General features: G+C 53.4%; 4 protein-coding genes and 1 long non-coding RNA gene across 6 annotated transcripts; 2 read left to right on the forward strand and 3 right to left on the reverse strand.

Annotated features, from left to right (window-relative positions):
* Positions 1–6010: 6010 nt before the first annotated feature.
* Positions 6011–31324, forward strand: MMP28 (matrix metallopeptidase 28). Of its 2 annotated transcripts, none has more exons than XM_027975303.2 (8): positions 6011–6345; positions 16451–16530; positions 16753–16940; positions 23917–24141; positions 26739–26984; positions 28399–28548; positions 28878–29045; positions 30237–31324. In XM_027975303.2, exons 1-8 carry the CDS (start codon positions 6244–6246, stop codon positions 30629–30631), a joined length of 1554 nt encoding a protein of 517 aa, XP_027831104.2. In that variant the 5' UTR covers positions 6011–6243; the 3' UTR covers positions 30632–31324. The 2 variants fall into 2 exon arrangements, with proteins under 2 accessions (XP_027831104.2, XP_060250751.1); XM_060394768.1 differs by lacking the exon at positions 30237–31324 and adding an exon at positions 29530–29784.
* LOC132657327 (uncharacterized) lies at positions 7040–14741 on the reverse strand. Its single transcript, XR_009595316.1, has 2 exons — positions 14597–14741; positions 7040–12598 (listed from the first exon to the last, which is right to left on the reverse strand). It is a non-coding gene; the product is annotated as an uncharacterized LOC132657327 (long non-coding RNA).
* A 1155-nt stretch (positions 31325–32479) lies between the features above and the next one.
* On the reverse strand, positions 32480–33323 carry C11H17orf50 (chromosome 11 C17orf50 homolog). Its single transcript, XM_004013198.6, has 2 exons — positions 32792–33323; positions 32480–32697 (listed from the first exon to the last, which is right to left on the reverse strand). The coding sequence occupies exons 1-2, from the start codon at positions 33232–33234 to the stop codon at positions 32502–32504; spliced, it is 639 nt and encodes a 212-aa protein (XP_004013247.2). The 5' UTR covers positions 33235–33323; the 3' UTR covers positions 32480–32501.
* Positions 33324–39214: 5891 nt separating this feature from the next.
* Positions 39215–46993, forward strand: GAS2L2 (growth arrest specific 2 like 2). Its single transcript, XM_027975302.3, has 6 exons — positions 39215–40014; positions 41361–41602; positions 42437–42544; positions 43562–43658; positions 44335–44587; positions 45142–46993. The coding sequence occupies exons 1-6, from the start codon at positions 39630–39632 to the stop codon at positions 46682–46684; spliced, it is 2628 nt and encodes an 875-aa protein (XP_027831103.2). The 5' UTR covers positions 39215–39629; the 3' UTR covers positions 46685–46993.
* Positions 46994–47818: 825 nt separating this feature from the next.
* On the reverse strand, positions 47819–59593 carry RASL10B (RAS like family 10 member B). Its single transcript, XM_004013200.6, has 4 exons — positions 59357–59593; positions 55917–56280; positions 50844–50968; positions 47819–50298 (listed from the first exon to the last, which is right to left on the reverse strand). The coding sequence occupies exons 2-4, from the start codon at positions 56130–56132 to the stop codon at positions 50028–50030; spliced, it is 612 nt and encodes a 203-aa protein (XP_004013249.2). The 5' UTR covers positions 56133–56280; positions 59357–59593; the 3' UTR covers positions 47819–50027.
* Positions 59594–64280: the final 4687 nt, after the last annotated feature.

Raw genomic sequence — 64280 nt, forward strand, 5'->3', positions numbered from 1 at the left:
CTGTGTTGCACAAAATTTCTTGCTTCTTCCAGTCCCTTAGCAGCATGACATGTGTGCGTATGTACAGGGAATTAGAAAGGTAGGTATACTCTTGAATGTGACCCAGGCTGAGACCACATCCATCTGTGTTGTAAAGAGGAAATTTCTCTTCCAGAGAAAGAGGGGGTTGCTAGAAAGTCAGGGCTTCTAAAATTGACTCACAGCTTAAAATACACAGAGGTCAATAAAGAATCTAAATTATCACAGTTAAAGTCCTCACAACTCTGGGAAATGTGTCCTCTTCAGTTCTCCTGAGCTAACTCACATCCTCATTATTCCTCTGATTATCCCTATTATTGTGGGCTTCAGAGGTTGATCACTCCATTAGCACTTTTCTCCGGAGCCCAGAATTCCTTCCGATAATATCTGCTTTGTGTTCTGCACACTTCCTGGGGAGGAGGAAGGGGCAGAGACAGAGCTGACTGTTTGTCATATTATGAAAAGAGAAACTGAGGCCCAGCGGGGCCTCTTCCGGGTCCACACATCCTGACTGATTCAAGGGGTCCCGATCTGGAAGAGGATTCGATGGCCAGCTGCTGCCTCCTGACAGGGAGGAAGGAATGGCCAGACGGCCCCAGCATGGGTTCCTCAGAAGTCCTGTCTACTCTGGGAGGGCTAGGAGGCACTGTGGACCTGAAATGAGCCCCAGTCCAGGGAGAGGGGAGGTAGCTCTCTTTGAAGAGGAGCTATGGAAAGGACTTGTTGGGTCAGGAACCTGCTCAACCAAGATGGGCAGGGAGGGAATGAGAGAGCCAGAATCTGGGAAAGCCTAGAGCTGTTTTCCTCCTTTTTTTTTTTTTTTTTTTTTTTTAATATTTGGTTGTTCGGGTCTTAGTTGTGACACACGGGATCTTCCTGAAGTCATGGGGGATCTTTCGTTGTGGCGCCTGGATTCTCGAATTATGGTGCTCGGGCTTAGTTGCCATGAGGCATGCGGGATCTCAGTTCCTCCCCTGCTTTGCAAGGCAGATTCTTAACTACTGGACCACCAGGGAAGTTTCTCTGTTTTCCTCGTAAACATTGGATTCTAGCATTTATTTAGTGATCCAGTAGGTCTGGAGTAGGGCTCAGGAATCTGAGTTTTTGACAAGTGTCTCCAGATGATTTAATGCAGGTGTTCAAGAACTCTATTTTAAAAAACCAACATCTACAATCGACTTTAATGTATATACCTAAGTAAGGTTTTTTGTTTTTTGTTTTTTGTTTTTTTTTGCCACTTGGCATGCAGGATCTTAGTTCCCTGACCCGAGACCAAAGTGTGCCCTTTGAAATGGAACTAACCACTGGACTGCCAGGGAATTCCCAAGAATTCCATTTTATAAATTTGAACTTGAGGCAGGATAATATAGAGTTTAGGAGCTATACTATCCAGATTTGAACTCTGGCTCCATTGTTAAATTTGTGATCATGGACAAGTGATATAATCTCTCTGTGTCTCACCTTCCTCATCTGTAAAATAAAGATACTTGTGTGAGTAGCTATCTCATAAGGAAGCTGAAAAGTTACAATAATATGATTTATATAAGGCGCATAGCACATGCATGGTACATATTAGTTTCTCAGCAAGCACGAGCCATTATTATTTGTTCCAAATACTCCTTCCCACCTCCACACCCACTCCCACCAGAGGAAGAAATAACGGTATCGGATAAATAAATGGACTTGTCCCCAGAGTATCATTTTGGATGTAGGTGATTTTGGCTCATGCTTCAGGGATCCCCCCTCCAAAGCCACTCTCCTGCCCTCACTCTTCTGACACCCCTGCTGTGGATACTCTCTTTCCGATAAACTGCCCTGCCTTTCTCATTTTCCTTTCCCCCTCAGTCTCCCTCTCACATGGCAAACCGCCCGCCTTCACAGCATTCAAAGTGTTCTCAAGATGTGTCCTGGAAAGTAAAAACATATAGCAAGTTCACTGTGGAGGTGCACAGGCCCCTGGATTCCTGAAGATCATAGAATTTGGTGCTCTGAGGTCTATGAGTAGGCTTCAGAGGCAAATGGGGAACTGAACTTCCTGCACCCAGGTACTAACCATGGAAACACACTGTCTTTCTGAGAAACAGACATATCCCGCCCAAAGGCATGGTTGAAGCCCAGGGTGGATGTGGGGGTAGGGGTGAGAGGAAGCTTCTGCACAAACTCTTGTAGACATTGCCAAGTCTGATGGCATCTCCAAGTGACCAGAAGCAGAAGTGGAGTGGGGAGAGGTGAGGATGAGATGAAATAATCCAACCAAGGACACCAAGGGAGAGATTTCCCTGGTGATCCGGTGGCTAAGACTCCATGCTCCCAATGCAGGGGGCCCATGTTCAATCCCTGGTCGGGGGAACTAGATCCACATGCCACAACTGGAGTTCAAATCCCACATCTAAAGATCCTACATGCCACAATGAAGATAGATCCCACATGCGGCAGCTAAGACCTGGCACAGCCAGATAAGTAAAAATATTTTTTAAATGTTTTTTAAAGGACACAAAGGGAAAGCAGAGGAAGTCAATTTCCAAATGCAGAAATGCTTAGTGTTCAGGTCTCTGGACCAAAGCTAACCTGGGATGCAGAGAAAGCAGGGCCAGCTCTCCCTGTGGCTGAGCCTGTCTCCTTCCAGACCTTCAGACTCCAGAGAACTGCTGCTTCCTGCCTTCCCCTCTCCTGCCAGTGCAGCTGAATGGAGAACCCCAGAGATGTGCTGGAGGAAGGGATGGCAAATATTCTGCCTGGAGAAAGAATTAGCAAACCTGGTGATGATTCCAGCTTGGCCCTTGGTGTCCTTACCAACTGACGCCCCTCAGAGCTTCCTGTCCCAAAGCAAAGCTACATCTGGTCTATCAAAGTCCATCTGTTGGTCAAGGACACCATATGCCATGTCATAACTGCAACCTTCTGACACTGCCTCCCCCACACACTCTAGGATTGCCAGATAAAATATAGGATGCCCAGTTAAACCCGAATTTCAGATAAATGACGACTAATACTTTTTTAGTATAAATATGTCCCAAATATTGCATTGACACATCATTGTGGTTTTTGTTTAGTCACTTAGTCCTGTCCAACACTTTTGTGACCCCATGGACTCTAGCCCACCAAGCTCCTCTGTCCATGGCATTTCCCAGGCAAAAATACTGAAGGAGGTTGCCATTTCCTTCTCCAGGGGATCTTTCTGACCCACGGATTGAAACCCCATCTCCTACAGTGTAGGTGGTTTCTTTACCAATGAGCCACTGGGGAAGCGCTCAAATATCGTATATTAACGTGTGTGTGTGTGTGTGTGTGTGTGTGTGTGTATGGAATCTAGAACAATGGTACTGATGAATCCATTTTCAGGGCAGCAATGAAGATGCAGACATAGAAAAAAGACTTGTGGACACAGTGGAGGAAGGTGAGGATGAGATGAACAGAGAGAGTAGCATGGAAACATGTACATTACCATAGGTAGCCAGTGGGAATTTGCTATATGACTGAGGGAGCTCAAATCGGTGCTCTGTGACAACCCAGAGGATTGGGATGGGAAGTGGGAGGGAGGTTCAAGAGGGAGGGGACACATAGATACCAATGGCCGATTCATATTAATGTATGGCAGAAACCAACACAATATTGTAAACCAATTATCCTTCTATTAAAAATAAATATTTAAAAAAAGAAACAAAAATGACTTGTTAATCTGATACTCAAGCTACCCTTCTAGATTTAACAATCCTTCTAAATTGTGAACCCTTCAGAATCTTCCTCCCCCAGGTTCACCCCAGGACTTTGCCTGAATCCATTCTCTGTTCTTTCCTTAGCAGAGGACATTGGCTTCAGGCTGCCTGCTCTCTGAGGGTAAGACCCAGGCCTTTGTCCACCATCTCCGTTCCAGGTAGATATGCTCCCTACAGACGTGCACAAGGGCAGGGGCCAAGAGTGAGCAAAGAAATCCGCCCTCAACTCTTTGCGCCACAGGGCCCTCTCACCGAACTGTGAGTCATTGAAGGGCACTTTTTTCTTTCTGATCTACCCAGAGGAACTCTTGCTTCTAATTGGTTCACCCAGAATCAGTGCCCCTTCTTCATTGGCTGTTTGGGAGGTGGGCAGGGCCAATTTCCAAATAGTCCGCCCGTAAGAACTCCTGTTTCTAAGTCTACTGAAGGAAATTCAAGAATCCTTCCATCCAAGTGGCCTCTTTTTCTAAATTCAAAGTGTTAATTGCTCAGTCGGGTCCGACTCTTTGTAATTGCCTGGACCGTAGCTTACCAGACTCCTCTGCCCATGGAATTCTCCAAGCAAGAATTTTTACTGGAGTGGGTAGCCATTCCCTTCACGGGAGCTTCTCAACCCAGGGATCAAACCTGAGTCTCCTGCATTGCAAGCAGATCCTTTAACGGCTGAGCCACCAGGGAATTCCCACCCCCTCCCACCCCTCCACCCCTCCACCTCCCCACCTCTTTCTAAACAATACAAAAATATCTTGTGTGCTGAAGTCCCTAAACCTTAGGATAAGAACACTTGCATTACATTGCCTCAGATCTTAAGAGATTCCAAATTACCTTTACACACATTAACTCATCTAAACCCCACATCGACCCCCCCAGTGGTATCATTGTGCAATTTGCTTTTTCAGTTCAGTTCAGTCGCTCAGTCATGTCCGACTCTTTGCGACCCCATGGACTGCAACAGGCCAGGCTTCCTTGTCCTTCACCAACTCCCGGGGCTTGCTCAAAATCATGTCCATCCAGTCAGTGATGCCATCCAACCATCTCATCCTCTGTCGTCTCCTTCTCCTCCTGCCTTCAATCTTTCCCAGCATCAGGGTCTTTTCCAGTGAGTCAGTTCTTCGCATCAGGTGGCCAAAGTATTGGAGCTTCAGTCCTTCCAATGAATATTCAGGACTGATTTCCTTTAGGATTGACTGTTTTGATCTCCTTGCAGTCCAAGGGACTCCCAAGAGTCTTCTTCGACACCACAGTTCAAACGCATTAATTCTTCCGCCCTCAGCCTTCTTTATGGTTCAGCTTTCACATCCATATAGGACTACTGGAAAAACCATAGCTTTGACTAGACTTTTTTCTTTTATAGGTTAGCAAACTGAACCTGGAAGAGAGACAGTAACCTGTCCGCAGTCTCTAAGGCAGATAATAAAACCAGTTTACTCTGGCTTACTAGGAGTTTGACTAAGCTTTTCACGTAAATCATCTCTCAACCCTTACTGCAATTGTGTGGGATATATTCAGCTAGGCACTTTACACATTTTCTCGATCTTCAGGCGACTTTGCAAACTAAATATCATTCACTCTCATCTTACTAAGGAGAAAACAGACCTCTGCAGCCACAAAGTCGAAAGCTGCAGCCTCCCATTTATAAAACGTGGACTTCATGATGCCAGGTACGCTGCTCCGTCATCTACAGGCATTGTTCTCTCATTAAATGCTCCTTATTATCACATGACGTCGCTATTCTTATTATCTTCATTTACTACTGAGAAAAAAATAGGTTCAGAGAGGGTGAGTGACTTGCCCAAGACCACACAGCGAGCTGGTGGTGGCTGAGGCAAGATTCTCATCTGGAGCTCAAATTCAAGTCTTAAACTCCAGGAGTTGGTGATGGACAGGGAGGCCTGGCGTGCTGCAGTCCACGGGGTCACAAAGAGTCGGACACGACTGAGCGACTGAATTGAACTGATCCCAGCCCAGGGCTCCTTCTCTCATACCCCAGGGCCTCCGTCCCCGTCGGCCCAGTTGAAACAATCGATGACCCTCGAGGAGGCCAGAATCCCTCTTCCTCGAAGTCTTAGGTAGCCACAACCGCCAGGAGAAGACGTTTCCTCCCCTGCCCTGCGCAGAGAGATCCGGATCCGCGCGGGGAGAGGCCAAGCAGCCTGCGGAAGAGGCGCCTGTTAACACAACAACGCGTTCCAGGAGGCGAGCCGAGTGGGTGGAGCCTGAGTGCCGGAGTCCCGCCCCCTCTTCCCCCCTCCCTCGCCCCCAGGTCCGGAGCCCTCGGATCCGTGGGCAGGCGCTGCAGGGCTGGAAGACCTCGAAGCCGGCTCGCGACGAAGCGCCGCGGAGGAACCTCCCGGCGCTCGGAGCCCGGACACAGGCGAGCCCCTGCGACCTTCCCCTCGGCGCTGGGCCGGCGCAGCGCTGGAGCGTCCGCGGGGGCCCGGGCGCGGCGGACCGACGGCCGGCTGCCCCGCGCCGCGTGCCCGGTGCCCCGCGCAGGGGCGGCGGCTACATGGCCGCGCGGGTCGGCCTGCTGCTCCGCGTCCTGCCGCTGCTGCTGTGGGGCGGCCTGGACGCCCAGCGCGTAGGCCGGGAGCTGCGCCGGGAGGCGGAGGTACGCGCTGAGAGCCGGGCGGAGAGGGTCCGCGCGCTGGGGACCGGCCCGAACTTTGCAGTCAGGCCACCCAGCCGCCCCATCTGCGCTGACCGTCGGCGTGACCCTCCCTCGTCCTCCTCACCCTTCACACCTGCACGCGAAGGGCGGCGTTCTCTTCCCTCCCATCCCGAGGCGCCAAGCCGGGGCTGAAACCACACGGACACGCGGATCCGCACCGGGTTCGCAGGAGACGGGGAACGGGTCAGGGATAAAATGGAATAGATAGGCAAGAACTGAGGAAGAGGGGACTCCCACACCCTAGTTTGGGGCGCAGCCACTGTCTCTCACTGCCTGGGCTGGGGAGATTTAGCAGTTCATTCATCCGACGCCCAGAGCCCTCCCCGAGTCAGACGCTCCTGAGACTCCCAGATTGGTGGGGAGAGGGTACCGCTGGGGGGGCCCGACACTGGGAAAAGCTCTGGCTCCTTGAGTTGGTGCAGCCGCTGACCAGCTGAGACAGTTGAGCGCCCAAGCTCAGAACTAGTTTCCCGTCTCTAAAATGGGTAAGAGGAGCACTCTCTTTTTTTTTTTTTCTTTGCCCGGCATGTGGGATCTAAGTTCCTCAACTAAGGGTTGAACCTCGGCCCTTGACAGTAAAAGCATGGAGTCGTAACCACTGGACCATGGCTGAATTCCCCAAAGCAGCATATTCTTTTTTAAAATAATAACACTAATTTTTTATTTGTTTGTTTTTGGCTGGGTCTTCTTTCCCTGGGTTTTCCTTGCCAAGCCGGGCTTTTCTCTAGTTTGGGGAGCGGGGGCTACTCTCTAGTTGTCGCGTGCGGCTTCTCCTTTCCTTGGCTTCTCCTGTCGCTGAGCACAGGATCTAGAGAGCGGAGGGGTCCGGAGGGCTCCCTCCAGTAGTTGCGCGGTTCCCCGGCGCTAGTAGTTGCGGCGCAGGGGCTTCAGTTGCTCCCATGTATGAGGGCTCTTCCGGGATCAGTGATGGAACCCATGCCTCCTGCCTTGGCAGGCAAATTCTTTACCCCTGAGCCACCAGGGACGCCCCAAGAGTAGCATACTCTTGAGTTGTTTCTAAGGAGCTTTAAACAATGCTTCAGGACTGAACTTGAGAAAGGTAGGTGGGGAGGTGGAAGTGACCCTTAAAGATTTCCCATCTCATTTTTCCTCCCTTGGACTCAACTGCTTGGTGTAGGTGGCACAAGGGGAACCTTTTGTGAAGTGGAGGTAGAGATGAATTTGGGGCATCTATTGTCTAGATAAAGATGATTGTAATAATATATACCAGTTTCATTTCTTTCTTCCCCATAGAAGCATCTCTGTCTGTGTTTTTATCTCTTCCCTGGATTAGAACTGAAGTCTCTGCTATTTTTAAGGAGTAGGGATCCAAGTTAGTTTTAAATGACTGAGCCCAGCACTCTGCCCTGAGACTCTTACTCCTCTAATAGCATCATTCCTGCCCAGAAACTGCCAGATGCAAGCTTCTCAGTATCCTCACTCCCCTCCCCTAGAAGAGGGAGAATCTCCAAACGTAAGAACTCTGCAGAATGAGGAGGGCCACCTCCGAACCGCTCTGCCTTCCACCAGCCGGCTCCCATCACTGCTCTGAAATATTTGGAAATGGCCCCACATCCATGAGGGTCCTCCAACTCCTTCACTCCCTCCCCTTCTAAGCACTGGTCTCTTGCTCTGTGCTCTGCTTTTGCACATTGAAGAATCACTTTGTTTCTCTGATGTGTCTTACAACATCAAGTGCCGAGTCCTTCTGGCCCCAGGAGAAGGCTTCCGTGGACCAAGCCAAGTCTTGTTAAGAGTCCCACCCCATCTCCTCCCAAGTCCAGGTCCCAGGCAATCCTTGGCAGGAGAATAGAGACTGTATCACTGCCGCCCATGCCTGTGGTGGCCCCAGATGGAGAGAATTTCATCTTGGGGTGTGCTTGGGAAACATAATATCTAGCAGACTGAGTCTCTTTCCATCTATTTAACATAATTGAACGAAGCAGACTTTTTTTGTTACCTCTGAGAACAAGAGATATTTCTAAAAGCATGAAGAACTCTGGAAATGTGCAGTAGGTGTGGTCCCTATATGCATAAATACATATGCAAAGTGCGTCGTGTTCGTATGTCTATATGTGTTTCTGTATATGATCAATTGCATGGGCTTCAGTGTCAGACAGACCTATGCACAAAAAACCACAGGTAAATTATTTAACCTCTAAATAAGCCTTGGTTTTCTTTTCTGTATAATGGGGTTAGTAATGCCTATTCCACAAGATTTTGGTGTGGTTTCATGAGATAATGTATGTGAAATGCGTTCTAGGCTCAGCATGATGCCTAGTGTGTAGAAAACAGCTTATCAAAGAAAATTGCTCTCAATGTTGTTCTTGTTGGCGTCATTTTAGAAAGTTGTGACCCCCTGGACCATAGCCTGCCAGGCTTCTCTATTCTAGGCTCCTCTATCCAGACAAGAATACTGAAGTGGGTTGCCACTCCCTTCTCCAGGGGATATTCCTGACCCAGGGATCAAACTCAGATCTCCTGCCCTGCAAGCAGATTCTTTACCATCTGAGCCACCAGGGAAACAGAGCTTCAGAGTAAAGTCCTGGTTTGGTGACTAGTTTTCCTAGAGCAGTAACACAGGACATAATATGTAAGGCAACTATTTTCAGCATTTGACAACAAGGCTGTGATTCCTAAGAGATGGTATTGCAGTTACTATAGCTACGTTACAGATTACTTCAAATTTCAGCGAAGCAAAAGAACCATTTATTGTGTTCATAGCTACTGTGGGTTAGAATTTCAAACAAGGCCCATGAGGGCAGCTTGTGTGTGCTCTGCAGCATCTGGAGATGGAACCATCTGAAGGCTGCTTACTCACCTGTCTGGCAGTTGCTGCTTGCTGTCAGCTGGGGGCCTCCGTTCCTCTCCATGTGGGCCTATCCCCATGGTCTCTGTCTGTGGGCTAGTTTGGGCTACCTCCAAACACGGTAGTGGGGTCTCCAGGCTGAGTGTTGAGAGAGAGAAGAGTAAGAGAAGCAGAAGGTGTATGTCTTTATGACCTAGACGAAGAAGTTGCATGGCATCGCTTCTTTTTTTTTTAAAGACTGTATATTTATTTTGGCTGCGCTGGGTCTCCCTTGCTGCATGTGGGCTTTCTCTAGTTTTGGTGGCTGGGGACTGCTCTCTGTGTGCAGTGCTAGAGCCTCTCATTGTAGTGGCTTCTCTTGTTCTAGAACACAGGCTCTAGGGCATCCAGGCTTCAGTATTCGTGGGCACAGTCCTAGTTGCCCCGCAGCAGGGGGGTTCATCCTTGGCCAGGGATGGAACCTGGGTCCGCTGCACTGGCAAGCAGATTCTTAACCACTGGCCCACCGGGGAAGTCCTGTGTATATTCCTGTGCCCTGCACGCATGGCTCTGTGTGTCCCCTGTGTGCACACAAAGAAATAAAATCAAGGGTTTTCCGGAGTGGGCTTTGCCTGGGAGGGGTCTGACTGCTTACAAAGCTGCATTGTGAACGAGGTCATTGTTGCCCACTTAGGAAAACCGGGACTGTTCACAGCGTTAATGAATAGGAAGTGCCTCCATTGCTGAGTTGCCAGACAGAGAGTTAATGAATGACATCACCACCCGGGCCCCCCTCCCATTCCCAGCCAGGCCCTGTCCTGTTCTCGGGCAGCACAGACTGTCCCAAGGGATCTGTCTGTCTACCATGCATTGCTTGGACTTTCTTTAGAACAACCAGGCAGTGTGTCCAGGACCTGCCTTCCATATCTGTGTAGCTACTCCCAGTGCGCGGGTGCAACAGGGAGCTGGGTGATTTGTCTCTCTGGGGAGACTTTGGAGCTTCTGTGGAATATCCTCCCCCAGATGCAATGTCTGTTTCTCATACCCTAGAGCCAGTCGCCTGACTTCATGTGAGTCAGAAACCCAGAAGCCTGGGTGTGGAAGCCGTTCCCAAGAGCTCCGCTCTGTGACTCACAGGGTGCACAAGAGGCTCTGAAGGGTCTCAGAGGACCAAGAGTTGATGGAAAAGCAGTTGTCGAGCCAGTCTGAAAAAAACAAGACGTCTAGTGAAAGCTGGATGTTGGAAGCAGGGACACAGAAGAGAGAGACTATTGGATAACTCTCCCTAAACACAACCTTCCTTGGTGCATTTTTTGTTTTAATATTTTTATATTTATTTGGCTGTGCCACGTCTTAGTTGCAGCATTCAGGATCTTAATTCCTTGTCCAGGGATCGAACCCAGGCCCTGTGCACTGGGAGAGTGGAGTCTTAGCCACTGGACACCAGGGAAGTCCCCAGATTGGGACATTATTTTATGCCTTAAACTTAACCCCACATCCAGTGAGGACTATGGCTCCATACAGTCTGGTTATTTGACATGAGAAAAAAATAACAAGATGGGATGTGGCTGGAGAGTGGGCAGTTAATGTTTTCCAACTTCCTTAAGGATGGAAAGTGAAAGCAAGCATGGGGATTACGGTAAGAGGTATCTAGGTTATACCCAGACAGAACTCTGTGAATATTGAACCAGGGACAAGGGAAAGGAGGAGTAGAGGAAGGGAGTCAGAAGAGAAGGGGAGGTCTTCCCCCAAAATAAAGGAAAAGGGCCACGCTGGTCCCACTGCCCTGAGGCCTTCAGTAGGCTCCAGAAGTCAGAGCAAAAGCAGTGAATTCTGGAAGCAGATGTTTGCCTTTGTGAAGAACGTACTCAAGTGCTGTAGAATGCTTGTGGCTTGTCAGATGGCCCCTTTGGATGTCATGGGAGATGTGATCCCAGCCTCTTTCTTGAAAGCCAGAGTTCCCTGCCTAAGCAGACTCTTCCCTCTGCTCCTGCTTGCAGAGGAGACAGAAGGAATCTAGCTAGAAACGCCCCCAGTTTTACCTTTTTAAATCTGAGGGCCATCTCCCAGGAGCCAGAGCAGGCTGGACCCTGATCCTTCAATTTTAAAGCATCTGAGTCACTTGTTTAAATGTGAAATAAGACTTCCTGGGATAGGTTTTCGAGAATTTGGATTCAAGTATGACACCCTGTGGACTTCCCTGGTGGCTCAGCTGGTAAAGAATCCGCCTGCAATGTGGGAGACCCGGGTTCAGTCCCTGAGTTGGAAAGATCCCCTGGAGGAGGGCATGGCAAGCCACTCCAGTATTCTTGCCTGGAGAATCCCCGTGGACAGAGGAGCCTGGAGGGCCTATAGTCCAGGGGTTTCAAAGAGTCAGACACGACTGAATGACTAAGCACAACACAGCATATGAGACACTGTACTCCCTTGAAACTTACTTTTCTCGTTTTTAGAATGGGAATAACAACGCCTGTCCTGCCTATGTTCTTGCAAGGTAATTGTGACGCTCAAGGAAAATCAGATGCCCTGAAAACTTTGCAATAGGCAAGAGCTCCCTGTGCTCCTGATGACCAGAAAATATGTTTATTCATGGAATGTGCCAAGAGAGGGCTTGGGCTTCCCGGATGGCTCTAGCGGTTAAGAACCCACCTGCCTGTGCAGGAGACATAAGAGACACAGGCTTGATCCTTGGGTTGGGAAGATCCACGGGAGAGGGGCATGGCAACCCCCTGCAGTATTCTTGCCTGGAGAATCCCATGGACAGAGGAGCCTGGCAGGCTATAGTCTGTAAGGTCACAAACAGATGTGACTGAAGCGCCTTAGCATGCAGGCCAAGACAGAAAGTCAGCTATCACCCCCTGCATCTTGACTTAGCTAATAGGGCTACAGATGTATTGGATGATAAGCAAGAATCACGCGCAGGCACTATAGAAAGATTAAAATCAAGAGGAAACACAATATGAGAAGGAAAAGATCATAGGTAAAGCAATGTGGTTTCTGCATGAGCTTGCCATTTTGCAATTTTCCTAGTTCTTTGTTTCATATTTGCTGCTGCAGTTCTTTTTTAAATTATTTCTTTCTTTGGCAGTATTGGGTCTCCGTTGCAGCGTGCAGGGTCTTTTGCTGCGGTGCACAGACTTTTCTTTAGTTGTGGCATTCAGGCTCAGTAGTTGTGGCTCACAGGCTTAGTTGCTCCATGGCATGTGGGATCTTAGTTCCCTGACCAGGGATCAAACAAGTGTCCCCTGCATTGTCAGCCAGATTCTTAACCAGTGGGCCACCAGAGAAGTCCTTGCAATTCTTTGATATGGAAGATGTCCCGGCCACTCTGTGGACATGAGACTGTAAGCTGGTCCCTCCTCAACTCATCTACCAAAGGTCCCTTCCAGCAGTAAAGTTCTGTGTCTGTAAAGGGGAAAATAACATTTTTAATGACGCAACTATCATAAAACCTTCCCAAAGCTTCCTGTTACTGGATTTTCACAATGCTCCTGTGAAAAACAGAAGGCAGTATTCCTAACCCCATTTCATATTTTGGGGGCACAGAAAGGTTGAGTAACTGTCAGATAGTTCACACAGCTAATCAGTTGCAGAAGCAAGACTACAATAATAGGAGGAACTGGCGTAGATCTTAGCTCTAATCCAATCCCCTCACTTTATTTCTTTTAATATTTATTTATTTGGCTGCACTGGGTCTTCGTTGCATCGTGTGGGATCTAGTTTCCTGACCAGGGATCCAACCCAGGCCCCCTGCTTTGGGAGCATGGAATCTTAGTCACGGGACCACCAGGGAGGTCTTGCAACCCCCTCGTTTTATAGAAGAGGAAACTGAAGCCAGAGAGGCACAGGACTTGCTTAAGGACACACAGTTCCCCGCAGCACCAAGAATAAAGTTCAAGTGCTCAGTCCACGGCCCTTGCCCTGCCCGGCTCATGACTCAGAGCTCTGGGATTCATTTGCTACACCTTACCGCTAGTCTTGCCCTGCTCAGAAGTGGCCAGAACTTTCCCTTCCTTCAGGCACTGGGTGGACTGGGCTCGACACACCCTCCTAGGACAAGTCAGGACAGATGAAGGACTCGAACCCCTGAAATTCTGATCCCTCTCAGGTTTCTGGGTCTGGGGAGAACCATTTTCCTTTTTCTCAGACACCACAGTCACTCCCAGGGCTTTATGGAGGCGACTCCCCAGGCAAGCGGCCCCAGCCCTGAGTGAGTGGGTGAGGCAGGCTGGCACAAACTTTGAGACCTGAGAGGGTGAATCATGGAGGCACACAGCCCTCCAGCTTCCTCTTCTTGCAGCTCCAGCCCTGGGCTCCGAGGGGGACATGATAGGGTGAGGACAGGGCAGAGAGAAAACCTGATGTTTGAACTGCGAGGCAGAGAGGAGCTCTGGGGCATGGCCTCCGTGAAGGGGGACAGGAGTGATCGCAGGGGCAGCTCAGGGAGCCCCTGAGCGCACAGCACAGCCCCCCAAGCCTACGTTTTCTCCGGGCGTCTCTTGGCCACGCTGTTACCTGCGTGCATGCATGCTAAGTCACTTCAGTCGTGTCTGACTCTTTGTGACCCCATGGACTGTAGCCTGCCAGGCTCCTCTGTCCGTGGGATTCTCCAGGCAGGGATACTGGAGCGGGTTGCCATGCCCTCCTCCAGGACATCTTTCAAGCCAGGGATGGAAGCTGCTTCTCTTATGTCTCCTGCATCGGCAGGCGGGTTCTTTAGTGCCGCCTGGGAACCCCCTCCGGCCCTGCACCCCTACTCTTTCTCCCAGGCAGAGAGGGGAGTTTCTCTCAGCTTTGCAGGAGGAAAACTGAGGCGTGGCAAAAGGGGCACACAGAAGGGGGTGAGGGAGACCTGCAGGAGCAGAGGGCATCTCAGCCCTGCCTCCTCCTCACCCTGAGATGGGGGGCTCCCTCCACTCGATAGAACTTGAGGACACTCAGTATAAAGGGGCCCCTGCCTGTAACTGAAATATTTTAAAATATGTGCATATTAAACACCCCTGGAGGAGGAAATGGCAACCCACTCCTGCAGTCTTGCCTGGAGAATCCCACAGACAGAGGAGCCTGGCAGGCTACCATCCATGGGGTTGCAAAGAGTGGGACACGACTGAGCACGCATTTATACTAAACATAGAATAACTATAAGGGAGTTCTGAAATCCTGATAATCCCCATTACAGCATTTCGGTGCTTTTATGGAAATATAAAGTGTCAGATTCTTAACATTTCTTTTACTCATTCTCTTGGTGTCTCTTGGCTGGTGTCCTGGATATTTGCGCGCTCTGCCTGCTGGAAATTCAGCTCTGCCTTGAAACCCACAGATTCCCAAAGAGCAGGCAGCCCAGGGCTTCCCCTCTGATAGACCCCTGAAAAAGCCTCCAGCCCCATCCTGCCCTCCACCCACCTTGCCTGCCAGAAGTACCAGGCGCTGGCAGCCCAGCCAGGAAACAGGAGACGCCGCTAGTCCACTTCCTCTCTCTCCCCACCGCTCTGTCCGAGGCTTCATAGTTCCAGAACCAGAGCCAACTCCCTGATAAGGGCTGGGTGGGTTTAGGGGGAAGAACACAAGGAGTGCCACCCTGTTGGCCTGTGACTCAGTCTCTCCCAGGTCACTCACCCAGCAAAACCACTTCTAAGGAAACATTAATTCCTCCCTGGCTTCCTGTAGAAAGCCACTCTTTCCACCCTCCCCGAGGGAGGGGGAAGAGGCACGGAAGAGAACCAGGCACCTGGCTGGAGTAAGGCAGGTCTGAGGTAGAGGGCCTGATTAACAGAGGCACAACTGCCTTGTTCAAAGCACTTCCTGTCTCGTAGAGGGGTTGCCTTCCAAAAGTCTCTTGTTGATTTCCCCACTAAGGTCGATCAGCCAGATCAACTGTGTATTGCGTGTTCACTATATACCAGACAACTATGCTAGATGGACAGTACTGTGTTTAATCCTTCTGAGAATCCGGTGGGGTTATTTCTGTTCTCACACTGTGGGTGAAGAAATGGAAGCTCAGAGAGGTCCCTGGCCACCCAGCAGAGTCAGGGTGGGGAACAGATTCTTGATTCTAAGCCTAGCGGCTATTCTATAATGCCACACTAGTTTAAGCCATAGTCTTCCAGATTAAGCCCCTAGAGCTCCTTTAATCCAAGGTGCAACCCCAAACAGTGTACTTATGCAAAGAGACTGGAGAAGGGAATGGCAACCCATTCCAGTATTCTTGCCTGGGAAATGCCATGGACAGAGGAGCCTGGCGGGCTACAGTCCATGAGGTCACTCAGACACAAATTAGCGACTAAACCACCACCAGCATGCAAAGAGAAAGAGGGAAACGGTAGTGCTGAAATACCGATAAATTAGCACAGAAAAACAATAAAATGGACTTGGAAAGAGTTTGTCTAGAACAAGGGCTCCTTATGGAACAGGGCTGTATTGAGAAGAGGATGTAGAGGTTGCTGGAGATCGAGGTAATGAAATCCTCAAAAAGGAGGTGGGATACCTGCAAAGGTTTAGGGGCTGCTTACTTAGTGTGATTTTGTTCCCAACTTGTACCTTTTCCTTGAAGCAACGGCTATGACTGGAGTTGATCTGAGTTAAGAAATATAGCAAAGAGAACAAGAGAGACAAAAAATTGTTTCTGGATAGGTAACATAGCAAAGAGGGATAAAATGAAGAGTCGATGTGTCTATATAAGAATTCAGGAGCTGAGGTGGCATTTTTTTTTTTTAATCCATTGATGGGACTTTATCCATGAGAAGGGCAAACAGGAAGCCCAGTGCCTCATTTGCCTGAGGGGCTGGACTGGTGATAGGTATGGGCAGTGAGTCACACACTTCTCTCCACTGGCCTCCAAGAACTGTATCCACGGACATCCCTGGTGGTCCACTGGGTAAGACTCTGTGCTCCAGTGCAGGGGGCCTGGGTTTGAACCCTGGTCAGGGAACTAGATCCCACATGCTGAAAATAAGAGTTCATAGGTGGCAACTAAAGATCCTGTGTGTTGCAACTGACACCCAGTGCCGCCAAATAAATAAACAATAAATTGTTTTAATAAATTAATTAGAAAAAGAACTATATCCAGCTCATCAGTGGTGGCCAGGAACTGAGTCCAGGTTCTGACTCTGATGCCAGGATTCTTTCTCCTGTTGCTGATAGACCCGGTTGGGAATAGGATGAGCCTGGGCGTGAAGTTTGTGCCATGGACCCTGGGAGACTCAGGAAGGGGAAAGGATGCTACATTGTGGGGAAAGCTGATGTTTGTCTCTCCCCCAGGCATTCCTGGAGAAGTACGGATATCTCAGCGACCAGGGCCCCAGTAGACCTTCCTCCACGCGGTTCAGTAATGCCATCAGGTAAGGCAGAGGGATGTGGAGGACTCAGTGATGCTGGCGTGCAAAGTTTGGGTCACCTCTGCTTTCCTCCTGGAAGGCTGGTCTCCCACCTGTGCCCAGGAGGTCATGCTCATGGCTCCCTCCCCCGTCCCCCACCACCTGCTATCTCCAGGGAAGCTCCTTGCCTTCCCCTGCACCAGCCAGCCCCCCGCCGTGGTCCTTTATCTCAGTTCCTCCTAACAGGGAGTTCCAGTGGGTGTCCCAGCTGCCCGTCAGCGGGGTGCTGGACCCCCCCACCCTGCGTCAGATGATGCAGCCCCGTTGCGGGGTGGCAGATACTGACAGCCAGATGCCTTGGACCGAGAGAGTCAGCGCCCTCTTTGCTGGACGCCGGGCCAAAATGAGGCGTAAGAAACGCTTTGCAAGGCAAGGTGAGTACTGTTAAAACCTAGGTGGCTTGGAATTCCCTGGTAGCCAGCAAAATACTTCTCAACCTTGGACCAGGCTCTGTCAATAACCTCTCTTCCTTAAGGAGGACAGCTGGGACCTCTCAACCCAAAGCTCATGTTTGTGAACACAGACATTTAAACCAGAATAATGCCTACATTGATGAACTTTCATTGTGCAGGTATTTTCCAGAGCAAACCACTGCCGGGGTCCAGCCCCAGTGGATCCAGGGTAATTCGAAGGTGGGGACGGAGTCGGCGTCCTGGAAAAAACTTATTTAATTACAAATATAGAGGGAGATTAGAAACAGATAGTTGTAGTAGGAGAATTAGTGGAGAAAAGAGGCTGAATAACTGGTTTACACGGAATACCAATCACCACCTATGTAGGCCACAGGCGTCTTTCCATTCTCCCAAAGGAGAGGAGGCACTGAGGCCTCCCTGGTCCGATCTCAGAAGCCCAGGCAGAATTAGCAGGCTTGGTGAGTACCCACATCTCAGATGGGAATTCAGCCAGGAAAGTGGGAGCAAGAAAGAAACGACACGGGGGAATCAGTCTTTCCAGAAACTGATCCGATTTCTTTATTTTTCAGGTTTGTTTATATACCTTTTTGTTATACATAGGGATGAATACAGAGTCACGCGGGGGTCAGCAGACCTGACCCTCATCACAATCAGGTGCTTCATATAAAATTATACAAAGGTCTTATGAGTTTCATCATCTTTTAGCCATGAGGTCTGCTGACAGTTTATGGCCCTTTCTGATGTCGGTCAGTTAACCAGAAAACTTATTTTTCCAGGGGTGATATTTTCTTAAATCAGGCGCCACCCTCCAAATAAAGTTGCATTCCTATAGGGTGAGGGTGTAGTGAGTTACAGTCAAGAAAGGAATTTACTTAACCTAAGGTTTAACGTGATTAATCTTAAAAGGTTAATACTTATTTCTCCTATATGCTAGTTATATTCATTATAACGGCAGGAATATGGAGATTTAGCAGCAAATATTGGCTCAACAAATGTAAACCCTCCACCAATGTTTCCCTTAAGATCTATTTAGTCTTAAGATAGTGATAAAATTACATTTTTGCATAGCAAGGACACTGATTTATAGTGATTTATAACAAAGTACCGTGATCTATAACAAAAGAGAAGATTCATTAACTCAAAAGTCTAGTATTGCTAACATCAAAAACTACTATATTTCCTTTTCTATATTCCAGATACATTGATTAATATATTCCCAGGTGCCTAAGGATATGGAGGCCTGATGGCAATCATTGACTCATCAATGAAAAAAGCCCTATGCTAATACTCCGAACTCTTTGTGCTGTTTATGATTGAGAGGTTGTCACACAAGCTAGTCTGTCAGCAGAGAGGTTTGACCTGAGACATCCTTGTCACACCCAGGGGAGGGAGTTAGCAGTAATTATTGGCACGACAAATGAAGGAAAAACCCTTCACCAATATAGTTCCTAATCGACCCACTAATACTATACTAATGATCTTCTAACTTCTCAAGAGTCTGTATTTAGAAAGTTTTAAAACATCCCGTGCCTCTCACAGTTGGGAGGCTGTAAACAATCACATGCGGCCAGACGAGCCTGATCAGGCAGGCCAGAGAATCTTCAGAGTTCGTAAGTTGAAACACTCTTATTACGCCCAGGAATTTTTATTAACTGGAGCTGCAAGTTAACTCCTTCTCTGAGAGAAATGGTTATGGGGGAGAGCTCCCTGTAAAGTACTCTGATTTGGGGGTAGATCCTCAGGAACAGGGGGTTTCCTGAGGCTTGATCATGCCTTTGCGTATGCCAAGCTTCCTTCCTCATGACCTTTGCCGTGGGCGGAGTTCCTCACACTGGCTCCCAACAAACCACTTAATTCCTTCATCAATATGCTATGTATGGCAGTTAAACCATCACCATATTTATATTTGACTAAAGTCGTTTTCATCCAAATTGATTCTTTTTTCATAAGAATTATTCAACAAAGGTGTGATTCATCGATCAGTTTTATGTTGGCCACGGTACTTTTTTTTTTTTTACAGCGTTATGGAAATACAATTCACATACCATACAATTTACCCACTTAAAATGAACAATTCAGTGATTTTTATTATATTCACAACATTGTGCAACCGTCGCCACAATCTCATTTCAGAATATTTCCATCCCTTCAAGAAGAAACCCCATCCCAACAAGGAAACAGTCTGTAACATTCCCCTGCCCCCCAGCTGTTGGCAACACTGATCAACCTCCTTCCCGACTCTTCGAATTTGTCTATTTTACACATTTTCACGTTAAAGTTTTTGCAACTGTGCTTCTCTTTGTGTAGTTTTGGGGATTTTTCTTCCCTTCTTTTTCCTCCTCCACTTTCTCCTTCTTTGTCCAAGTCCAGTCTTCCAGGATCAGATGTTACAGATCTAAGATTTATGAAGATTTGGTTCTTGTCAATTCTTTGTCAATAACAAGTTTGACAGTGTGTAATTTTAACGTCTTGTCTGTACTAAGTCTAATTTTCTCTGATCAGTTTTTTGCAGTTTTCAAGATTTCTAACAAGACGAGGTTGCTCAGTCAGGTTCTCATCTATTATTAATTTTACTATGAGCACTTAGGGCCATTGCCTCTTTTAATTTGCGTGAACAACTTTGGCTGACAATACCCATTAGGAACAGAACAGAAGACATGCTTTTTTTTTTTTTTTTCTTAGCTGATTTGTAAGGAAATTGTGGGCCGTTCCCCTCAGCTGTCAGAGGATGGGTGTTTCCAGGTGTTTGCCAATCCGCTTCCACTGTGTCCATACGTGCGGCCCCTCTCGGTGTCCAGTACTGCCCGAACGCATTCCTGGTAGAACAGAGAGGAGCAGTGGGGGGTCCAGACTCTGCAGTCAAGACGTCCTCAGAGTCAGCATGTTCTGCAGCCCCCCGTGCTTCTGGACAGCGGAGGGGAAGGATGAGGCAGAATGGAGGAGCAGTGTGGGCTGGAGCAGCATCCCTGGATGGATCTGGGGCTCTGAGTTTACTTGTATGACCTGGGCTGTGTCACTTGGCTCTGTTTCCTCACCTGAAACATCTGTAAAGGAGAGGCCCTGATTACCAAGGGGAAGGATTTGTCGTGAGAATACAGTGGAAAATGGGGCCCCAGACAGTCTCAATAGTGACACGCCCAGGCTAGAGCTGGTGTCCCAGGGAATTGAAGTGATGCCTCCTGGGCACTCAGGACAGACCTGAGCACAGGGATGCTGCCTCCAGGCAAGCATCTCATCTTCTCATGTCCCAAGGGAAGAACTGATGGAGTTCATTTATCACTATCCAATTTGAAGCATTCTTTTTTTTTTAACTTTTTATCTTGTATTGGAGTATAGCCGATTAACAATGTTGTGACAGTTTCAGGTGAACAGGGAAGGGACTCTGCCAGAGAAGGGACTCCGCCATACATGCACATATACATGTATCCCTTCTCCTCCAAACTCCCCTCCCACCCAGGGTGCCACATAACACTAAGCAGAGTTGCCTTCGCTATACAGCACATCCTTGTTGGGAAGTTACCCTGGAGAAGGAGATGGCAAACCACTCCAGTATTCTTGCCTGGAGAATTCCATGGAAAGAGGAGCCTGGTGGGCTACTGAGCCTTGATGATGTGCCAAGGATGGTTCTACATGGATTAACTCATTTTATTCAATAACAATTGTATGAGATGGGTCCCCTTATCACCCTCAGTTTACACATGGGGAAAATGAGGGACCAAGAGCTTGGGCAACTCTCCCAGGGCCACACAGTAGCCAAGCCTTCTTGTCATTGGGAGGATTAAATGATCACCAGATGTGAAAAACCTCAGAACATGGGTAGGTGCATAAAAAATGATGTGGGTTTCTAGGCCCATGACTTTCCATAGTGTGGATGAGTGCTGTACTGATAAAGTTGGGCTCCAGGGTTGCCAGATAAAACACAGGATGCCCATTTAAATTTGAATTTCAGATGAACAACAAGTAATTGTTTTGTTTTCACATACTTATATTAAAAAAAAAAAGTATTTGCTGTTTATCCAAAGTTCACATGGATCTAGATGTTCCATATTTTCATTTTGCTGAATCCAGCAACCTCATTCCAAGCACTCAGTCCCCTCTGTGCCTACAGGCCTGATTTTCAATGCTCCCGAAACCACCCAGAGCTGATGCAGGTGAGGGCCCCGGGGGATGTATCTGGGATATAAAAGGAAGGAGAGGAGATACTGACTGAGCGCCCATCACATACCAGGCAGCTTCGTGTTGCTTTTCCATCTGCTATTTCACTTTTATCAGGAGGTGAATCTTACTAACCCCACTTTGCAAGTAAAGAAACTTAGGCTTGGAAAGATTCAAATAATTTGATATTCGAGGTTGTAAGTAGAGGCTCTGGGATGTTAACCCATGTTCTCTCCATAATATCAGTTCCCTGTTGGGAATCAGAACTTCAAGGTCCTCCCAAGCAAGGAGTCTAGCTCTCTGCCCTTCCCCATCTCTTTTTCCCTCCCTCCTCCTTTTTGGGTTTTGGGGCAAAGGTGCAGGGGCTGCAATGCCAGGTGCGACTGGTGGCCTGAGGGTTGCCACGGAAACCAACCCAGCCTGGCCAGGAGTTTGGGATGGGGATCCCAAGTGGCCAACCTGCTCCAAGGACACACACCTAGAAGAAGACAGTGGGTAAAGGCTCAGGCTGCTGGCCCGGTGGCTCCTTGCTCCCCTGCCCCTCACCCAGCTCTGCTCCTCAGGACAATTGGTCGTTTTCTCTCAATTCCCATTTCTGTTTGTCCTCCCTAGCCTCCCCACTTCTTGCCCACAGAGTGAGGGGCTCCCCTCGCTGCAAAAAGGCAGGAGGATTTGCCTCATACTTTTCTAGAAGCTTGAAGGTGGCAGGGGAGAGTCTGAGAGCGGCTCACGCATAGCAGGGTAGGGAGGAGCCCAACGCCAGCCTATCCGGTGCCCAGTGAAAGTGTCAAAGAGAAGCGTTCCTGGCATAGAGTGAAGCCTCAGGCGGCGCCTCTGGACTCCAGGCCTTCCTCTGCCCTCCTGGGTCCCCTCCCTTCCTTAGATCCTTCCCTCTTCCCTCCCTGAGGGTTGCTTACTGGCTGGGAGAGGTTGGGTGGCTGCCAGGCCCTACAGGCCCAGGAGGCAGCCTTGCATGGAGCTTGGCTCCCGGGTGGGAGAAGGGACAGTAGGGTGTGGAGGAGTGGAGAGGAGGGAAAGGGTGTTGAGCTCTTCTGCTCTCCCAAGACTTCAGGAGAATTTCAGCTCTTGCAGGGCCCCTGCTGTGATGCAAAGAAGTGATGTTTAGGCAAATTTATAAGCCTTGAGTCTTAGCCAATGTGCCTGCTTATCAGTGTCGGGGCCTGGGCTCAGGGCCAAGCTCCACTACTCACTCATTTTTTTTCCTTAAGAGGTTTTATCTTTATTTTTTTCTGTTTTTGTTTGTTTTGTTTGGCCATGCCATGCCACATTCAGGATCTTACTTCCCCAACCAGGGATTGAACCCATGCCCCCTGTGTGGGGAGGGCAGAGTCTTGATTCCTGGATGAACAGGGAAGTCCCTACTCACTCATTCTAAGTCCCTTCCTCCTGGTCTCAGTCTCTGCAAAACAGAGCAGAGAGATGGATAAGGAGATGGCCAAACACCCGCCTTCATGGCAGATGACTTCCCGCCTTCTGCCTGGTTCAGGCAAGGACAGCCCCAGGACAAGAGGACAGGAGGTCTGAACCTTCACCTGGTCCCCCCTCCAAGGAGAGAGGGGGCTGTCCTCCAACACAGTCAGGCATGCCCTGCCCACTCGTCACCCAGGCTCTGGTCCATCTGGGACAGGTGTGAGTGCTAAGTCGCTTCAGTCGTGTCCGACTCTTTGTGACTATAGCCCGCCAGGCTCCTCTGTCCATGGGATTCTCCAGGCGAGAGTATTGAAGTGGGTTGCTGTGCCCTCCTCCAGGGGATCTTCCCGACCTAGGGATCAAATCCGCATCTCTTGTGTCTCCTGCATTGGCAGGCGGGTTCTTTACCACTAATGCAGGACACTGGGACCCAAAAGACAACGTGATTCTCGTGCACTCCCAGGAGTCCTGCCTCTGAGCCACGAGTCCTCCACTTGGGAGTCACAATCTCAGTCCCCGACCTTGCAGGGCTTAGAAATAGCCCATGGCAAACTCTGGGAGCTGGACCTTCTGAGCACCCTGGTCCTGGATGCCCGATGAGCTGCAGAGGGACTTGGTTGACTGGGGCTCAGGCGAGAGGTCAGAGTCTCCGGCCTCAGGGAGGAACTGCAGTTTGGGGCAAAGGAATAGGAACTCTTCGCTGAGTGGAAATGGAAAAATTGGTCTCGGTCAGTGACAAAACACACTCTTTGTTCTTATTTGTTTTCACCTCAGAGCTCTGCAGAGTCCCTGAGGAAGTGAGGGGGGAGGGCCAGGGGTCAGAAAAGGACCTCAAATAAATGGGCCTTGTGGTGCCTTGTCAGCAGCATGGGAAAGGGGAGACAGCAGGAGAGTGAGAGGGGCGGGGAAGAGGAGGGGCAGAGGGGAGTCTCGGTTGTGGCCCTATGGCCCCCCTTCCTCCGCCCCCTACGGTAGGCAGGGGCTGGGATCTGCTACCAGCAAGAGGTGCGGCTCAGTTTTCAAGCTTAGTCTAGACGCTGGGGAAGGTGACCCCAGACTCGAGAGTCCTTGAGGTTGGGGACCCTTCCTGAGTTGAGGCTCCACATCCCCCATCACATGGGAACCTCCCCATGCCAAGCCACTGCACTAGGGACTATGCAGGATAAGGGTTTCTTTGTCAGTCTGAGGGCAGTGTCTCCACCGGTGGGGGGCTTCCCGGGGCCAAGGCTGTGTCTCCTTCATCACTTCAGGGACTTCCTGGAGGAGGGCCCATCTCCCCATCCAAAGGGCCCATGGGGCCAGCCCCAGACTCTGTAGCAGCTGTGGCTGACACAGCCTCTCTGGGTGGCAGGCAACAAGTGGTACAAACGGCATCTCGCCTACCGCCTGGTGAACTGGCCCCAGCACCTGCCCGAGCCCGCAGTCCGGGGGGCCGTGCGAGCCGCCTTCCAGCTGTGGAGCAACGTCTCGGCGCTGGAGTTCTGGGAGGCCCCGGCCACAGGCCCTGCTGACATCCGCCTCGCCTTCTTCCAAGGGGACCACAACGATGGGCTGAGCAACGCCTTTGATGGCCCAGGTGCTGACACCGAGCCTCTCTCCTACAGGGCAGGAGGGAAACCCCCAACTAGGAGAGGCAGTCTGGAGAGAAGGCAGTGGAGGGTTCACTCCTCCTCTAGGCTTGGTCAGGCTGCAGCCCCCTCCAGAGAACCCTCAGTCTTCCCACCTGTAGAATGGGAACAGTGGTCCCTACTCTCTTAGGTGCCACATGGCTGAAGGGTTGGCCACATGAGGTTCTGCATGGAAAGTGTTTTGCAAGCTCTAAGGAGTATTATCTCTACTGGGAGAACCTCCTGGGGTCCTGTCCTCCATACCCTGCGTCAGGCCGGTGCCTCTCTCGTTCTCCAGGAGTGGATGTTCCCTCAGACCAAGGCTCTAAAAACACCGGAGGCCACCACAGCTCCACCCCTACTCTCCCACCATGCACTGTACAGTCACTGACGCAGGGCAAGGGACATCCTGTCCCCTCCATGCTGCCTGCTTCACACAGTCACAGCCCAGACTCTTCTGTTTGGCCCCCAAACTAAAGGCTTACTACCCTTTAGTTATAACGTAAACTGCCCTCATCCGGGTCTGCCCAGCACTGGCCTTCATGACCTGAATACAGATTGTCTGTGTATCTCCTCTCTGCTAGGGAGGCAAGGAGACCTCATTAGACCCCTTCAGGACTTAAACCCTGTGTGGCCTGGGAACTTGGGCCCCCACCTCCCCCGCACCCTCCTACTTTCCATTAAGCCCACTCAGCAAAACCCACTTCCAAGCCCCGCTCCTGGGACTCAGGGAGGACTGGGAGAAATCCCGGCTTTACAAGAATCCACATGTGCTTCCGTGTAACTCCCTTCACCCACAATATCGCCATGAGACGCTGATGGCCGTACCCAGGTGGAGTCTGGTTGCTAAGACAGCACTGGACTGGGAGTCAGCTCTCTGATTTGAAACTGGTGTTCATTCGAGATTATGTCTTCTCCCTTTGAAGCCCGCCCATCTGTCTTCCAGGATCACGGTGAGGGTTACACAGTAAGGGCTTACATGGCTCAGAACAACTTGAGGCATGTTCAGAATTAGAAGCAAGTATGCTTCCTACGCTGGCTTACCAGTTGGCACTAGAGGTAAAGAATCCACCTGCCAGTCCAGGAGACATAAGAGACGTAGGTTTGATCCCTGGCCAGGAAGGTTCCCTGGAGGAGGGCATGGCAACCCACTCCAGTGTTCTTGCCTAGAGAATCCCATGGACACAGGAGCCTCGCGGGCTACAGTCCATAGGGTCACAAAGAATCAGACATGACTCCTCCTCAAGGCCAGCTCACACACACACACACACACACACACACACACACACACACACACATTCCTCCTCAAGGCCAGCTCTCCACGTCCCTGGAGGCTCCCTGTAATGGCAACCTCCCAACTTTTGTTGGGAGGCCTGCTGGGAGGCCTCCTTTAACTCATTGTTGGGAGTCCCTGCTGGCCTGGGTTCTAAGAAGGCCATGTCAGAAGGACTTTCAATGGGCTTCTAAGCCAGCATCATTGCAGTGCTGATTGCTGACCCTTGGGGAAAGTGAATTATGAGGGGATAGGGCTCTAGAAACTACAAAACTGCATAAGGGCCCTGCTATAAGCTTGAGAATGACTGATCCAGCCCATCTCCCTCTGCTCACGCCTATTAGAAGCGGGAAGCAGAGACCCGCAGAGGGAAGGCAAGAATAAATGAATGCAATTTTTTTTTTTTCTTTTTTGGCTGCACTCAGGCATGCAGGCTCTTAGTTACCTTAGTTCTCTGACAGGAATCAAATCCTAACCACTGGACTTTCGGGGAATTCCCCTATATATACTTCTTAATAAAGAAGCCTATACCTCCCCATAAACAAAGCCAGCACCCAGATGAAGAAACAACATTACCAATACCCCAGAAGTCTCATTATGCCCCCTTCTGGGGTAACCACTGATCCCTAATCCTACATCTCTTTGAAAGTAGGTAGTAATTACCCACAGCAGGCTCTAAGTATTACATGTGACATACACGTGCACTGTGTGGCGGGCTCAGTCGTGTCTGACTCTTTGTAGCCCTCCAGGCTCCTCTGTCCATGGGGATTCTCCAGGCAAGAATACTGGAGTGGGTTGCCATGCCCTTCTCCAGGGGATCTTCCCCGCCCAGGAATCAACCCGTCTTTTATGTCTCCCGCATTGGCAGGCGGGTACTTTAGCACCACCTGGGAAGCCCTCTGGGCTGTGCACACATCCCTTTTTAATCTTCAGAACAGCCCCGCGAGGATCGACTCTCTTAGTCAACATTCTCATTTCTCGGATCTAAAAGCTAAGACACAAAGGCCTTAAGCTATCTGCCCAGGTCACGGCAGGTAGGATAAGTGGTTAAAACCAGGACTGCAAGCCAGGCAGTTTGGCCCCATGCTCTTTGCACACCACGCTGCCTCCGAGGCGTCCAGACCCACAGCCTAGTCATCTGTTCGTTGCTCCACACTTCCGCCTCTGCCAGACTCAGTTAGAAGGGAAATCACCCATCAGAAAAGCCCCCACACCCACGCCAACAGCGTTTGCTCAGGGTGGAGGGGGGTGTCGGAGGCGCCGGCTGCCCCTGACTCTCCGCGCCGCCTGCAGGAGGCGCCCTGGCGCACGCCTTCCTGCCCCGCCGCGGGGAAGCGCACTTCGACCGAGACGAGCGCTGGTCCCTGAGCCGCCGGCGCGGCCGCAACCTATTTGTGGTGCTGGCGCACGAGATCGGCCACACGCTCGGCCTGACCCACTCAGCCGCGCCGCGCGCGCTCATGGCGCCCTACTACAAGAGGCTGGGCCGCGACGCGCTGCTCAGTTGGGACGACGTGCTGGCTGTGCAGAGCCTGTATGGTGAGACCCTCCGGCGTGCACGCCCCTGCTCCCTTACCCGCCCCCTGAGCCCCTCCCCCCCACCCGCCCCCTGAGCCCCTCCCCCCCACCCGCCCGGGACCCCCAAGGCTCTGACGCCGGCTCTTCAAATAGGATTACCCCCTCCTAAGCGCAGGAAACTGGTTTCCCCATCACTGGTCCTTTCCGATCTGCAGCTTCAGGCTCTCCTCAAAGAAAAGCCTCATCTCCCGCTCTGCTGCTTCCCTACGCCTGGTCTCTAGCATCTCGACCCATTCCTGGGCACAGCTCTCCTCTGCGTTCCAATTGTCTGTTCCTGCCCAACCCCCGGCCACGCAGTTCCTCTCATACGCCTCCACCAACACCCCCACCCTCACCCCATTATTCCTGCTCCCAGCTCCAGTGGCTCTCTTGAAACTTTCTCCTCCATGACGTTGATGCCCACTCTTCCCACCCAACCCCTGGCCCCTCGCCCCTCGCCCCTGAGCCTGGGTCTGCCTGGCGGTGGATTTAGACAAGGTCTTCCCCAGAATGAACTTACCGGTGCTGCTGCCCGGAGACTATCTGGACCCAAGGCCTGCTTCGGCCTGGGGGGCTGCGTCCCTGAGTACGTGGGGGCTGTGGACAGGGCCAGGATCCCTGGGATCAAGTCTCCATTTCATATCAGACTAGAAGTTGCTCATGGGCAAAGCATTTCCTCTGTTAGAATCCTCAATTTTACCTTAAAAAAAGGAAGGGGGGAATAATTTCGGCCCTGCTTACCCCCACAGGGCTGTTGTTCTAGTGCCTATGAACATGCTTTGTAGCCCAAGAAATCTACACAAACATAATAATAGCAGCTGATATTTCCTGAGTGTCTACCATGGGCCAGGCACTTAACACACCCAAGAAGTAAGTATCTTTTTATCCACAAATGAAGAGAATAGGGCTCAGAAAGGTTAGATAACTTGTCCAAGGTCACATAGCTAGGAAAGTGCAGACCAGGATTCAGGAACTAAAGCCAAATTCTAAGCTTGTTGGACTCTGCCTCCTTCTCACAAGTGCAGTGATGTAATTATCACTGCTGTCATCATCACAGCCTGGGCCCCTGAACTCTGCGCTCCTGCTATCTGCATTGTTCAGGACTCAGGAAAGAGGACCCTCTGCCCTTCTTAGTTCCAAACCCTTATTTGTTTCCCCACTCCAATTTTACCCTTTCACAGACTGTGGGGTAGGAAAGAGGACTTCAGTGTTTGATGCTATAGTTAACACCAACAACCAAGGATAACTCTTAACCTGCAGCACCCACCCCTGCTCTCCTTCCCTGCACCTGTCAGATAATGAAATAAACCACGGGGGAGGCCTTGAGCTCTCAACACCTCCCCCCCAACCAGTATGTGCTCTTTCCTGCTTCCCTCCTCCTTCTTCCCCTACCAAGGGAAGCCCCAGGGGGGCTCAGTGGCCACCCAGCTGCCGGGAAAGCTGTTCACTGACTTTGAGGCCTGGGACCCCCTCAGACTCCAGGGAAGGCGCCCGGAAACCCGAGGTCCTAAATATTGCCATTCTTCCTTCGATGCCATCACTGTAGGTAAGATGGTCCCACCGGTGCCTCGCTTTCTTCTTTCCTCCCCCCAGCATCTCCAGGGGTCTCCGGAACTGAAGTACAAGGTTGGGAGGGTGGCAATTATAAAATCCAGAAATCCCAAGTCACAAGCGTTCCACAGGGTAGCAAGCCCACGCCAAGCAAAACCCTGCTCCCTCCTGCACTTTCCCTTCCATCCCAGCTGTGCACACGGCATCCTCTCTGCTGGGTCCTGTCTCATCAGTTTGGGAAGCTGGGCCCTAGGGAAGCACCTCCCCTGGAAGGAAGGCAGGAGGCTGACGGTCACTCCTCAACTCTCTCTTGGCTCCGGGCAGACGGACAACAGCGCCTGTACGTTTTTCAAGGGAACCAGTTCTGGGAGGTGACAGCTGACGGCAACGTCTCAGAGCCCCGCCCACTGCGGGAAAGGTGGGCGGGGCTGCCCCCCCACATCGAGGCTGCCGCCGTGTCATTGGAGGATGGAGACTTCTACTTCTTCAAAGGTACCAGCCCTGAGGCAGAGAAGAAAATTAAGTCCTAGCGAGGGAGGAATCTACCCAAGGTCAAAAGAGGGAAGGAATCTCGATTGCAATTTGAACCAGCGGCCCCAGGAACTCTCCCAGGAGATTCCTCTAGTGATGGATTGGGAGGCACAGGTGCCAAGGTTGTCCCAGGAGAGAGGGTGGAAGCGTTTCAGAGACGAGGGAGGCAGAGGACAGCTCTGAACTCTGCAATACAGCGGAAGAATGAACTTTTTTTAGAACCCTAGCTGTGTGAGGCTGGTCATGTTACTTAACTCATTGTTGTTGTTCAGTTGCCAAGTCATGTCCAACTGTTTGTGACCCCACAGACTGCAGCCTGCCAGGCCTCCCTGTCCTTCAGTATCCCCCAGAGTTTGCTCAAACTCATGTCCATTGAGTCGGTGATGCCATCCAACCATCTCCTCTTCTGTCGTCCCCTTCTCCTCCTGCTCTCAATATTTCCCAGCATCAGGGTCTTTTCCTATGAGTCAGCTCCTCGCATCAGGTGGCCAAACTATTGGAGCTTCAGTTTCAGCATCAGTCCTTCCAATGAATATTCAGGACTGATTTCCTTTCGGATAGACTGGATGGATCTCCTTGCAGTCCAAAGGACTCTCAAGAGTCTTCTCCAGCACCACTCTTGGAGCTTGAATTTGTTGAATGGGGAAGAGAATCCCTCAGCCTTGTTGGGAAAGGAGGATTAAAAGGACATAATGTCTGAGGACTGTGTAGTATATGACGTGAGAAAATACAGTTTATTGATTCGACCAATCCTGAGTGCCTTCTGCACCCTGGGTTGGAGGTGTGGGGATACAGTAATGATCGAAACAAAAAACAAAAATCCCCCCCCTCACAGAACTGTTGGTAGTAATGGCCTTGGAGAAAGACCTTGGCCTTGCAGGAAGTCGTTACTCACCTGGGAGGGGGCGTGCTTCCTGCCAGGGATGGGGAGGGTCCTTCAGCGCTCCCCGCCCTCTGCTGACACCTGCTGGAAGTTGAGGCCACAGCAGTTCCTCCTCTGCGGTTTATCACTGATCCGTTTCGGTTATCATAAATACTAACCAGCTGGGGCTTCAACTTGATGGGGAGTAGGGGTGTGGGGGAATAGGGATGGGGTACAGAGACAGAGGGTGAGAGCAACAAACTCACCCTGGCTCTTCCAACATCCCACAGGGAGTCGATGCTGGAGGTTCCAGGGCCCCAAGCCGGTGTGGGGCTCCCCACAGCTGTGCCGGGAGGGGGGCCTGCCCCGCCACCCTGATGCTGCCTTCTTCTTCCCTCCTCTGCACCGCCTCGTCCTCTTCAAAGGCACTCACTACTACGTGCTGGCCCGAGGAGGGCTGCAGGTGGAGCCCTACTACCCCCGAGGCCTGCAGGACTGGGGTGGTGTCCCCGAGGAGGTCAGTGGCGTCCTGCCCAGGCCCGACGGCTCCATCATCTTCTTCAGAGACGACCGCTACTGGCGCCTCGACCAGGCCAAACTCCAGACAATCACCTCGGGCCGCTGGGCCACAGAGCTGCCCTGGATGGGCTGCTGGCACGCCAACTCAGGGGGCGCCCTGTTCTGAAGATGCCTCCCACCTCTTAGTGAGTGCCTTCATAGCCACTGTGTGTCCCCTGCCCCAAGGGCAGACAAGCCTCTGAGCCTCCCCGCAGAAGCTCAGGCAAGAAAGGTGGTCTGCGTTTGTTCCCTGGAGGATGTGTTTGCACTGTCAAGACGTTGCATTCAGGATCTCATTTCCCAACAAGGGCTCAAACCCCTTTCCCCCTGCAGGGGAAGCGCGGAGTCTTAACCACTGGACCACCAGGGAAGTCCCGAGACATTGACCGTTGTGGGATCAACTCAACGAGAAGCTAAAAAGGGTCCCAGACCCCATGGCCCTTTCCCCAGGGACTCATTCCTCCCCAGGCCTTGGGGATTTTGTCTCTGCCCCAAAGGTGCAGTTCCTGTCCCCAAGGCCACAGCACTGGACAACCAGGAAGGCTGCCAAACTCAGCAGAGAAGTTGGGACACTTTCCCAGACTGTCCCTTCCCCTCAGGACCTCCTGACTTGGTCCCTAGAGAACTGTGTCTTATTTAATCAGAGGCCCTGCCTGCAGGAAGCTTGTATGGTTTGGGTACCAGAGTCTCAAACCTCAGGAGAGTCAGGACCCAGAACAAGGAGACCAGTGCAGACCTGCTGGGCCCTGTTTTTTTTGGGGGGGCGTGTTGGAATAAAGAGGTGCTCCCAGCGAGTGAGCAGGGGAGCAGCTTCCTTGGACCAGTGTCCAGTGAGAGCAGGTGGGCATGGATGCTAGGGAGGGGGCAGCCATGTTCTTCTTTGTCCTAGCCGGGCCCAGTGAGCTGTGGGTGTGTATAGTTGAGATGGGGAGAGGGGGCCCGCTGCTCTCTTCAAAAAGCAAAATGTTCTTCGCCCACTCACCCTCCAGGCCAGATGGAGAACCCTGTGCGGCCGCAGGATGACAGGGGCCTCTCTGGAGGTCTGGCTGCTGCAGGCGCTGGGGGCGTCTGCAGACTGGGAGAGCCCCCGTGCTCACAATGGCCCCGTTGTCCTGGCCACACACGAAGCATTCCAGGAGCTCCCTCTGGCCGGCCAAGAATAGCTGGGATTCCTGGAGAAGGACCCAGCTCCCCAGCCTCCCTGTCTTCAGTCTCAGCAGGCTTCTGGGCTAACTCTAGTTCAGCGCACTCCACACCTGCCAGGGGCTTGTCGGCACACACACTGACCGCGGTCAGAGCGGCCTTCCCGTTGGAGGGGAGGAAGGTCCGGCCAGCTTCAGCCCTCAGCTCCCAGTGGGCATTCCTGGCGCGGAGCCTGCCTTTTTTCTTCTCGGCGCGCGGTGGGGAGAATGGCCTTTAACTGCCCTTGGCTGCAAGGGCTTGGTTCAGCCCGGAGCTGCTGGGAGGAGGCTCTCCGCCTGCCCTTTTCCCTCCGGCTTGAACCCGGGGAAAGGGCAAGGAGGGTTGATCTTTATCACGCTCACTGGGGTGCTCGCCCCTCCTTTAGGCACTGACACTTGGAACCGAGGCTTTATTGGAGGGTTTGAGGGGAGGGGCAAGTTTCCCAGAGGGGTTATTTATTTTTAGGCGATGCCTCTGCCCACTGGGCCAGAAGGAACCTGAAATACCCAAGAGACAAGTGATAGGGTTGTGGGCAAGGGACGGGAGTCAGGTGGGCGATGGGCACCGCGTGCTGACCGGCGAGGCGCTGTTGCAGGAACAGACCTCCAGGTGATGATGTTGGGCTCCTCACTGATAACAGGTGGGGCCGCCCCATCGGGGATGCGCCTGCGGGTCTGCTCCGAGAGGGGGGCGCCCCGGAAGGGCGGTTCTGCGGCACGTGATCGAAGTCGGGGAAGAGAGAGGAGGGTTGCGGGCAGTTGGGGTGGAGGCGAGGATGAAGGGCTACAGAGGCAGGGAGGTGGGGGTGGTGGCGCTCAGGGGCCGTCGTGGGCAGGCCGCGCCTTCCCGAGATCCGGGTGCTCCAGAACGCAATGCGCCACGTAGCTCGGCGAGCTGTGCAAGTTCCTGCACTTCTTGCAGAAAAGGATCTCGCAGCGCGCGCAGCCCCCGCCGCGCGGCCGCCGCCGCCGCGTCTCCAGCACGCACGGCTCCTCGGGAGGGCTCCGCTTCCTGCGGGCGAGGACCGGGGCGCTCAGGGCACCGCGCCGCTCGCTCGCACCGGGCGCCCCAGGCATCCCGCCCCGGCCGCGGGGCGCGCCCTCACCTGTCGGCTGGCGCGGCTAGGCCTCCGAGCAGCGCCAAGGGGCTGAACCAACCCCAGAAGCCGCTGTCCGCGCGCCGCAGCAGCGCCACCTGCTGGGTGCTGGACTCCTGACGCAGCGGGTAGTAGGACACCGAGCCCCGCTCACGGCCCTCGCCGCCCTCCGCCTCCCCGCCGGCCTTGGCCTCGCCCTCGGCCGCGCTCTCCTCTGGCGGCCTCTCCTCGTCCGACTCCGACTCCGACTCCGACTCCTCCTCCGCGGCTTCGGCCTCCGCCTCTGCCTCCCTGGCCCGGGGCTCCTCCAGCTCCTTCTTCCACAAGGGGGCCTTCACGCCTGCACGAGTGTTGGGGGGTGGCGGGAAATCAGTGAAGGGCCCCTCCCTGGTACTGACTGTGGCGCCTAACCCGATCCCCACCAAAAAGGCAGGCGCCCGAAGGACGTGCATGAGATGCGCGGGGCCAGCAAAATTTCAAGAGAGGGTTTCCAGAGTGTGCAGGATTTACTGGGCAAAGAGGGGCCTGATTTCCTAGGTCCCTGAACTTCCCAGCTGAAGAAGGTTCAGGGCAAGTCTGGTCGCTTCTGTCAAGCTCCGTTTCCCCATCTGTAAAATGGAGAGGAAACTGCCCATCTCAAGGGTTACTGAAAAGCAGGTATCAGATGGAGTCTGTGTGAAGCGCCTGGCCCAGGGCTGGGACCCGGCGGGGAAGCCAGCAACAAGCAGGTGCCCCGGGAATAGTGGCTCATCATCCGCTTCCTTCTAATTGGCCCCGGGGTGGGGACTGATGTCTGTGCAGCTGTCAATAATCAGGAATTGCCCGATTGGAATTTTAATAGGTGGTTGTCTCTATTTTGTTTTCTGCACGAAACGGGATTTCCTTCTTCAAAATGGGCCTTGCCTTAAGAAAGCCGAGCGTCACTTGCGACGGGGTAGGCAGGCAGGAGAGCACACAGCACCTCTGCACGATTAGGAAAGGGCGCCTCCGATGAGCAGAACAATCCAGAAAAGTGCCCGTTATGGGCGGACTAAGTGGAAATCCACCCTTACCCCTCCACACACACATGCCGGGAAGGCCAATTAGGAAAAGGCCTCTATTTGTCCTTCCAGGCTTGACCTCAACCTTACCAGTTGGATTTCAGCCACCCATGAACCCCCCTCGCTGATGTTCAGGGCACAAATTCCATAATCCCAAGTAGCAGTCCTGGCCAGTGGGAAGTTCCTGGGCTGACCTGGAAGTAACCTACCAGGAGGTGTCCACCACTCATTCAGCAGACGCAGGCCCAGCCCCACCGTGTGCCCTGTGATCTGCTGGATCTGGGGAGCTAGACTTGCAAGGAAAAAAAGGAGGAGGGCAGGGAAGATGCAGCTCCTGGCGTTTTCCCTAGAAAGGTCTAGAAAATTTTCCATTGATCCCAGCCCATCTCGTTTAAAGAGGTTGGAAACAAGGGGGAATGATAATAAAGTTAGTGTTCCAGCCCACATGTACTGAATACCAACTGCACGACCTGGCTAACTATATCATATGTCCTGCTGCTTCCCGACACTGTCTGGTAGGTGGCTTTGAATTTCAACCAAGACTTTTGAAAGCTTTCCAAAAAGAAAGTTTTTTCAGAGATTCTATCAGTTCTTGGTATTGCTATAGGTGGAGAAACAAGATCAACTGTATTTTTTTTTTTTTTTTTTTTCTGTCCAAGCTACATGGCTTGTGGGATCTTAGTTCCCAGATCAGGGATCAAACCTGTGCCCCCTGCAGTGGAAATACAGAGTCCTAACCACTGGCCTGCCAGGCAGTCCCCAAGTTCCACTGTACCTTTATTTAGGAAAACACATTTAGACTTCTGGCTGTGAAAGGCCAGACCTAGGGCACAGCCAGGAAGGGGTGCTGGGGACATGTGGGAAGGATGAGGAATTGGAGAGGGAGTTTGGGGCTTTGGGGGCCAGGCTGTGGAGTTTGAACTCTGTCCTTCAGCAGTTGGGGAGCCTCTGACATTTTGACACAGGGAAGTGCTCAGAGCATCCTTCAGGATGTTTCCTCTGACAGAAGGAGGCAGAGACCTACGTGGGAGTCATTACAGTGGTCCAGGCCAGAGAAGACAAAGATCCAAACAGCAGCAGCTGAAGATGAGAGAGCAGATGTCAGGAATATTCAGAAGAGAGAGAGGTGAGGTCTTCTATATGGATGGGTAACTGAGAAAAGGCTGGACTTCTACTCTGGGGTTGCCATGGTGATGAGCTTGTTGGTCCGCCCTGGGGTCGAGAGACCCGTCCTCCAGCCCCACTCACCGTGTTTATCCATTCTCCCCAAAGTCGTGCTGCCCTCTTCCCCTGATCAGGCAGAGGGATGGGACAGAGTTTCCACAGAGCTTGTCTCGTCTCCAGGGCCTCTGCTGGATTACAAGGGGGCGGGGCTAGAATCTCACCTGTCCTTAGGATTCCACCCGAAGAATAACTGCCTTCTCAAGAACTTCCATCCCAAACCCTACCTTCTCTCTTGGGAAGGTATTAAAGGGGACAGACAGTAACCTTGGGGCTTCCCAAATGCCACTAGTGGTAGAGGACCCACCTGCCAACGCAGGAGATATAATGGGTTCGATCCCTGGGTCGGGAAGATCCCCTGGAAGAGGGAACGGCAACCCACTCCAGTATTCTTGCCTGGAGAATCCCATGGACAGGGGAGCCTGGTGGGCTACATACAGTCCATAGGGTCGCAAAGAGTCGGACACAACTGAAGTGACTTAGCACACACAGGCACAGAGTGACTTTGGCCCCCCCATAGACTGGGGTCAATTCCCAACTCTACCACATAAATGAAACTCTATCTGAGTGTTAGTAAGTTATCTTTCTGACCCTCTGTCTCTCTTTCTGTGTGTCAGAGCCGTGCAGTACCAAACTTTACCTGGCCCACTGAAGACACGCAAAGCATTATGTCTGTTGGCATCACTATTTTCTCCCCTTCCCTTTCAGCTCAGTCCCTATCCTTCCTCATCCCTGCTTCCCACCCCACCCACCTCCAGCTCACTGCCTTAGCTCCAAGGAGAAGAGGACATGGTGTCAAGTTATAGGAAGCAGGGCTCAGGTAAAAGCCAGGGGTAGCTTCTGGATATTCGGTATATGTGTGTGACAGCTGGGGCTCAGGAAAGGAATAAAATCGTAGAAACTTGGGGAAACTCCTTCATTGCTTGGCCTGACAGTGGGGTGTTTGGGCAGAGTCAGTGGTATTCAGAGGGGCAGAGGATGCAAACCCAGGTCTGGAGAGCCTCCATCTGATGTGATACAGTTGCAGGAGTCAAGGAGATCCAGTCTGTTAGGGGAACATGACATGGTGCTCCATCCAGGTCGGAAGTGGGGGCCTGGTTCTCTTCCTTCAGGCATCTCCCAGTTTGGTGAGATGTAGAACAAAGAGGGCAGACCAGCCTCCAAGAATCTCATGGGGGTGACGCTGTGAAGAACTGTAAAGAATCTAAAATTTTACCCTACGTGCAAGCGAGCAAGTTAGCCCACTGTATTTCCCTGCTGCTGCTGCTGCTAAGTCGCTTCAGTCGTGTCCAACTCTGTGCGACCCCATAGACAGCAGCCCACCAGTCTCCCCTGTCCCTGGGATTCTCAAGGCAAGAATACTGGAGTGGGTGCCATTTCCTTCTCCAATGCATGAAAGTAAAAAGTGAAAGTGAAGTCATTCAGTCGTGTCTGACTCTTAGCAACCCCATGGACTGCAGCCTACCAGGCTCCTCCATCCATGGGATTTTCTAGGCAAAAGTATACTGGAGTGGGTTGCCATTGCCTTCTCCGACTGTATTTTCCTAGGTGCTGCCAAAACACATGAGACTCTTGGGTTAGAGAGAAAAGGCCTCATTACTGATGACACAGCAGCATCGGCATACGGTGTCATCTTCTCTTGGCCCACTGTCCCATGGGTGCTAGGTAGGACCTGCATATGCAGTGGTTTGCATTGTAAGAGGAACCCTGAGCTTAGGGAACCCTAATTTTTTTATACAGGGTAGTAACCAAACCTGTTTTTTGCTCCAGAAAAAGACACTGTATCTTCCAAGGTTTTTCACTATATAAACACCTTTGAAAAACCTCTGCTTATAAGACATGCAAAAAATAGGGAAGACCCATGGAGAACAGTCTCCTCCCCAAACCTGAATATCCTTACATTTACTAAAGGAGCTTATACCCACTTTGGTTCTCTTTTTAAAATTTATTATTTATGGCTGCGCTGGGTCTTCGTTGCTATACCCAGGCTTTCTTTAGTTGCAGCAAGTGGGGGGCTACTCTTCCTTGCAGAGCAGGAGCTTCTCATTGCAGTGACTTCTCTCGCTGCAGAACAGACTCAAGGAAGCACGGCCTTTGGTAGTTTGGCATGCCGGCTTAGTTGCCCCACAGCATGGAGGATCTTAGTTCACAGACCAGGGATTGAACTTATGTCCCCTGCATTGGCATTGGCAGAAAGATTCCTAACCACTGGACCTCCAGGGAAGCCCCTAGCCACTTTGGATCTTGATTGGAAATTTCAAAAGCTTACTCTGTCTAATTTAAAGAGCAGTGAGAGCTCACAGAATGACTGGAAGACTTGACAGTTTCTCTCTATGGGGCTGGGCCCATCTTCCCTTCAAGAAAACTCTATCCATGAATAATACCTAAACAAGATAGGATCCTATTAACAAGAAAGGAAAAGAAACAGCTCCTCTGTCTTGGGGGTAACCAGCCTCTAGAATGGCTCCCAATGACCCTTGTTGCCTGGTATTCACTCTGATGTAGCCCCTTCCCATATGAAATAAGGCTGACCTCGGTCATTGATAGGATGTTGTGGGAATTGACAGAGTGTGACTTTCAAGGCTATGTAATAAAACATCCTGTGGCTCCTGTCTTGCTCTGTCTCTCTGGAGAAAGCCCACTGCCATGTCATGAGGACACTCAGTCAACCCCACGGAAAGGTCCATCCCTCCTGCCAGCTTCAGTTTTCTTGTTTCCTCATCCGTGAAATGGGTACAACAATCATTATCTTGATGCCTTTAGAAAGTAACTGAAAGAAAATTACTTTCCAAGAGGTAAAGCAAAGCCCTACATAGAGACCCTATTCCCCCTCTTTCTCATATTCTACCTGTTATTGCTATTCCTGGGGTATACCAAATATCCACCTGCCTGGAGTTTTTTTGGTTGTTTGTCACAGCACAAGGCTTCAGGATCTTAGTTCCCCAAGCAGGGCTTGAACCCTGGGCCCCCGCAGAGAAAGTGCTGAGTTCTAACCACTGCACCACCAGGGAATTCCCCCGCTTGGAGCCTTTGCCCTGGCTGTTCCTTCTGCCAGGGTACCCTTCCAGCAGACATCTGCAGGGCTGGCTTCCTCACTTCTCTCAGGCCCCTGCTCAAATATCACCATATCAATGAAGTCTTTCCTAACCACCTTATAGAAAATCCCCCAGCCCCAACCCATCTCCTGTAGTCCTTCGTTTTTCTCCCTGGTATTTATCACCATCTGACTCACTACCGATTCATATGTTCATCTATCATCCATCACCCACCATCATGTAAGCAGCCTCCGTGAGGACGGGGGCTTCATTTACAGCTACATGAAAAGTGAAAGTGTGAGTGGCTCAGTCTGACTCTTTGAGACCCCACAGACTATAGCCCGCCAGGCTCCTCAGTCTCCAGACAAGAATACTGGAATGGGTAGCCGTTCCCTTCTCTAGGGGATCTTCCCGACCCAGGGACCGAACCCGGGTCTCCCGCATTGCAGGCAGATTCTTTACTGTTTGAGCCACAAGGGAAGCCCCTACAGCTACATCCTCACGCACTATAATAGCACATGACACACAGTAGGTCTGCAGGAAGTATTTGTTGAATGCATGCATCCCTGCGGCCAGGGAGGAGGAACTATGATTGACAGCCGCTCTGGAGGAATCGTGTGGGTAGAGTGGGGGGATGGAGCCGGTTCTCCAGAGAAGGCGGGGATCATGGCACACAGCCAGAGCTGCTGGGAGAATCGATGAAGCTGGGACCCGTCCGTCCTGACAGTCGGAGACTTCTCACATCCACGAATCCTCTCTTCCTCACAACACCCCAGAGAGGGAGATTTTGTTATTCCCATTTTACAGTTGAGGCAAAAAAAAGGCACAGAGAAGACAGTATGTGAAGGTCACAGGGGGATTCAGGAAAGAGTCCAAGCCCAGACTCATGGCTCTGGATTCTGGCTGTGTCTATTTCACCCCTAATCGACAGTGCTCACTGAACTCCCAAGGGCACAGCACCCTCTGGCCCTGCTCCCCTCCTCCCATTTCCCAAAAGTCTCTCCTGGGGTTGACCAAGTGAGCGATAAACCAGCCCCAGCCTCTTGGCTCCTTGGGCCCCAGGGCAGCCGATGCTGTTAACAAGGAGTTAACAAGGAGTGTTTGTAGCAGCTGCTGGTCTCCAAGGAGAGGAAAGCAAAGTGGAGAGGCCAGGCCGACAGACAGCCAGACTCCCTGCCGGCTGGTGGGGGGTGGGAGGCAGCTAGTGTGGCCAGTCTGGCCCTGTGGGGGAGAGAGGAGTGTCTTCCCCTCCATCTGTCCTGGGAACCCGCGACCTCTGAGCAGACTGGGCAGCTGGGGCATGAGGCCTCTGCAGGGCTAGCAAGTAGGAAAGTTCTAGCAGGGACTGAAGAATGGGGGGGAGTGGGGGCCTGGCCTGGCCCAGCCCACTGGCGATGGTGTCGGTGGCCAAAGGCAGAGGCAAGTAGCAGAGCCGTCCCAGACTCTCAGAGGGTGGAACGAGACCCCTGAGTCAGGGGGAACCTGCCAAGACCCCACAGGTGGCAGGAGTGAAGACGCAGCTGCGGCAGAGTGGAGGTGCCCGGCCTGGCCATGCCCCAGCCCCGGGCCGGCAGGAGGAGACCTGGGACCCCGGAGCCTCGGGTGTGCAGCATCCAGCCCTTTAAGTCCAGCGAGCAGTACCTAGAAGCCATGAAGGAGGACCTGGCCGAGTGGCTTCGGGATCTCTACGGACTGGACATCAGTGCAGCCAACTTCCTGCAGGTGCTGGAGACAGGCCTGGTGCTGTGCCAGCATGCCAACGCCATCACTGAGGCTGCCCTGGCCTTCCTGGCTGAGACACCTGCCCAAGCCCAGAGGCTTCCTCTGCCCAGGGCAGGAGTTTCCTGTAATGAGGCTGCCCAGCCTCGCACTTTCCAGGCCCGGGACAACATCTCCAACTTCATCCAGTGGTGTCGCAAGGAGATGGGCATCCAAGGTAATCCCCCTTGGTTCCCCCACCCCGCTAAGACCCTTCTCCTGCCAGGCATCCATCTCCTCTGTGAGGCTCAAGCTGTCAGGGGTCAAGGGTCCTCCTTCCAGATTTGCCTTGGGCCAGCTCCTCATTCCTTTTCATGCTTCAGTTTCCCCCATCCCATAGTAAATCCCAAATAAATTAATGTGTTGAATGAATGATTCGAGCACCTGTCTCTTTAGGGTCACACACAGGGTTGGGCAGTGAGTGCTAAGAGGACTGAGAACCTATCAGAGCTAAAAGAAGTTGTGGCCCGAGAGAGACAGCTGAGAAGATGCATAAATTACAGCCCAACTGATAGAAATTCAAGTAGAGCTTCTGTGCTGGGGAGATGGAAGGAAACAGCCACCCGATGAGGCCTAGAAAGACCCAATTGAAGACACAGATTTGAGCTCAGTCTTTGGGAATAAATAGAAGTTTGGGGGGCAGGGAGTTCTAGGCAGAGGGGGCATGGAGAAGGTGGGAGTTTGGGCTGCGGTGGAGTGGGGAGGAGGGAAGTGGACCCCAGCCAGTCTTGCTGGGGCTTGTGGGACTCAGGGAATGACATATCAGCCTTCCTCATCACCTTGGCCCTGAACCCAGTGGCAGGGATGAACCTGAATGCTCACCACCCTCCAGCCTTTGGTGGTAGGGATGGGGCAGAGGCAGGAGGGGCAGGGGGTGTCAGGCCCCGCCACCAGTTGCTGGCCGCAACAGTATGGAGCAGGCTTGCAGCCTTGATAAAGGCTGGTGTTTCATCGGGCACTTACCACATGCCAGACATTGCCTGTGGACATATAGCTATCCCCACCACAATCCCATGAAACAGACAGCATTCCCATTTTACAGAAAAGGAGACTGAGGCTGGGACTAGCCCAGGGTTATACAGCCGGTGTGTGGGAGCCAGACTCGGGAGCCTGTACTCCACCCTGCCAGGTTATGCATGGGCTGGAGGTTGAGTCTGGGGTGCCTGGTGGTTACCGGAAGTGAGAGACCTGAGTGCTTCTTCCTGCTGAATCCATCCTGGCATACAGAGCAGAGAGAAGGGCAGGTGGAACTGGGTTCCTTGTCTTGGCTGCCTTCCCTCTTCCTGCCCCCACCTCTCCTATTAGGCGGCCGCCTGCTGTGCACTCAGTACCCGAGCAGCTCTGCCCCGACCCCTCCGAGGGGCTGGCCTGACGCCAAGATCCTGAGACGCTAACCCCCATCCCAAGCTTGCTTCCCCCTCCCCCGGGTCCAGGGTGGCCCCAGGGCTCTCCCACGCGCTGCGCTCTCTCCAGGGGCGCCAGCACGGGGCTCAGGCTGCCTGCTCTCCTCTCGCCCCGAGCCAGAGGTGCTGATGTTCGAGACGGAGGATCTGGTGTTGCGCAAGAACGTGAAGAACGTGGTGCTGTGCCTGCTGGAGCTGGGCCGCCGGGCCTGGCGCTTCGGCATCGCGGCGCCCACCCTGGTGCGGCTGGAGGAGGAGATCGAGGAGGAGCTGCGGCTGGAGCGGGCCCTGCCCCGGCCCGACCCCCCGCCGCCAGCGCCCCCTGCGCGCCGGCCCTGCCACTCCCGCGACCTGGACCAGCTGGTGAGGACTTGGGCACGCCCCAGGCCCCGCCCCCGCGCCCCGCCCCCCCCAAGCCAGCCAGCCAGCCAGCCAGCCACCCACTTCTTGAGCTCCAGGCCCCACCCCGACACTCCCCGATCCCGTGGTTTTTAGTTAGGTCGTGTCCACTGAGCCGCCACCCTCATCGTTTTCATTAGGAATCCAGCACCCTACACCTCTCTCATTTAAACCGCGTGGGTCGGTGGTCACAAAGGCAGACGCCAGCACCCTCTCTGACGGCTGGGTTCAAGTCTTAGTTCAATGCTTTGCGGCTCTGTGACTTTGGGGCAGACTATTTGCCCTCTCTGTGCCTCGGTTCCCTTTTCTGTACCGTGGGGATGTACCTTTCCCATGCCTACCTTCCATGACCGCCGTGGGTCTTAGGTGAGCCAGTGCGCGTGAAGCGCTCGGCCTGCGTCCCGCACAGCGGCTCCTGGGGTGGAAGCGACCTGGGAGCGACTACCCACTTCCACCACCAAGGAATCGAGCTCAGGGAGGTTTCTGCACCTGCCCAAGGTCTATAGTGCAGGGGAGGCAGTCAGATCCCAAGGTCCGCCTTAACCATCACACTCCTCGACCCCTGTCGGCTGACCCAGGAGAGCGCTGAGCCCTAGGTCACCACTCAAGGTCTTGTTCTCCTTGAGTCATTAAGTGCCTTCTCTGCTTGCTTGTCAGCCCCCAGTCCTGGCTCTGCAGAAGCCTTGGGGCTGGGGTCGGGGGGCAGGCAGGCGGCCCATTGAGCTTGACCCGGAGTGCAAGGGGCGCTTGGGTCCCTGGGCAGAGGGGAGGGCTGAACCCAGTGCCCGCCGCCCGCAGGTTCAGAGCCTGGTGAGCCACTGCACCTGCCCGGTTCAATTTTCCATGGTCAAGGTGTCGGAGGGGAAGTACCGCGTGGGAGATTCCAACACCCTTATCTTCATCCGGGTAAATTTTGGGAGACGGGGGTGGAGGGAGCCCGGGGGTCAGCAGGGTCCGGCGTCCTGTTGTGGAACTTCACCCAGGCCTGAAGGTGAGGAAAGGAGATCACCATCCACCTCTAGCTATCCATCAGAAGGCTTTCCCTCTCTCCCTCTGGGAATTCCGGAAGATTCCTGGCAAAGGTGGCAAGCATGTCCCCCGCTCCCATTAGGGCAGTTAGAAACAGCCCCCACCTCCATCTACCTCTGCCTCAGCCTAGTTCTGGGCGGGGGTCTTCAGGCAGAAGAGGGGGTGAAAGGTACGCCCACTTTTCCACCCACAGGCTTGGTCACAGCAAGGGGCCTGAGACTCGCTGCCCCGCCCAAGTCTGTGTTCCCTGCATGGCTCAGCTGCGGGCCGCCGCTCACACGCAGCTTCTGAGCACGGGGTTCTGACGCTAGTACGGGTCTGACCTGTGCCCCCCGCGAACCCCCCGCCCATACCTGGCCCCCTCACCAGTAAGAGCCTGTGCCCAGGGGCGCGGCTAAGTCCTCTCGCTGGGCCAGGCCGCCCCTGGGGGCAGAGCCAGCTCCTCGGCCCTTGCCCCGCAGCCTGAGCCGAGAGCCCTGTGAAGTAGGTGGGGAAGGAGTGTGGCGCCCTGTCTCCTCTGAGGAAGTGGAGGCTTGGACTCCCGCGAACTCTTTAAACACACACACCACAGAGCCAAGGCAGGGCCCGTTTCTGATACAAACGGGTGCAGGTCTGAACCCCTTCACCGTGAAGAGAGAGACGGGAGTCCGGGGCCAGACGACCCAACGCTCGAGAGGTCCTGTGTCTCTCTGTGGGGCAACCTGCCGTTCGTCAGCTTGGCCTCCACCCTTGACAACATGTGTGATTTGATGCCAGTCACAGGAGGGTCTTGGGCTGCAACCACATACATATGTGTGTGTACACGGATGCGAGCTAGGGCTGAAGGCCCGCAGGCTGGTCCAGGGAGAGGGGACAAACTCACCCTGCCCTCCACCTCACCCTTGCCCCCTGCAGATCCTCCGGAACCACGTGATGGTGCGTGTGGGGGGCGGCTGGGACACACTCGGTCACTATCTGGACAAACATGACCCCTGCCGGTGCACGTCCCTCTGTGAGTCCCCGGGGAGCCCCTTCCCTGTGACTCTGGGTTGAGAGGCCAGGAACAGAGGCGGGAGGTATGTCTGATCTCCAGGGGCAAGAGGTGTGCGAGGCAATGGAGAAAGACACCGTGGAAGGTACTGGTGTGGGCAGCCATAGTGTAGTACCAGTTTACACCACAAGATGACGCCAAAGCCAAACACTCAGAATCAGCATTTGTTTGCCTGGAGAATCCCAGGGACGGGGGAGCCTGTGGGGCTGCCGTCTATGGGGTCGCACAGAGTCAGACACGACCGAAATGACTTAGCAGCAGCAGCAGCAGCATGTCAGCTGGGTTTAGGTTTGGCTCTGATGGAGGCACCAAGCGTGACTTAGAAGGGTCTTTAGTCTTCCCTTAATCTCCATCAGCACCTCAAGACATCCCAAATAAGCATGCAATCTCAGTCAAGGATGTGAACTTGCAATACAAATGCAGCTTTAAGCAAGTCCCCCACCTGGGCCCTCCAACCAGATTTCATGCCATAAACTCCTCCTGTGAGGAAATTCTGAGGTTATCACCGTCCCAGTGGGTCCCAGTGTCTCTAATGTGGGATTCAGGGTGGGGAGCAGCTGGGGGAGGGAACTGTGGACCCCATCAGCAGGAGTTTAACCCTTTCCTCCTCTCCTCTCTCTGGGGGCTATGTTGGTAGCACACAAGACAGGCAGCTTCTTGCAGCCCCCTGCCCACCTTGTGCAGCATGAAGTGAGGGTGCAGGACGGGCCCTGGCAGCCCCAGCCTACGATGACCATCAGCCGCTCCCAGAGCCCACTGCCCCCCGTGGACTGGAAGACATATACTTCTTCAGGTCGAAAGCTGAGGCCCCCTGCCGTCTCCTCCCCCAGACCCCAGCGTGAACAGAGAGCTGGCCCAGGGGTCCACAGAGAGACAGCACCGTTGCTGAGGTACTGGGGAGGGACAGGGCAGAGCCCTTTCCTGATTTGGAGTCAACATGCCCAGATGCCACCCCAACCCAAGATAAGGGGAGCAGGACTCCCAGCAGTGTGCCATCCCGGCAGGAGCTCAGGTGTTCAGAACCAAAAAAAACCACCTAGTACCTTTAGGATCATCTAGTTACATCATACATCATCCCATTTCACAGATGAGGAGGCTGAGGGCCATAAAGGGAAGAGACTTACCCAACTGTCTGTCCATTTCATGGTACAGCAGAAACGAAGACCCTCTCCACCCAAAACTGCTCACCTATACTCATGGGATCTGAAGCAACTTGGGCCCAGACCAGGCTGCTTTCTACCTGTTCCTCAAGGAACGGGGTTGGGGCAACAGACTTAAACAGTATCTGCTCTAAGGAAGCATCTCTGGCAGTCATGGGGGAGAGGGTGTCTACATTCAACATGAAGTCTGACCCCCCGGGAGTTCTGGCTGGGAGAAGGCCATCCCTTCCCAGAGCCAGGGGACTGGATTACATGACCCTGCAGTTTATGATTCATTCTTTCAGGTGCCAGGAGAAGTTGCTCGCCCCATCTCAGAGGCAGCTGCCAGCTGGGGACAACCTGCCCAGCCCCCAGTCCTCACCCACTCCCAGGGGCCTAGACCCACCGTGTACCTCCTTGGGGAAGAGGGAGGAGAGACACCCCCCTGAACCCCCCCGGGGGAGGACTCCCACATCTTCGGTTCATGAGAGGACAGACAGCCGGGGAACTCATGCCAGGACCCCCACCCCCCAGAGACTCCAAGCCCCAGAGGCCACCGCCAAAGGGACGCCAGCAAGAGGACTGTCCCCATTGCCTCGTTCTCCCAGCCCAGCCATGTCCGTGGGCCCCAGGCGACCACCTTGGGGTGAGGTTGAGGGCACTTCCTCGCAGCTCAAGGAGCCAGAGCCTGTCTGCTCTCCATCCCCTGTCAAAGGGTCCACCAAGATCCCCATCCAGTTGCCCCCAGCACGCCCCCCCACTCCGGGAAGAGGCTTTGCAGGAACTGCAAGTGGAGGTCCCAGCAAAGAACTGGAGAGAGGCCCCATTCCATTAAGGGCCATCACTGGAGACCTGTCTGGGTCCAGACATGAGCACTGTTCTGTGGAAGAGGGGCAGGAGGACCTGAAGCTGGACGTCCAGGTGACAGCGGAGGCTGGAGGGCCTTGGGGCCTGGGCCCACAGCACCGGGAGGGGAGGTGCACCCCCTTGCCATCGGGCAGAACCAAGGAACAAGGCATCCATCACAGCCTTGAGGAGGAGCTTTCAACCAACATGAAGCTGTTAGGAATGGCAGGTGCCCACCCCCAGGGTGCTGGGTCTGTAGTCATTCCTCGCAGTGGTGTCTATGTGCCCAGTCTGGGTGGGTGGTGGCCTGATCCTGGGGGTCTTTATGACAAAGTCATCCAAGAGCTGATTCAGGGCCCCCCACCCCTCCTTAAAGTGGACCTGGGAGCCTGGAAGGCAGCTCCTCCAGGCTCCCCTGCGCCAGCTGTAACTGCAGGCCCAGGAAGCCTCAAAGGGAAACTGAGAGCCCGTGAGAGTGGGCTGACAATGGCAAACCCAAGTGCCAAGGGCATCAGGACGAAGGTCCAAGGGGGACAGGACTGCTCAGCCCCTACACTGTCTGCCAGCCCAGAGTCCCTCACACCTTCACCCTCTGACCCCAGTTCCGAGAGAGCCAAGGCATGTCCAAGCAAGGGCAAGAGAACACTCCGGAAGCCCCAGAGAATCCCATCCATCTACAAGCTGAAGCTGAGGCCCAGGATTCGGCCCCGGAGAGATCACAGGCCTGAGAAGCGGCCATCACGGATCCCCAAGCCATTGACCTACCTGTGCCAGGGTCCAGTCAGGGCACCCCCCAAAGGCAGGCTGGTGAGGGCAGCACTGGGCAGTAAGGGAGGGGAGGCAACCCTGGTGGATGGAGCCTCGGCAGGGGAGGAGGAGGATGGAGAAGAGAGGAGAGAGCCAGCCACCCCACTGGAGAGCGGCTCCCCGCCTTTGGAGGGCCAGGGGCCCTGGCAGCTCGATCCAGTCCCCCTCTCACCTGAGGAGGAGTCCTGGGTCTGAGAAGACGCTTCTCCCTGACCCCAAGGAGGGAAGTGAAAAGATGCCCATGCACTCCCAAATGCAGGAACAAAAGGGAAGGTCCCTCCCCTCAATACAGGGCCTTGGCCAGGAGAGGTTAGAAAGCAAATAGAGACTTAATCTGCTCAGTTGAGCAGAAAGGCAATCCATGAGTCTCAGTCCAACTCCAGAATGGTGAGGCTACCCTCTCCCAAAACAGCTCCCCCAGTTCCTGTGCCCTCTTCTCTGGCCAGACTCACTTCCACAACTCTTATGTTATTAAACATGAGAGGGTCTGCCCCTGAACCCCCAGCTCTTGAGTCTACTCTATGACTGTGGTGATGCAGAAAGGTGTGGCATCATTTTTCCCACTGTGGGGGCGGGGGTGGGACGAGGAACAGGGAGCTAGAGGGTGAGAAATGCTTCGCCTTTGGAGGTTCAGCCAACCTTGCCAGACAGCCCTTCTTCCCCAGAGCAGCTGTTGCATCAGCACCATGGACAGGGACAAGGTTGCCCCATACAGGCTCCTATGGGGCTTGGTGCTAGTGGTAAAGAATCCACCAGACAACGCAGGAGACTAAGGGACATAGGTTCAACCCCTGGGTCTGGAAGATCCCTTGGAATAGGGAATGGCAACCCAGTCCAGTATCCTTGCCTGGAGAATCCTACGGACAGAAGAACCTGGCGGGCTACGGTCCATAGGGTCGCAGTCCGACATGACAGAAGCAACTTAGCACTTAGCATGTGTGACTTCAAAACTCTACCCTGGTGGTTGGGAGCTGAGATCACCGAGTCAAGAGGGATGGTTGAGAGCATTCTTTAACACAACTACACCCATGGAGTTAGCACCTCACCCCTGAGTGGGAGGAAGACACAAAACCAGAAGCTGGGCCTGAGTCCACTTACAAAAGTTTTCCCAAGAAGGTGGCAGAAAGAATGTTATCCTCTGAATGGTTTTGATCAGTTGGAGGGTTTCAAGGTGGGGTAGATGGAGAGAGATGCATCCCAACTCCCCCTTTCCCTTTGTTCTCCTGGTTGACCTGGGCTTTAGGATTGAGGCCACCTCATCACCTAGAGCTCAGAAGGCAGACCCCGTAGGGAGCCCTTTCGTCCCCAAGGCAGGAACTGAGCCGACACTTTGGTACAGAAACGAGGGAAAACACTCCCTGATTTTTAATCTGACTTCCGATCACAGCGCAATGGGCGTCACACACACTTCCAGACCCTGTGGTGGGAAACCCTGGGGAGGGAGGGGTTCAGGGAGGAGGACAGAGACTCAGAATGGGAGCAGAAGGAATCAAAATCAAAGATCTGGGGGTGTAGTGAGGGGTGGGAGGGTGGGTAAGGGGGGGCCGGCCAGGCGATACATTCCAACTGCTCCAATGGGGGCCAGCCAGAGGCCTGGGTCCCTCACCCTTACTTTAGGTGCCCCAGAGCTGGGGGTAATGGCAGCAGGGCAGGTGAGATGCTGCCCTCCCTCACCCATGCCCCTGGTGAGTCAGAGGGCAAGGATGTAGGGGAGCAAGGGGGCAGTCCCTCTTCTTTACCCTCCCAGCCACTCCAAGGTGTGGGGGAGGGGAGCCACCTCCTCTGCTTCAGAGGGAGGCTCAGAGAGGGAGAGTCACTTGCCCAAAGTCACGCAGCACAGCAGGGACCAGAGTCCTGATACTGGACTGCCCAAAGTCAGGGCAGTCATGGTGGAGCTGCGTTAACCCCAGAGAGCGGAGGGGGCATCACCTGGGGAAGTGGAAGAAAGAATCAAAGCTTCCCTCTCACACTGGATCTGGATGCTAAGTTTGCCACCCATGACCCCATCCCCAGACTCCTCTTCATCATCACCCTGGGCTGCCTGGTGTCCTGGTCTATATGCCACAGCTCGGCTACCTCGGAGCTAGCTTGTTCTGTCTCTCTCCTAACAAGGGACCTTGCTATCTTCCCACCAGAGCAGGGCTGAGGGCTCAGCCTCAAGACCTTGGCCCGGAGGCAGGGGGCCTCACACCATTTCTCCCGCCCTCCAAGTCCCCCAGTAATCTCCTCAGGCCACTCCGGTCTTCATTTCTTTTGTTATTTCTAAGTCGGTACAAAACTGACAGTGATCAGCTCTGGTGACGAGAGGTAGAAACTGGCCAGGCAGCTGGAGAAAACAGGGTGGAGCTGGTCAGGGCATAATCTCATCAGGTGTCGGGACAAGGGGGCATCAGATCCCAAGGGCCTCCGTCTGGGGGTAGGGATGCCGGCATTATCGCCCCCAAGCACGGGAGCAGGGGGGGTGCGTAATTCGTTTGGTGGCTCTGCCCCTTCCCAGATTAATCAGGGTAGTCTGAGATTCAAGGCAGGCAGGGTCTGGGGCAGTCAGCTTGGGGTCAGATGGGGAAATAAACAAGAGTCTTCGCTGAAATAACCTGACTGCTCCCTCAATCCGCCCACCACCAGCCCCTCCCCCCACACCCCCCATCTGGCAGACCACCCAACCCAGAAGGGAATAGAGGGCTGGAAGCTGGCATCATGTAAATAAATCTATCATTTGGGGCATTCCCTCTCCACATTCTGTCAAGAAGAAAAAAAAAATTTTTTTTTTAACCCAGGGGGTGAGCTGGCTTTAGGGTCAGGAAGAGGGTGAGGGGCACCCGGCAGGGACGGACCATCAAGTTAAGGCTGGAAGGTAGGTTGTTGTGTCTCTGGGGGGGCTGTTGGGCGGGGAGGTCTCCCTGGAAGGGGGAGAGCTCAGCCTTCTCCCCCTGACGGACCTTAGGACCTCAACCCTCGGACCCCAGTTGTGGTCCGTGGGCCACCCGCATCTCTCTGCCCTGTGCCGGTGATGCTGACGGTCAGAAGGCTGGCCTCACCAAGAAGCTGCCAGGATCCGCGACAAGGGGATGGATGAAATGAGAGCCCTGTGAACGAAGCTGGAAGGTGGAGAGGGTGGGGAACCAACAGACGCGTGGGCGGACAGACAGACATAGAGACACGGGGAAAGACGACGCGGAGCGATGACAAGACACCACACACACTCTCTGGAGAAGACGGGTGTGTGTGGGGGTGGGGGGTCCGGCCAAGGCAGCACCACCCCACCCCCACCCTGCGTGTCCCGCGCGCACACCCCGATCCCGATCCCGGAGGACGGGGCGCCCCTGGGGCCGGGCCGGGAACCGCAGGAGCTACAGCACTAGAGGCAGCCATCCCGGGGCGGAGAGGAGCGGAGCGGACCGGGTGGTGACGGGGACACTCCCTCTCGCCGCCCTCGGCCTCTTCCCCCTCCCCGGGGGAGGTGCGTGGCCGCGGGGGCGTCGCAGGCCCCAAGCTCCGCCGGCCGTCGGAGTTCTCTCCCGCCCCTCGCCCAGCCGCGTCACATGACGGCGCAGCGGTTGCGGCGCAGCGCGCCCTGGAAGCGCAGGGCGGCATGCACGTGCTTGCAGCGCGCGCAGCCCACGCTCTTGAGCAGCTCGCTGAAGAGCAGGAGGATGTGCCAGTTGTACTTGGCCGAGCACTCCACGTAGCCGCACTTCCAGGTCTTGCGCACCAGGTGGGACACGTTCCAGCGCGGGATCACGCGTCCACGCTGCAGGTCCCGCTTGTTGCCCACGATGATGATGGGTGTCTCTGAGGTGCCGATCACCCTGCAGGGTGAGGTGGGAAGCCCGCTCAGCACCCCACCGTCTCTCCTCTCACAACCCCCGGACCTAAGGTGGGGTGGGCTGTGCCTGATCCCTGTTAACTGCTACCATCCCTCTGTTCCAGGCGCGGCGCTATGACTGGCACAAAAAAGATAGGTTATTTATGTTCTCCCCGGGACTTCCCTGGTGGCCCAGTGGTTAAGACTCCCGCTCCCAATGCAGGGGCATGGGTTCGATCCCTGGTGGAGAAACTTACATCCAGCATGCTGCGGAGCATTCGTAATAATAATGTTCTCCCTATTGTACAGATGAGGAAACTGAGGCTGGCTTAGTTATGCAGCCCTGGAAGTCTCCTTCCCGGAGCCTCTGATCTTAACTAGCCAGCCCATGGTATGGGTCCCAAAAGGGGTTAACAGAAACAGGGACAGCAAAATGGAGTGCGTGCGTGTTTAACTCTATGTGTGGGAACCAGACATTCCTTTTCACAGGAAGTGGCTGGCACGGGGGCATCCACTTAAGTGGCAGTGGAGTGTATCTCAGCCCCTCACCTTGTCTCTAGGATCTGCTGGCGGATGGTCTTGACGTACTCAAAGCTGTCAAAGCAGCAGATGTCGTAGACCAGGATGTAGGCGTGGACACTCCGGAGTCCCCTGCAGCAGGTGTCTGCCCATTCCTGCAACACCCCCAACCACAGCAAGGTCAGAGCAGCCATGAGGGCCCCCTGTGCCCCCTGCCACCTCCAGCGATATGCAGGACTCTCAGCTGCCACTGCACCCTAAACCTTCCACACTCCCCTGTCTCCAGGCCAGGCCCAGGGCAGAATCCAAGTGCTCAGTGCTACCCCTCCCCCACCTCAAAGCCAGGACAGGTCAGCTCACACTGTCCGAATTCCAGGGCCACTGTCTGTCCCATGCATGCCTGGGGCTGAGTTCTCTCTGGTCCCATTTTGTGCCCCAATCTGTCCATCCAGTCCTTTATTCGATCACATTTATTAAATGCCTCTAAGAGCGCAGCCTTGAGCTAGTTGTTGGACCTGTTGAAATCCTGTCTCCCCAGGCCTCAGAACAGATGCCTCCTCCTCCTCCAAGAACCCTTCCTGCAAGTAAGGGACTATTCTTTTCATCTTCTATGTTCTTAGAACAGCTGCATGATACCTTGGTCAGAGCAACAGCTCTATATCTTCTCCACCCCTAAGTCCCCCATTCTGTTGTGAGCTCCTGAGAGGACCAGAACTGAGCCTTCCTCATTTTTACATACCTCCTCCCCTTTCCCATCAGGGCCTCACACCTGTAGGCTCTTAGCGGGCTCTTGGATGGCACAGCCTAGGCTGGAGAACTCTCCATGGTCCTGAACCCCACCTGGACCCAATTCCTGCCTGTAATGCTGCCCATAGGTTGCTGCCTGAGGTGCCCCTTCTGTTTGCTTCTGGCTTGAAGGTTGAGAAGCAGCAGCCCTGAGGTGAAAAAGGTTGAGACCGGATGCCTACTGGGGGCTGATTTAGACCAGGGCCACAGGGCAGCTCCAGGGAGATGGAACTTCCTGAACACCAGTGGCAAATTCTCCTGGAAAGGGCTGCAGCTCAAGTTGAACAGGCCCCTGGCAAGGCTGAGTGCACTAAAGGGAAGATTCTTTAAGAGATTAATTAGCCAATTAACCTGCCAGCACATGAGAACTGCAAGGGCAGCAGAAGGCAGCCAATGTGTGGAAAGGAGGGGCTCCTGGAAGCTTGGCAAGGCAGAGACCTCCCAGGACAAGGAGGATGAGGGTTTTCTCTAGGAACCAGAGCCCAGGAAAAGACGAGAGGGAGGCACAGGCCTGTCTCCGGCACCAGCTTATGAGCTGAACTGGGGTAGGGACCAGGCTTGGAGGACTGCAGTAGGCTCTACACTGCAGAGAAGGATGAAAAGGGGAGAGGCTTGGGCGACAGTGGGGGAGAGTTAAGTCTGACTCCAGACAAGCACTTCCCAACTCAAAGGCTTAGAAGCTGCTGCAGTGGATTTCTCCAGGGGGATGATGTGGCATCTTTTGTTTGTGCTGAGTTTTAACTTTGGTGCGGGGGGTGGGGGAGTGGGGGGAAGATGCTGAGGACAAATCTGAAACCACAGGAAACCAGGAACTCGCTTCTCAGCCCAGGATAGACTGTAGTCCACTGGACATGGGGACCTCTGGGAGGTTGGGACCCTGCATGTTTGCCATTCCTCCCCCATCCCACTGCAAGGAGTAGTAATCAGTGGGAAGTGGGAGGGATGGGGAAACAGGCAGAGAGGGAACAGCTCTCTGCTGGGGAGAGGGAACAGCTGCCAGCCTTCGAGGGTGATAGTCCCACTGCTCCCCTCAACCTGCTACCTCCTCAAGGGGGCCTTCCAGGCTGCCTCCCAGGCTGCCTCCCACCCACTCCTCTCTGGGGGTCCAAAGAGGCAGGGGAAGAAGCCTCCTGATTGGCTGGGTTGTCCCTTCACCCCTGATTGAAGGGAGCAAGCAAGAAAGCTCAGCCTGCCTTCCAGCTAGCTCCATGAATCATTCCAGATGGTAAAGGGCCATCTTGGGGCTGTGTCAAGACAGGGAAGGAGCTATGGAAACTGAGTCCAGTTCCAAGGACATGGGAGCTGAGGGAGCCACCTGGGTGCCAGCCATGCATTTGCTGCTCACTCCTTTGGTGTGTTGCACATACCCTCTAACCTCCACTCCCTTCTCTGATAGGAGGAGAGGGACCACAGAAGCAACAGCTGAGGCTCAGGCCCTAGAAACGCCGCCCTCCTAGGCTGGTTCTCATCTGGCATTGCGGAAGAACGTGTTCTTACTTGCAGACAGTAGCCCCTGGGATTTCTACTATTTGTTCCTTGGGGCATCCCGGATCCTGTCTCAGCATTTCTTGGTACCATGTCCCTTTCTTGTGCTCCAGGGGTGAAGTCTTAGACATCCTTGGAGAGTCCAAAACTCAGGGTCCACCAAGAAGAAAAAGGCCAGTGATCCAACAGAAAGATGGGTGAAGGCATTGATAATTTTCAGATAAAGGAAAGCAAAGGCCCTCAAACATATGGAGAGATGATGCTCAACTTCGCTCATAATCAGAGATGTAAATAAAAAGTACACCGAGACTATCCTAGCTCATTTTTCAGACTATCAGAAATACAAAAGTTTGACAATACACTCTCTGGTGGCATTAGGGAAACAAGTGCTCATGTAACGTCTCTCAAAGGAGCACAAAATATGCACCTTTGTATTAGGTTGGCCAAAAAGTTTGTTTGGGTTTTTCCGTAATACCTTAGAGTTATCTGTCTATTTTAAGGGAAAACATGGACAAACTTTGGCTAACCCAACAGAAGGCGAGGGGAATGTGGCACCTTTCAAACTCCAATTGCATTTATTATTTGACCTAGCAATGCCATTTCTAGAAATCGATTCCACGCATAGACCTTCCTATGTACAACATGGGGGCTTCCCTGGTGGCTCAGACAGTAAAGAATCTGCTTGCAGTACAGGAGACCTGGGTTTGATCCTTGGGTCGGGAAGATCCCCTGGAGAAGGAAATGGCAACCCACTCCAGTATTCTTGCTTGCAGAATTTCATGGACCAAGGGGCCCGGTGGGCTACAGTCCACAGCACTGCAAAGAGCTGGGCACGGCTGAGTGACACACACACACATGTGCAACGTGACTATTACAAGCCTATTCACTGTGGCATTGTTTTGAAGCAAAAATTTTGAAACAGCCCACCTGTCCAGCAAGAGGGGATTCCACTAATATGTCTCCAATGGAATACAGTGTAGCCGTGAAAAAAGGATGAAGAAGAAAAAACCACTACAATATTGTAATTAGCCTCCAGTTAAAATAAATTAATAAAAAATAACAACACACAACATGAAAAAGTACAGCTAAAAACACTAAGACAAGTGAAAACAAATACTTTAAAAAATTTAAAAAAAAATGAAGAAAAGATCTCTAAGTACGGATGTGGAAAGACCTCCAGGTTATAATGTCAAGCCAAACAACAACAACAACAACGAGGTGCAGGATAGTTTTTTTTTTTTAATGCAAGAAGGGGAGTAGAATAAGAATGCGTTTTCTTATTTGCATAAAGAAATACTGGAAGTATCAATTAAAAAACCAATGAGAATGGCTCTAGAGAGTGGAGCCAGAATCAGGGTGGAGGGCAGCAATGGGGCTGAGATTTCTGAGTGTGCTTTTTGTTTTTTAAACATAAGGTTTGGGCTTTTAAATTGGATCTTATCAATTCTGAAATTGAAATTAAATGAAAACACACAACAAAATGTGAAAAAAATAAACTCAGCTCAACGCACAGGACTAGGGTGGAAGCTAAGCTTTCACTCGGGCTACTGTTAGCCTCCTTTGGAGGAGAACATGAACATCTGGCCTTGAACCCACTGCCCTGACCACAGTGTCCCCCAGGGCTGAGGCGTGGACCAGGCTTTTGTCTTTGATGCAGACACCCCTGGACCTGGGAAAGATAGGTGTCCCAGAGGCTGGGCCAAGGCCCTCCTGCCTGGAGTTGCTGAGACAATGCCAAGTATGATTCCCCCTCCCCCTGCCCCCACCAGCCCCATCTGAGAAATTACTGTATTTGCATAGTGACAAGTGGCCAAGCTACAGCCCCTGCCTTCTGGGCCTCCTCTGTTTGTCTTTCCTGGAGAAACTCTGCATTCCGGTCAGGGGCTTTTTCATCGAGCCAACCCAACCCCCTCTCAAGCCAGACCTAGAGAGAGGGAAGGAGGACCCAGGCCTGCAGACGGGACCCTGTGAGCCGGGGCCCTGGGGTCATCTGAATCCAACCCCAGCAGGAAAGGCTGCCCCGGGGGCCAGTTCTGAGTTCAGAGGACAGAGCATCACCTAAGAGAACAGGCCCTTGAGCAAGAGACCTGGTGGGGTCTCCAGCCTCTGAGTACACACCTTTCCCAGGCCCCAGCCTTTTCTTCTATGGATGATGTGGGTCTGAGGCCATGGGAGGCAGAGCCCAGAATATTAATAGGCGTCTGGTGCTCTCTGTCTTTCTCTCCACTGGCCCTCACCTGCCGAGATCCCACCCAGCTGAGACATCACCTACCAGGACCCCCAGCCTGACACACCTGGTGGGATGAATGCCCCCATAAGGGTTGTCTTAGTTCCCTGTGTCCCTCCAGTCATGACAGTCATCAACATAATTGCCTGTTTGTCTTCTCACCAGACTACGAGTTCCTTGAGAGCAAAGTGCTCTCTGTTTTGAGCCCTATTCGACCCTAGTGCCCACCACAGGGCCAGGCACACATTGAAAGTGTTAGTCGCTCAGTCCTGTCCAACTCTTTGCGACTCCACTGTAGCCCGTCAGGCTCCTCCGTCCATGGAACTCTCCAGGCAAAAATAACTGGAGTGGGTTGCCATTCCCTTCTCCAGGGGATCCTCCCGACCCAGGGATCGAACCTGGGTCTCCTGTGTTGCAGGCAGATTCTTTACCACCTGAGCCACATTCCTCAAATATCTGTTGGATGAACCGGTGCACAAATGAATGGGATCCCGGCAAAGCTCTTAGCAGAGTGGCGGGTGGTGAAGTGCAGAGCTCTCAAAGCTGGCAGCAGGGTCAGCGCCCAGCCCCTCCTCCACCCGGGCCCCCGCGCCATGCCCCTGTACCTGCAGTGTGTTGACCGGGAAGGCGCTGATGGGCGGGAAGTCGAGGATCTGGAGGTCGTGCACGTGGCCGTTCATGACGACAGCAGGCAGGTAGAGGCGGCGGGCGGTGGTGGGCACGCAGACCTCGCTGAACTCGTTGTACAGGAACTGGCGCACAATGGCACTCTTGCCCACGCCTCGCGCCCCCAGCACGGCCACCCGGTAGGTGGAGACCATGCCTCCCGCCCGGCTCCGCCACCGCGTCCTCGCCGCTGCCTGGGGCTCCCCCGGGCTGCATATTCCAGGGGCTGGGGGCTCAGCCACCGTCAGGACCCATCACCGCTGCCCCCTGCTTGCCCAGGGCCCTCTGCGGACTCCACCTGGCCTGTGGGGACGAAAGGCGGGTTTTGGTGGGCTGGCTTCTCCTGGGACAGATTTCCTGCATTTTTCCACCTTGGGGACCATGCTGGAGCTGTTCCTGCCACTTGGGATGTCCCACCCTCCTTTTTCCAGAACTCCTATCCCATTTATCCAGAACCTCCCCTCCTCCCTTCTCCATTCTCCCTGCCGTCCATCCCATCAGTGGGAATCAGCTTTCTTGACCTGTGTTATGACCTGACTTTTGGCCGGTCTGACTCCCAAACCCCAGGCAAGGCTGCAGAGGGGAGTGGAAAGAGCACTAGCCTTGTTTCAAGCCCCAGCTTTCCCACGGAGCCCAGGATAAGACGACACCTTGCAGTCTCCTCGTCCTCAGGGGTGAGACTGGGCCAGTGTGTCTCAGTGGAGGTGCTCCTGCCATTTTCGGGGAGAGAGAATTCTTTACTGAGCAGGACATTTTACGTGCCTGGCTGCCAGGAGGTACTTGCCAGCAGCAAGCTCTCGGGACTATGATGACCCAAAGTGTGTTCCCCACCATCTGCCACCTTCAACCCCTGCTGAGAACCCCTGGACTAAAGGATGGCTTTGGCTCTGGAGCGTGACACTTGTTGAGCGGTTACTCTAGGTCAGCACGCCCATGTGGTTATCTTTGCTGTGTTGTTCAGTGGCTAAGTCATGTCCGACTCTGCAACCCCATGGACTGCAGCACGCCAGGCTTCCCTGTCCTCTACTATCTCCTGGAGTTTACTCAAATTCATGTCCATTGAGTCAGTGATGCTGTCTAACCATCTCATCCTCTGCCACCCCCTTCTCCTTTTGCCTTCCATCCTTCCCAGCATCCAGGTCTTTTCCAGTGTTATCCATAGTCAATACAATATCCTCAGGTGGTAGTTATTCCCACTTCAGAGAGAAGGCTCAGAGGGAAGAAGACATGAGCCCAAGGCACACAGCTGAGAAAGGCTTTCTACAATGTACTCCTTTCTACAATGTCGGAGTACTCCCAGCTTCCAAATTTAATGATTCTAGTTGGCGAAGGCCACAGGCCAAGGGCTGGGTCTAATTTTCTGGCAACCTTTGAGATCAGCGGGCCTGGCACACAGCAGGTAGCCAGGAAAGGGCTGCTTTGGGGTTGAACCTTGTCATGGCTTCAAGCAAGCTCCTTGTTGCTCAGTTTCCAGTGAGTTTAGTGTGGGAATAAATCCCAGCTCTGATGTTTCCTAGCTGCAGGGCAGAGGGCAGATGGCCTGTCCAATCTGAGCCATGTTCTGCACACATATAAAGTAGGGTCCTGAGCCCCTACTTCTGAAATAATTCAAGTAAACCTCTTAGCCAGGTGCCCTCTCTTTCTGTGGAGGATGCTGACCAGGGAAGCAGGTATATATGCCTGGGACTTCCCGTCTGCTAAATGGGTCTGGGGAGATGGGTGTGCTGGGCTCTGATAGGGCCACAGCCTCCAGCACACACGCATGCTTTCTCTGTTGGTGCATATCCTTTCCCCACGTGCGCAGCTCACAGCTGAACGTCCCTCAGTCTGGCCTGGCTCAGAGGACCCCATCCATTGGGCATGGATATGCACACACAGCAGAGTAAACCAAGGGCCGGATTTGGGGTGAGACCCACCAGCTTTGGATCCCCTGCTCTGCCCCTCACCTACAGTGTGATCTTGGGCAAGAAACTTTACAGGGTGTTGTGAGGTTGAGCATGCACGGTGCCTGCACAGAGGAGGTGCTCACTAAACAGGGACGAGGGGCCCTTCGTTCATCAAAGGCTTTCCACGATCCCAGGGGGGCCTCCTAGCCATCCCCAATGGGTCACTGTTCACTGCTGCTCACATATATGTAGTGTGTGTGCAATCCTCCCCCATTTTATTGAAGGTGAAAACAAACAAATTCAGGGATGTGAAGACCAGGTAGCCCGTTGAGCCATCAGTTAAGCCTAGGACCCTCATCTCTTTCCTGCCCCATGCAGTGTCCTTTTCCCAACAAGGGCTTCTCTACTTCTGTGAGCTCCCAACATGGGGAAGTCCCAGCCCCTCCTCCCCCTAAACTCCTCCAGGGCCCTGGGCCCCTCAGGCATCTCTGGACCCTGTCAGCTTGGCAGAGAGCCTCAGCTGGGTTAATTATATAACCAGCACACGCTGGGGAGGGGGGCATCTTAGGGGAAGAAGAGAGGGCAAAGGATGCGAGAAGACTTTCAGCCTCCCCCTGGGTGTGGCAACTTATGAGGTCTCTAGGCTGTACCCTACCTGCAGATTCTCCTGGACAACATACTCCCTTGCCCTGAAATCAACCCTTTCTGGTGGAAGAGCTAGGGAATAAAAGCGGAACAACAGTGCTGGAGCCAAGGAGCAGGGTGCAGAGAGAGGGCCCTGGGTTGGGGACAGCCTCCTGGAGCCCAGCAGGCCCAAGTGTAGTCCCATCCCTGACTCAAACGTGACCCAGACCCCCCTCCCGCTTCCCAGGCAGGGGTCCTGGGTCTGAGTGTTTATTAATCCAACATCCCCAGCAGCGGGGTGTGGAGGGGGTGGTGGAAGAGGACTGTCCAGAGAAGCAGGGCCCAGGCACCCCTCAGCCTCCCTCCCCAAGGCCTGAGCTCTGCAGTGAGTCTGCAGACGGCGCCCAGGGACAGACACTGGGGCCAAAGCCTGTTTCTGGTTCCCCTGCCGGGGGCCCGGACACCTGAGTCCCAGCCCCAAGCTGAGGGCGTGTTGGGGGGTGGGGGTTTGCAAGTCCTGTGGACCGAGGCACCACGTCGGCCCGCTGTTGGTGCCCATCACATTCCTGTGGGAGTGGGTGGGTGGGTGCGTGGGGGCGTCGGAGGATGCTGGGTTCCCTACGACCTGATTGGTAGGAGCGGAGGGGCGGGGGGAGCCCGGAGCCCTGCCGGCTCTCCGCCTCCAGCACCTCGCAGGCACCCCCCACCCCCCGCACCAGCGCTCACGTGGCCGCCCCGCGCCGCTTCCCTGCCAGCCTGCCGGCCCCCTCCTCCCTCCGCGTCCCTGGCCCCCCGTCGGCCCGGCCGGCCCCCCTCCACACCCCCACCGACCCAGCCGGGCCGCGGCCCGCCAGCCTCCCGCCGCTTACCCGGGGCCGTCCTAGCTGCCCCCAGCCCGGGCGGGCCGGCCGGCCGGCGGGGCCGCGCTCCCCCCGGGCTCCGGCGCTGCCCCTTGGCTGGCTCCCCGGCCCGGGGGGAGAAAGGTGCGGGCGCCCCCGAATGCCCAGTCAGAGCGGGCGCGGGGCGGCGCGGGGCAGGTGCTGGTCGCCGAGGGGGTAGCAAACCTCCTCCGGCCCCGCTCTCCCTCCGGAGCGCGCCGCCCGCTCGCGCCGGGAGGAGGAGGCGGCGGCGGGCGCGGAGCGGGGGGCGGGGGGGCGTGCCCGGCCGGCCTTCCGCTGGGTCCCTGAGCCCGCCGTCTGCACCGGGGCGGCCCGGGACCAATTCTTCATCCCGAGCCTCGACCTTCACCCCTTCTGACTCTCCCTGCGATGTGTTTAACTCCAACCTGGAGGGGCGGAAAAAGGGGACTGGAGAAGCCCTAAAGACCCTTGCTTCCTCTTGCTTCTCTCCATATCCCGCCCCACCCCACCGTCCCACCCCCACCACACACCCCAGGTGTAGGTCTCCTCTAATCCTTCCCGATGGGCGCTCACCGCGTGCTAGAGGGCATTGAGCCTCCTCTCCTCCACCCCGCAGATAGTCACCGCTAAGGGTGGTGACTTTCACCCTTCACTGCCTCAGTGAGAGAAGAGCAGAGAGGCCAGTAAAACAAAGCTCATCCTCAGCCATTGCGTGACCTCCATGCCCTGAAACGACTTCTCCCCTCTGCTCTGCAGACGGGGAGATGCCGGCGTTTGCCCACGTCCAGGGCAGAATCGCCTGTATATTTATTCTAAAGAAATCGTGGTCAGGGTCATTGATCATAGGCAGCTAACAATTAAGATCAGGTACTATGTGCCAAACCGTGGGCTCCCATCTTTGCCTGTGTCTTCCAAGTTGACCCTCTCAGTACTACGAGGTAGATTCTGTTTCCTCCGTTTCATAGGTGAGATAGTTGAGGCTGAGAGAGGCTGAGTGGACTGGTCTTACTGAAGTGTAAAATGCGGAATCAAAGATTGGGAGTCTGTAGCCGGGCAGCCACTGAGGAACTTGGCCGATGCTCACAGTTTAACCCCGAGACCAGAGGCAGACACAAGGCGCTCCCGTGTGCCCTGTGTGCAAAGTCAACGTCCGGAAGGCAGGGCAGAGGGAACCGGCCAAGCAGTGAGAAGAGTCCGCGGAGGCTTCAGGGGAGACGACATTCAGGGAAGGAGCCTTGAAAGAAGTAGAATTGGGCTGCCAGGGCAGGGAGGGCATGGACGAGGAAGGCTTCAGATCAGAGAATCTAGGGGCGATTCCAGGGCTTTGAGAAGGGAGTACAGGAACCAGACAGAGGGGGCTGGAAATACAAAAGGAGGCTGAGAGGCTGGTTGATGTGAAGTCACAAAGGCCTTGGTTGCCTGGTAGGGAGTTTGGATCTAGACCTGTCTCACTGGGGTACATGGAACAGTTTTGAAGCAGGCCAGCAACCTGGTCAGCGATGCAGGTGCAGGGAGGAGGAGGAAGCTGGGAGAAATCTCTGAAGTGTTTTTACCCTTGGACCCAGCATCTCCCACTGTGTGACTTTCTATACTTTCTGGTATGCACGTCGGCCCCAGCTTCTGCCCTGAGGGCTGAGCACCCTCCCTGTTGCTGCCCTTCCCCCTCCTGTCCAGACCGAGAGCACAGTGGTTACAAGCCTGGGCTTCAGATCAAGCAGGTCTAGATTTAGATCTTGGCCCTACCACTTACTCTGCGACTGAAGGCAAATTACTTGACCTCTTTGAACTCTATGCCTTATTTATAAAGTGGAGTTGTCCCCAAGGCACAAATGGGCCTGTGGTGTGTAGAGTCCTCAACGCAGTGCCTGGCATGGGGTCTCACTGTGTGACCTTTTGTTTGTCTTTAGTTTTACAGATAGAGCCACTAAAAGGGAGGCTGAACCACCCCCTGGGAAAGCATTTCTATTTATGCTAGGATGGCTCCCAGGTGCTGGGGTAGGGTTTTGAGAGGGGTCAGGGCAGCAGCTAGAAGCAAATTCAGGGGCAAGAAGAGCACGGACCCCCTCTTCCAGTGCCACTTTTGTTCTGGTGACGTCAGGTTCCCTGGCCCTATGGGATTGCAATGGGGTCAACCAACAGACTCTTAATTTGATTAAATTGTCCAGGGCACCACCAGTCCCCCCACCATTTCTGAAAATATTTCATCCTTACTCTGCCCAAGGATCTCAGAATTTGTCTACTCCAAGTCCATTCTAGTTCTGTTTCAGCCCAAGGAAACCTAGAAACAAAAAATCATTCAATGCTCACACACACTTTGCAGCCAGGCTTCTCAGAATTCTCAGCTTAGCTCCCCTAGGGGAACACAGAGCCACAGGTTCATTACGGGGCCTCACACTGGCTTGCAGTGATAAGTCATTTAAAACAATGTATGGATTGCTTTATATGAAAGCTGGAATCAAGATTGCTGGGAGAAATATCAAGAACCTCAGATATGCAGATGACACCACCTTTATGGCAGAAAGTGAAGAACTAAAGAGTCTCTTGATGAAAGTGAAAGAGGATAGTGAAGAGTTAAAGCTCAACATTCAGAAAAAAAGATCATGGCATCCGGTCCTATCACTTCATGGCAAATGGAGAAACAGTGGAAACAGTGGCAGACTTTATTTTTGGGGGCTCCAAAATCACTGCATATGGTGACTACAGCCATTAAATTAAAAGATGTTTACTCCTTGGAAGAAAAGTTATGACCAATCTAGACAGCAATATTATAAAGCAGAGACGTTACTTTGCCTACAAAGGTCCGTCTAGTTAAGGCTATGGTTTTTCCAGTAGTCACGTATGGATGTGTGAGTTGGACTATAAAGAAAGCTGAATGCCAAAGAATTGATGCTTTTGAACTGTGGTGTTGGAGAAGACTCTTGAGAGTCCCTTGAAATGCAAGGAGATCCAACTAGTCCATCCTAAAGGAGATCAGTCCTGAATATTCATTGGAAAGACTGATGCTGAAGCTGAAGCTCCAGCACTTTGGCCACCTGATGCGAAAAGACGACTCATTGGAAAAGACCCTGATGCTGGGAAAGACTGAGGGCAGGAGGAGAAGGGGACAGCAGAGGAGGAGATGGTTGGAAGGCATCACTGACTCAATGGACATGAGTTTGAGCAAGCTCGGGGAGTTGGTGATGGATAGGGAAGCCTGGCATGCTACAGTCTGTGGGGTTGCAAAGAGACATGACTGAGCAACTAAACAACATATATATTATATATACATACATACATATATATATATATATATATATAGCGAGAGAGAGAGAGAGAGAGAGAGAGAGAGAGAGAGTTTTTTTTACCACACAGATGCAAGATCTTAGTTCCCTGTCTAGGAATTGAACCTGTGCCCCATGCAGTGGGAGCACGGAGTCTTAATCATCGGATGGCCAGAGAAGTTCCTAAAACATTATGTCTTAAATCCCAACCCATTCAATTAATATAAAATATAAAATTTGCCTGAATTTAAGATTTGATTGGTAAAGTCATTTTGGTTCGCTGAGTCACTTTGGGCTAAGGATTGTACGCTCCTAGGAGCCTGTTCACTCTTCTCTATGGTTAGGATTACCTTGGTGAAAAAAACCCAAGAGGCTCTGTCCATAGTCTGTGGCTCAGGTTCAGCTGAAGACGCCTGAGGTGAAGACTCCAAGGGATGGGACGTGTGAACCCACCTACAGCATCTGACGCCCAGAGGACAAAGACCTGAACGTGGGACTCCGCCCTTGCTCCCTCAGAGCCGAGGATCCCCCTGGCTTTCAGAGGCTGTCTGGCCAGATCCTGGGGCCTTTAACAGTAAGTGGAGAGTGAATGAATCAAGAGAGGGGAACCCACAGGCTAGACTTGCTCATTCTCCTCTAACACCTACCCAGTGGGAGAAGGTGGGGAGTGGAGTTCTCTCAGCCCCAGAGTGTTGGGGCAGTGCTGTCTCAAAGGATACTTCCGGAAATTAAGTCCATCTGGGTCTAAACAATCCCTGAATTAGCCTTCCCCTTGTTGGCGGCATCAAGAATGGCAGGGCAAAAGCTAAATGAGAAACTAAGATAGCAAGTTTGGAGCCAACTCGGAAACTTTTCAAGAAACATCCTTGTTGCTAATAACATGTCTGGGGGCTGGTGGGGATTCTAGGATTAGTGTTCAGGAGATAGAAATGGGTAACAACGGGGGAGGTGTGATCTTTCCCAAGTGCCACACCAGGTATTAAAATAAACAGGCTCTCTTGCCTCCTGGAGCTGGGGGTGGCAGGGAAAAGAAATCTGGGTCCAAGCAAAACCAGAAAAAGCATCAATGCCTGGGGTGGGAGTAGGAAGGCTCCAACCTGGAGTCCTCAGCTCTTCTGTGGCCTCAGAAACAATGCACCTGAGAGCTCAGTGTTTCCTAACTTGGCATTTGGCGGGAGGAGGAGGATCTCAGGCGATCTCAAGTGGAGGTCTCTCGCCAGTGTGCTCTGCTTCTGGAGACTGAACCGCACTGGGATGTAGGGGCTTAGCAAGGCTGGCCCTTGGCCTGGTGGCTCAGAGGAGTGGGATGAAGGGAAGCTGTGGCTTTTCCTCCTCTCAGCTGAAAAATGGGGATGATACTCTCAAACTCACGGGACAGGCAGGCAACTTGTGCATCAGAGTGCTTTGCCATTTTTCAGCTGCCACAAGAATCCCGTTACTCCAGAAGAGGCAGTAGGCAAACAGGTGTCTTTCTCTGGCAGGGAGTATCAACTCTGCACTTTTAGAAACACTTGGGGAATGTTTTGAAATGCAGGTTGTCCCACGCCCTACCCAATTGGTAAGAATTGTCAGCCTTTCATGAAATCTCTGGGGTGTGATCAGTGTGGACCCAAGAGTTAAGAGCTTCTGCCCTAAGGATTTTCTTGGCCGAAACTGACATTCTTAGCTGGTGA

This window comes from Ovis aries, chromosome 11, assembly GCF_016772045.2.
Source record: "Ovis aries strain OAR_USU_Benz2616 breed Rambouillet chromosome 11, ARS-UI_Ramb_v3.0, whole genome shotgun sequence".
In the NCBI taxonomy this organism is placed as follows: Eukaryota; Metazoa; Chordata; class Mammalia; order Artiodactyla; family Bovidae; genus Ovis; species Ovis aries.

What these genes read in the sequence shown, in the direction of transcription:
- MMP28 (XM_027975303.2), top strand. Translation starts at nt 6,244, where the DNA reads ATGGCCGCGCGGGTCGGCCTGCTGCTCCGCGTCCTGCCGCTGCTGCTG. An exon ending in CAACGCCTTTGATGGCCCAG is followed by an intron (nt 24,142 to 26,738) that starts GTGCTGACACCG and finishes CGCCGCCTGCAG; the next exon opens with GAGGCGCCCTGGCGCACGCC. An exon ending in GGCTGTGCAGAGCCTGTATG is followed by an intron (nt 26,985 to 28,398) that starts GTGAGACCCTCC and finishes TCCCCTACCAAG; the next exon opens with GGAAGCCCCAGGGGGGCTCA.
- C11H17orf50 (XM_004013198.6), bottom strand. Translation starts at nt 33,234, where the DNA reads ATGCACGTCCTTCGGGCGCCTGCCTTTTTGGTGGGGATCGGGTTAGGC. An exon ending in CTAGCCGCGCCAGCCGACAG is followed by an intron (nt 32,698 to 32,791) that starts GTGAGGGCGCGC and finishes CCTCGCCCGCAG; the next exon opens with GAAGCGGAGCCCTCCCGAGG.
- GAS2L2 (XM_027975302.3), top strand. Translation starts at nt 39,630, where the DNA reads ATGCCCCAGCCCCGGGCCGGCAGGAGGAGACCTGGGACCCCGGAGCCT. An exon ending in CAAGGAGATGGGCATCCAAG is followed by an intron (nt 40,015 to 41,360) that starts GTAATCCCCCTT and finishes GCCCCGAGCCAG; the next exon opens with AGGTGCTGATGTTCGAGACG. An exon ending in CCCGCGACCTGGACCAGCTG is followed by an intron (nt 41,603 to 42,436) that starts GTGAGGACTTGG and finishes CGCCGCCCGCAG; the next exon opens with GTTCAGAGCCTGGTGAGCCA.
- RASL10B (XM_004013200.6), bottom strand. Translation starts at nt 56,132, where the DNA reads ATGGTCTCCACCTACCGGGTGGCCGTGCTGGGGGCGCGAGGCGTGGGC. An exon ending in TCCCGGTCAACACACTGCAG is followed by an intron (nt 50,969 to 55,916) that starts GTACAGGGGCAT and finishes GGGGTGTTGCAG; the next exon opens with GAATGGGCAGACACCTGCTG. An exon ending in CAGCAGATCCTAGAGACAAG is followed by an intron (nt 50,299 to 50,843) that starts GTGAGGGGCTGA and finishes CTCACCCTGCAG; the next exon opens with GGTGATCGGCACCTCAGAGA.